The sequence below is a fragment of the Alligator mississippiensis genome, chromosome 4 (genome assembly GCF_030867095.1).
Source record: "Alligator mississippiensis isolate rAllMis1 chromosome 4, rAllMis1, whole genome shotgun sequence".
Classification (NCBI taxonomy): domain Eukaryota; kingdom Metazoa; phylum Chordata; order Crocodylia; family Alligatoridae; genus Alligator; species Alligator mississippiensis.
In genome coordinates, this window is record NC_081827.1 from 242173586 (window position 1) to 242234533 (window position 60948).

At 43.9% G+C, this 60948-nt stretch overlaps 1 protein-coding gene across 1 annotated transcript; it reads left to right on the forward strand.

The window, feature by feature from the left end:
* Positions 1 to 16826: 16826 nt before the first annotated feature.
* Positions 16827 to 37583, forward strand: DDX18 (DEAD-box helicase 18). Its single transcript, XM_006275996.4, has 14 exons — positions 16827 to 16971; positions 17309 to 17491; positions 20182 to 20340; positions 22348 to 22483; positions 23211 to 23311; positions 23424 to 23623; positions 23715 to 23829; positions 24174 to 24313; positions 26469 to 26630; positions 28273 to 28425; positions 29287 to 29400; positions 32868 to 32924; positions 34462 to 34639; positions 36731 to 37583. The coding sequence occupies exons 1-14, from the start codon at positions 16851 to 16853 to the stop codon at positions 36874 to 36876; spliced, it is 1965 nt and encodes a 654-aa protein (XP_006276058.1). The 5' UTR covers positions 16827 to 16850; the 3' UTR covers positions 36877 to 37583.
* Positions 37584 to 60948: the final 23365 nt, after the last annotated feature.

Sequence of the window (60948 nt, forward strand, 5' to 3'; positions counted from 1 at the left end):
GCCAAGTAATGCAATGCCTCTTCTAGCCCAGAGTTGGGCTTTCTGTGGCAGCGCACCGAGTTTAAAATAAAGTGCCATTTTGGGGGAGGTTTTTAATGTCTGTAAGCAGCCTCTGAGACTTGGGAGGGAATTCACTCAAGACCAGGAAAAGCTAGAGATGCAATTCACTTGGTAACGTTGACAGGGGTTATTCAGTTAGACAGGGATGGTTGAGAAGCAGTGGCATCCCTTGTCCTATTTACAAGGGCCTAAGAGGGGGATGACATAAGAAATAATAAAGGTCTCTGTCTCAGCAGAGGATTTCTCTACATAGGACATGCTTGGATGCACCAAGTGTTGGCTGTTTTGCACCCGTTCACAGGCACGCAGAAGCAATGTTGACTAACCAGATATTTGGCCTTTCTTTGTTTTTAATGTTAGCTTGTTTTTCTGCCTGATTCCACATATCCTTACTTAAATTCACTGGGCCTACTCACCTGAGCAATGATAATGATATGAGTAAGGTACATAGGATCCAGCTCTTAACATTGTATTTCCAAACTAGCCCCTCACCAATATCACACTATCACTGTTATCCATTAGGAAACACTGCCACCTCCTGGCTTTCACTAATGACAGTCTTCCACAAAAGAAAAAAAATCATAGCATCATAGAAAATTAGGGCTGGAAGGGACCTGAGGAAGTCATTTAATCCAACCCCCAGTTCAAAGCAGGACCATCCCCAACAACATCATCCAGCCAAGGCTTTATCTACCTGGGTCTTAAAAACCTCCAAGGATGCAGATTCCACAACCTCTCTGGGTAACCTATTCCAGTGCTTCACCACCCTCCTAATGAGAAACTTGTTCCTAATATCTAATTTAAACTTCCCTTGCCGCAACTTGAGCCCATTGCTCCTTGCATTATCTGCCACCACTGAGAACAGTCCAGCTCCATCCTCTTTCGAACCCTCATTCAGGTAGTTGAAGGCTGCTATTAAATCAGTCTTCTCTTCTCTAGACCAAAATAAGCCCAGTTCCCTTAGCCTCTCCTTGTAAGCCATCTGCCCCATCCCCCCTAACCATTTTTTGCTGCCCTCCGCTGGACTCTCTCAAATTCGTCCACCTCCTTTCTATAGTGCGGGGCTCAAAACTGAATGTACTTCTAGTTATAGAATATGGTTGATCATAAGAGCAGGCTTGCTTTGAACCGTTAAGAGATAGTGTCATTTATATCAGAGGACAAAAAACTGCATTTTGCAAGGCTATTTGATTCAAACGGCCCTAGACAGGCTGAGTCAAAGCATGTAGTAATTACAGCTATCATAGCTTGGTACAGTTTATAAAGGTTTGGCCTGTTGACGCTCTGAGCCTGATCATATAAACTGCTGAGCACCTCTTTTGAAAGGCTGAGTGCCCTTGAATCCAACTGAGTTCCAATAAAAAATAAAATATCAGATACACACATCATGAATTAATGGTTATGATTGGCAATGGTAAAAACCCTTTTCACTGCCCTGGCAGTGTAAAAGGGCCTTAAAAGTGCATGTAAATGTAATTTATGCCCACTTCAAAGCCTTTCATACTGCCAGAGAGGTGTAAAAGAGTCTTGATGCTGGAAATCTCACTGCTTTAAATCTTCTATTTTGATGTCAACATAGTATTTTACTCTTGATTTCTAGATTAATATTTAATGCTTCTGGGTGGTCATTGCTGTAAGTTTAATCTTTGTTAAACACTCAAACTTCTGTTTAGAGAGCTAATTGGATTTTAAAATATTTTTATAAAAAATACTAGCCTATTTTTTATAAAATATTAATAGTGATATACTTGTCTTTGTTATTAGACGCGTGCCCAGAGGTCGTGCCTGAAATGAGGACTCCGTTGTGGTAAACTCTATGCAAACACAGAGTAAGAGTCAGTCCTTGCCTTAAAGAGCTTACGGCCTAAATAGACTGTGGAGGAATTATTGCTATCCTTGTTTTACAGATGAAAACACACTTCATGGTTCTCATTTTACAGTTGAGATACAGAGAGAAGAAATGATTGCCCAAGGTAACCGAAGTCTGCGGCACATCATGCAATTGAACTCTGATCTCTCAAGTCCCAATCTGGTGCCTTAACTCACTTACCAACCAGCCAATAAAGAAATAAGCATTTAAAATGTAATGCTCTCAGGAAATATTTCAATTTGAGGGATCAGCTGCCATTCTATAGCGAGAAAAATGTGATTCAGAGGAATCCTTAAGTTTAATTAATACTTTTCTGTAGAGTTAACATTTTGACTCCTTTTTTCTCATAAGAGACCGTTTTCTTAGATTGTTACATGGGTCATATCAAAAGCAAAGATTATTGTCAAGATTTTAAAGAAAAATGTTTTCTCGTGTTCAGTCCATCAGAATTAAAGAATGCTTTAGTGAGAAGCGCTGGGAATAATCTGGATGACGCTTTCTCGAAATTTTTCACTTTTGGCTGAGTACAGATGTTCAAAAAGCCCAAAGCAGAAGTGCTCTAAGTATAGTGCTTTACTCAAAATGCTCTAGACTAGGTCAGGACTGAACACAACGCTTGTGCTGTTCGGTTGGGGGGATGTTCAGAGCCCGCCTGCAGTGGCTGAGGCCAACAGGCTGGGGGTGCCTGCCTGGACGTGACATAGACCTGCCTATTCCCATGTATGTACAATTCTCTGCTTTTTAAGTCTTATTGCAATGCATTCAAATAGTCATTTTGCAGAACCAAGACTAAGGCTCAAGTTAAGAAAATGTGGACCTTAAATTGGAAGCTGAAAATCCATTCCCTATCCACTTACACTTCACCGACTGTCTCAGGTGTTTCAGTCTTTGCGAATTTAAACCTGACTTGGTGTTATTTAAACGTAGTTTGTGTAGATGAAAAGATATACATGATAAAGTGGCATAAGTGGCACACCTTTGCTGGAAAGAAGACAGTAATACTTTTATTAGGATTCTTTAAATTAATAAGGGCAATGTATTATAGGAAAGCCTTTTACCCCAGAGAAAATTATGATTTTAAGGATTATGAACCTGTCAGTCCGTAAATTATGAGCTAGCTGCTGCATCTGCAGTTTTGATTAATCTATTCATTACTCACTTGACCCTACTTGCTAGCCCATACAGCATTTTGGAAAATCTGCACTGAGCATATTTTTTAAAAAGGAAAGTATCAGAACTCAAATGCAATGGAAGATTGTCATGTTTTAAAAGACTATTCCAGTGCAAGTTACACTGCATACCAATAAAGGATGACTCTGTGTTTTGATGTAGGAAAAAACAGTGAAGCCATTTCTGAGCACTCGTATCAGTGGAAAGGTTTAAACCTGATCAAAACAGACAAGTACAAACAACTTGCTAAGATAAAACAGAAAACAGGTTTCAATTATTTATTCATCCAGCGCAGAAATGCAAGGCTTGTGAGTACCCAGAATTCTGCTGTTTTGGAAGTCTGAATTGCAAATAGCAGAAGCAACTTGATCCATAGCGATAAAATAAAGAGTTCTAAGTCATCCACTTCTATATGGGTTCTTATTATCACCACACTATCGAGTGCCTTCCCACAGTGACTATACAACTAGCATGTATTGTTTCTTTTCTCGTTCTCTCCATAGTTGGGAGACAAATATGCAGTAGATTGACTCACTGGGTTCTTTTTTTAAATATACAGATGATAGCTATTCTGAATGAAGAGTGGGTGTGGTTTAGGGTTGCCCTTCATTTTTAGGAGGGTTTACCTCAACATTTTGGACCGGCTCCCGAGAAAGCTTTCCTTATGGTAGTCCAAGCTTTATCCTTATGGTAGTCAATTCATTTGTGCCAGTGGAGTATAACTGTCTTTATCCCAGGGTATCTGTACCTTGTGTACCCCATTCTACCTGGGGTGCCTGCTTCCATTTGCATGTGGCAAGTCCAGAAATATAGCAGCAATGTTTCTTCAGGAGGCATTTCCCCAGGCTGGCTGGCGAGACACGTTGGAGACAGAGTGCTCAAGAATGGCTATGGAGGGAACATCGCAGAAGCAGCTTCACCGATGCATTTCTGGGTTTGGCATGTGTGAGTGCTAAGTGGGATGTGTTTGGGAGCCCTGGAGATGCAGTAAAGATCTACCTCCAGATCTGTAGATAGATGTGCTAGACCTGTGGCTTGTGTAGACCCTGACATCCATATTGAAAACTTGAAAGTCTGAAGCCATTTTGAAAGCTTTAGCATGAGCTGGCAACCTTTAAGTGGCCCACTGACCCACTTAGGTGAGTGCTTTTATAGATGGCTGAATAACTGCATGCATAGCTGACCTAGGAAAATGACAGCATCTTATTGTTGGTGGTGGAGACCCCAGGCAGGAGAAGCACAGCAGTGAAGAAGGTCAATAGTTAAGAAAAGAAGACATTGTGCTGTTTGGGATTGAGGCCCTCCTCCCAACCCTGGTGCTTAGAGGTTACCAAGACAGCCAAACCCTTCCTACCAAGTGGAAGGCCTGTGTAAAATTCCCTTTGCGTATCTTATATATTAAACAAATTGAGTTTTTCAAGCCAGAATAGTTTCGCTGGTCAATCAAATCCATCCATGCCACCCCTTTAATAATTTAATGAATTAGTTAATTAATTTTGGTGTAACAATATGAAATGCCTTAAAGATAAAAACCAAGACCTTGAACTGGATACAGAATTATAAAAGATGCCAGCATAGGGAATGAAGGACAGTGTTTGTTGTGGCCTTTATTTATGAGGAGATATGCTTTGCTGTGTCCTCTATTTCTGTACGATATTGGGCACATTTACACTTTGCCCTGCATCACTGCGGCAAGATGCTACATTGCCATATAGTGTGCTACGGTGACGTAGCGATCACACGATTCTACTCGTGATCGGCAGCTACTTCTCCATAGTTGTGCGCTCCCTCTAGCGGTGAAATCTAACCGTGCGCTGTGCACATGGCGCAGTACACGCAGTCACTGCACCGTGATTTAGTATTTCCTTTAGTGCTTCCAAAGGAAGTACTAAAGCACTTTGCTGTAGCAACATCACCATATGGCAACATGTAGACACACCTATTAAGGCCTAGTCAAAGCTTCCCAAGTGCTGAAGACATAATATACAAGTGCCGACAAAGCAAATAACTGAGGCCAGGTCATTATTCTCCAGGATGGGATGGGGTCTTCTTGCCAACTTGAGATGACAGAAAGCATTACTTAAGACAGACATTACCAAGTGTGAACTTCCGGTCAGCAATGAACCTCAAAGAACTGAATCACAGGTTGACTTGACCAAGTAGGTGTGGTCAATTAAGGCTGCACTGTGACTGCAAACTCTTCAAAAGGATATTCTCTTCCCTTTGTCATCATGTCTGTCCTACTTGGTTTCATCTTTGAGCTGCTTCCATCTGAGCAGCAGGCCACCTCTGGTGCTACTGGTATGGTCCTATGTAATGAAATTGCAATGTCATTGAGCTGTCTCATGCCTAATGATTATGTCCCTGCTCCCCAGGCTAATGAGCTAAACTGCCCCAGCTGGGAAACTAATAGGACTGTGTGAAATTTTGCCGGCCTCCCCATCTCCCACCGCCAGGATGCGGGAAGCCAATAACAGTGCAGGGGAAGGGAACTGAATCCAGGCTCAGTTCCCTCCCCAGCGATGCGATTGGGCTGGGGGTGGGGAGTCAACCCAGCTGGGCTGACTTCCTTTCCCCAGCCCAATCTAGCAAAATGTCGAAATAGCGTCGAAACAGCCTGACTGTCTCAATGAAGCAAAACAGAACAGCTGTTTCGAATCAAAATTAAATTCGAAATGGAACGCTGTCCCGTCAAAACCTTGAAACTCAAGGTGAAATGGAACGTCGCCATTTCGCACAGCCCTAGAAACTATGTCGGAAGAAAGAAGAAGTTCTCTTGGATGCCTTGCTCTGTGAGGGGTACTGTCAGTTCACAGTTATTACCTTGCCTTGGACAGAGTTCTGAGAAGCATCTGGTTTCTAAAATGGCCACAGACAATAACAGTTCTAATTTCCTGTTTTCTAATGTAACATTTTTATAGAATGCAAGCTTAATACTTTCAGAAAATTGGATCACGTTAAGTGGTCTCACACAGGCAGCAAAAATGAGGCCCCCTAAAATCAATAGCAACCTTTGAAAATGTTAGCCTTGTTTATTTTAGGGCTAAATGCTGCACTTCATCATGTTGATCACTACTATACAGTAAAGTGATCTCATTCAGTAGTGTAACTAGGGCAGGCCAACCAGGTCAGCCACCCTGGACACCAACTTCACTGTGGGGAAGAACAGACAAATAATGCTACCACCACAGCCTCACAGTTACACCAATGGCACAATGGCAGCCAGAAGGTGCCATTTCTCTTGTGTGTCACAGCTGCTCCAAGTACCTGGTTGCATTGTCAGGTTTCTGGCCCCATTTCAATCTCATAGAGATTACTTGTGCACTAAGGTACTAGTCAATAGGGCTGCGCGAAATGGAAGTGTTCCATTTCGAGCAGTGTTTTAACATTTCAACAGAGAAGTGTTTTGTTTTGACTTTTGCTTTGAGTTGAAACGGCTATTCTGTTTTGTTCTGTCAAAATGTTTTGCCGTTTCGACCCTGTTTCGCCGTTTCGCCCATTGGCTATAATGGGGAAGGTTGAAACAGGCTATAACTTTGTCATTTCTTGCCAGATTTGGATGAAACTTGCAGAAATGATAGACCCTTCTGAGGGCATGATGCTTGCCAAGGCTCAAGAAGATAGGCACAGGGGGTTCAGAGAAACTGCACCCCAAAATATGGAGAGAAAAACTCATGTCACTTGTATGTGTTAAGCCACAGTGGGGTCAAAACTGCAAGGATGGTAGCCTCTGCTGAGGCCACAAAGCCTGCTAAGTTTCAAGGAGATAGGTGCAGGGGAGTTGGGCAAACTTCACCCCCAAATCTTGAAAGTAAAACTCACATTACGTGTTAAGCCACAGGAGGGTCAAGACTGCAGGCATGCTAACCCTTGTGGAGGCCACAAAGCCTGCTAAGGGACCTGGGACTCTTCAACCTGAAAAAGAGAAGGCTGAGAGGAGACTTGGTAGCAGCTTACCACTACACCAGAAGCATACATTTAGGGCTTGGTGAACAACTGTTCACCAGGGCACCCTTGGGGAAAACTAGGAGTAATGGTCACAAACTCCTGGAAGATTGTTTCAGGCTCGTTGCAGGCTCAACATTAGGAAGAACTACTTCACAACTCGGGTGTCCAGACTGTGACCATTACTCCTAGTTTTCCCCAAGGGTGCCCTGGTGAACAGTTGCTCACCGAGACCTAGATGTACGCTTCTGATTAAATTCGAAACGGAACGCTGTTCCGTCAAAGCCTTGAAACTCAAGGTGAAACGGAACGTGGCCAAAACACACAGCCCTAGAAACAATGTCAGAAGAAAGAAGCTGCTACCAAGTCCCCTCTCAGCTTTCTTTTTCAGGCTGAAGAGTCCCAGGTCCCTCAGCCTTTCCTTGTATGGCTTGCCGTGCAAGTCTCTGATCATACAGGTAGCCTTTCTCTGGACTCTCTCAAGCTTTACCATGTCCTTGTTAAGGTGCAGAGCCCAGAACTGGATGCAGTATTCCAGCTGCGGTTTCACCAGTGCTGAGTAGAGCTGAGTAGAGCAGGAGAATCACTTCTTTGTGATCGTTTTGCTGGAGATGCATCAATTGATACATGCCAGGGTATTGTTGGCCTTGCTGGCTACAGCATTGCACTGCCGGCTCATGTTCATACTGTGGTCAGTGATTACCCCCAGGTCTGTGGTGGCAAGTGATGGGGGAATTTCAGTCCTGCTGCCTGATGAGAGGCAGCAGTTGCACAAGTACATATGTCACGAGTTTTGCCTGTCAGCAGCTAGGGGTGCCGGGCCCCAGAACCCTCCTGCACCTATCTCCTTGACAGCTGGCAGGCTTAGTGGCCATAGCAGGGGCCTAGCAGCCAGGCCTGCAGTAGTTTCCCCTTCCCCATGCCCCAAGACAGACACAGTTGCACAAGCACCCATGTCACGAGTTTTGCCTGTCAGCAGCCAGAGGTGCAGGGCCCCAGAACCCAGAACCCCTGCACCTATCTCCTTGAAATTTGGCAGGCTTCGTGACCTCAGGAGGGGCTAGCATGCCTGCAGTTTTGACCCTGCTGTGGCTTAACACATACATGTGACATGAGTTTTGCTTTCAGAATTTTGTGCAGCAGTTTCTCCGAACTCCTTGCACCGATCTCCTTGAAACGTGGCAGGCTTTGTGGCCTCAGCAGGGACCAGCATCCCTGCAGCTTTGACCCTGCTGTGGCTTAACACATACACATGACACAAGTTTGGCTCTCAAGACTTTAGGGTGCAGTTTCTCTGAACCCCCTACATCTATCACCTTGAAACTTTGCACACTTTATGCCCTCAGAAGATGGTATGCCTCAGGCTACCATTTCTGCAAGTTTTATCCAAATCTGGCTAAAAATGACAAAGTGGTAGGCTGTTTCAACCTTCCCTATTATAGCCTATGGGCACAATGTCGAAACAGCATCAAAACGGCGAAACGTTTCAACTTGCCCTGTTTTGTTTCAAGGCTCTTTCAACCATATCTGTTTCATTTCAATGTTGCTGTTTTGACCTCGAAACAGGTCGAAACAGCATCAAAACAAAACTGGTGGCAAAATTTTGCATAGTCCCACTAGTCAATTTAGTAAACTACTTATGTATATGAATGAAAGCATTGAAATCTGTCTTTAATGATAGCCTCGAGAAACAGTAATGAAATCAAATACATATCATTCCAAAAATTTATTTATCTTCAGAGGTAATCTCTAACAAGAAAATTTCTTTGAAAGTATATGAAACTCTTTCAATCAAAAACATAAATTCCCTACAAACCTTCCTGCAAGATCTTTTGTGCAGAGGATATGAGACATTTTTTGACAACAGCTCAATATCTGTTTGTGAAAATCCTATTGTTAGTAACGATTGCCTGATATGAGACAAGCAATTAGGAATGAATCTATCGGACAGAAATGAGACACATATGCCTGGGGGAATTTATATGACGTCTAACAAATGCCCCAACTTCAAAGAAAAAAATATTAACAAGAATTAGTGGTTTAGACTAGTGTCTGGACCTGTCAGCAAAGAATTATCGATATTGCCTACTCCTGTTTCATGATTTTCACCATTGCTGTTTGAATAACAGTCAAAAAGAGACAGAAAGCAACTAAACTTTGCTGTAGCTCTCAAGCATGCTGGATACAGTAATCTCAAGAGTGGCAGCATGGGGCATTGCGAGGGTGGCTCAGCTGCCTCATTGTGAGGTTCATGGTGCAGAGTGAGTGAACTGGATATTGTCACAACCCAAAGTTGTGATTTTTTGTTTGTGTGTGTGCTTCGGCACCGCTAAATTATTTCCCGCCAAATTTGCGCGGTAGAGCTCTCTGCTGCTAGAGAGAGCTCTGGTGCAGCGGGGGAAGTATCCGGTGGTCGTGATCAGAGGGAAGCATCAGAGGGATCTTTGGGGTGCAGCGGGGGATTTCCCGCCGGATTGCAGCTTCTTTGCAGTGTGCATCTCTTTCTTGCACCGTAGTGATACACGTTGCGAAGAAGTTCCCGCCATTTGTATTAGGATCCGCACCATGTTATTGGCCGATTCCTAATTTAGGCACACGTGGCGGCTAGCGATTGGCTTGCTAGCCGTACAAAAGGCTTGGGTAGTTTCCGCCCAAGCCGGAGGAGGGAGGAAGAGAGAGAGATTCTGTGTGAAGATCTCCAAGCGCTGTGGACCCTCGCGGACCCGGCGTGCCTCCTCTAAGCAGGCAAGAGAGGCAATAGAACCGAGCCTACGGAGCTTTCGCTTCTCGCCTCTCCTCGTCGCCGAGCGCAATCCTAGATGTATCCCTTTCCTGTAATTTCGGACCCCACGGAGCCTAGCAAACTCCGGGGAAAACTTATCGGACCCGCGGAGCCTGAATAACTCCGGGGAAACTTTTCGAACCCAACTTAACCGGACCCGCGGAGCCTAGCAAACTCCGTGGGAGCAATCGATTTGTCAGAGTCCTCCAACGAGGGTTCAAGCGGGAGCTGTGCCTGGAAACTTGTCCAGCCTACACCGATACCATCTTTGGGTGTAAGTAAACAATCTTTTCAATCAACCATTATGCCTCCGTAACTAATTCTAACTCGCGTGCGCAAAACCGCTTCGCGGCTCTCTCCCACCCCGCATGCCCGGGCTGCCAGCCACAGCCCGCGTGCACCGAAGACGGGTCTGGTACGACCCCGGTTCACCCCTGGCTTGCCCATGGCGGCCAGAATGGGATCGGAATCACCGCCGCGCATGGCAACGAGGGCGGGATCGGGGCCTGGCTCGCACAGATATGACCCTTCATAGCCTTCTCACAAATGCTGTAAAAGCTGTATAGACCTACCCTTAAGCCTTACAATGCTCAGTGTTGAAGGAGCTAATATTTAGGTGTCTAGCCACCAAGGATGCCTACAGTCAAGCTCCTACTCTAACTCATGGCACTTTACGTAAAGCACCATGAGTTAGAGCCCTCTCCCCCCACAACAGATGTTTGCCTTTTGGGTCAGAGTGATGGGTAGGGGGATCAAGGTTGCCTGCATCTTCCCTGGCCAGCAAGCAGAGGCACTCCAGAAGCCCACAAGGAGGTTCCTGAACTACCTCTGTCCCCATCCCACCCCTCCACCGAGCTCTGGGGCTGTCAGCTGGGCTTTGCTTGGGGGTAAGAGAACAGCACGGAGCTGCCAACTGGGCTTTGCTTGGCCTGAGCTGGAGGGAGGTGGGTGTGGAACAGAGCCCCCTTGCCTTGCTGCATGCCCCCCCCCCCCGCAGCTACCCTGGCTGGAGTACCGGGGGAGCTCAACTGGGCCTGTGAGGTGAGGGGGCTCTCTTCCATCCCCACTCCAGCTCAGGCCAGGCAAAGCAGACAGCCGCTGCTGCTGCTGCCACTCTCAGGAGGCCCAGCTGGAGCTGGTGGGGAGGGGTGTGGTGGACTGGAGCCTGCCTTGCAGGCCTGGTCCAGCTCCCCACAATATCCCAGCTGGGATAGCTGGGGGGCAGGGATACAAGGCAAGGGGCCTGTTCCACCCCTCTGCTCCAGCTCAGGGCCAGGCAAGTCGGCAACTCTGTGCTGCTCCCTTCTCCCTTCCTCCCCACTGAAATCCCCACATCTGAATGAAAAATTAGCCTTTGAAGGAACACAAGTTCCCTAAGTCACTCTAAAAGAGAATGCTTTAATCTAATACCTTATTTGATGATGAGGGTTAATTTGTTGCACAATTGGCCATTTTAAAAGTGCTTTGCAGCTCTGCACATGCTGCATCATGGCTGTGGAATGCTTTCAGAGTCATAACACGTGAAAAATGTCACTTCCATCTGCACCACCTGTGAAATGGGGTCCCTATTTTCAAGAAGGGGAGGAAGGAGGATCCAGGTAACTATAGACCAATTAGTCTCACCTCTATCTTTGGGAAAATCCTTGAAAAAATTATTAAGGATCATATTTGTCAGAGTCCAGCAGGGAAAGCGATGCTAAAGGGCAACCAGCACAGATTCAAGGCAGGTAGATCTTGCCTGACTAAGCTTGTTTCTTTTTATGACCAGGTCACAAAATGCTTAGATGCAGGAATTGAGGTGCATGTCATCAAATTGGATTTTAAGAAGGCCTTCAATATAGTATCTCATTATATTCTCATAGACAAACTGAGCGACTGCAACGTAGATGACTACATGGTTAGGTGGGTGGAAAATTGGCTTAAGAGTCACACCCAGAGAGTGGTGTTGGAGGGGTCAGTATCAATCTGCAAAGATGTGGGCAGTGGGGTCCCACAAGGCTCGGTCCTTGGACTGGTGCTGTTCAATGTCTACATCAGTGACTTGGATGAGGGTGTAGAAAGCACTCTGTCCAAATTTGCTGGTGATACCAAATTATGGAGTAAAGTAAATGCACCAGAGTGTATGGAACAAATCCAGTCAGATCTGGGCAGGTTAGAAAAGTGGGTGGAACAGAGTAGGATGCAGTTTAATAAGGACACATGCAAAGTGCTGCATCTAGGGAGAAGGAATCACCAGCATGCTTACAGGCTGGGGAATGACCTTCTCAGCAATGCAGCAGTGGAAAGGGATCTTGAAGTCACTGTTGACTCCAAGATGAACATGAGTCGTCAATGTGATGAAATGATTAGTAAAGTCAACCGCACTTCATCATGCATTAGCAGGTGCATGACAAACAGGTCCAAGGAGGTGATACTTCCCCTTTTATGTGGCACTGGTCAGGCCGCAGTTGGAGTACTGTGTCCAGTTTTGGGCACTGCACTTCAAGAGAAATGTGGACAACCTCAAGAGGGTTCAGAGGAAGTCACTCATATGGTTGGGTGCCTGAGGGCAAAGCCCTACAAGGAGAGATTGAGGACCTTTGATCTCTTCAGCCTTCACAAGAGAAAGTTGAGAGGGGATCTTGTGGCCAACTACAAATTCATCAAGGGGCAGAAGCAAGGAATAGGGGCCAAAAATCTGTTTTCTGACCCAAAATCTGTTTACCAGGGCACACCTTGGAGTCACTAGGAACTACAGCCAAAAACTGACAGAGAGCAGATTCAAGTTAGACATTAGAAAGAGCTTCTTCACAGTAAGGGTGGCCAGAATCTGGAATGGGCTCCCAATGGAGGTGGTGCTCTCCCCTACCTTGGGGGTCTTTAAGAGGAGGCTAGACAGGCACCTGGCTGGGGTCATCTGACCCTGGCGCTCTTTCTTGCCCAGGGCAGGGGGTTGGACACGATGATCTACTGAGGTCCCTTCCAACCCAAACATCTATGAATCAATGAACTCCACAGTGTCTAGATTAGGCACCTAGGCTCCCTATAAATAGAAGGATTTGGGCACCAAGAACTGGATTCACAAAAGCCAGATTACTGAGCAGGGAGCTACAATTCCATTCCCCTTCAGGTTTTTAGGTGCTTCGCTTTGAGTGGTGTGAAGGTGTCTCCTTCCACTTAACATTTGCAGGCCTAAGACTTCTCCTCAAAAGTAGGCCTCTAAGCCCTTTCTTTTAAAAAATAATGACTGTGCTAATCTTTTTACTCAAAATATGGCCAGAGGAAGTGGTGATGCCCCACTTTAAGCCAGTATTTCTGCGGACAGAGAATTAATCCAGGGAACGCTGGATTCAATTCCCTCCTTTGTCTCAAAAAATTCAAATCCATGTGTCTCCAGAAGGTGCCCTTAATATCAATCAACCTACAGCTATTCTGGAGCAGGAACATTCTAGGTTTTTCTTGTTTAAATGTTTTCAATTGTTCAGAAAGGAGAGTAAGCACAATTATATACCTTAGTAGTTAAGGCACTCACCAAAATAGCGAAGTGAAATAATATTTATTTGCAGCTTTTGTTCAGGTCATCATCAAATTCCAGTCAGGACCCTTTTCGCGTTCAAAGCCCAGGCATATTTGGGCATGTTTGTCGGTTCAGTCTCATCCCAGTTTTACTGCTACACCAAATGTGGGGCGGACCCATCTTTTTGAGAGCAGACACTGAAAAACTCAAGTGAAAAGTCATGTAATTTCCATAAGCAAACTTATTTGCTACAATTGCTGTTGTCACTTTTCTGTGTACATACCTCCTTCCTTCCCCACCTCTTTTATATCCTTTCCCCTCTTGAAATTCTTGGCATAATGGATTTTAAAGATTTCTTGAGTAAGATGTCTGTGTTTGAACAACAAAAAAATGGCAAGACTGGATTTCTCTTGTTCTGTATGGAAAACTTATCAACAATTAGTGATTGTGTCTAACACCAGAAAACTGAATATGGCTACTTGAAGTTGTATATGAACCCTTGTGAATTTGTCAAATAAAATCCTTGTGCAGCTCCCAGCACTGGAGGGTCAGGCTAGCCTTTTTAATGTCCAATCCCAATTATTCACGGGAACTTCCGAAAGAAAAAAATGAAAAAGGAGAATTATTTGACCAATCTGACTTCAAAATCTAGGGGTTTTTTGGATGTTATAATGGAATAAACGTTCTGAAATTAACATGAGGGTTCTGCATGGTGAAATTAATAATTCACATTATAGTAAGATATTACAGGTTCAATGTTATGTTGCATGTAACGCTTCAGATTTCCAAGAGTAAGTAGCGATGATTGGGTTACGATAGCAAAGCCTTCTACAATAGCATTCCTGTACTCTTTGTGCCATCTACTGGTTTAAAAGTGCCTATAGTCAACTGTATTTCAATTTGATGGCATTTCTTTAGAAAAGGGTAGGGAGCCAAGACAGCAAGATGACATTACAAGGAAAGGTCACGTTGCCCATTACTAGAACCGAAGAGCAGCTGGGAAATCCAGCTGGCCAACTGGAAAATGCTGCGTAATAAAAATCCAGGAACTCATGCCCTGGAACTGACAGGCTCTAAAATTTGGCCTGCTGTCTGAGGACTGGCTGGTGAAGGTCCAAGAGATTTCTGTGTATGTCTTCCCATCACTAGGTACAGACAGCAAAGCAGATGGTGACTAAAGATCCCATGCTTTAGCAAAAGACATGCACTGAAAATACGTTCATGTCCCTTCTTGCCATGGTCAGCATCTGGGAGTGAGTAATCCTGGCAGTTTCACAAATCCTTAGGATAGTAAGTTAGGGATCAAATGCCGTCTCTGCACTACAATTTCACAGATACTACTGCTAGTGGAGCTATACCCATTGGGAAGCAAAGGTCTGAAAAACCCTAGTATAGACATAGCCTGTGTCTGTTCACTGGCAAGATGGTAAGCCAACAGAGCAATAGCAGTTTACCCTATCTCACAGCTGCAGCTGTTGCTGCTCTGACCAGCTTTTTCTGTGCATAGGAAGAAGCAGTAATATGTTGCCATTAAGAGTCATAGATAAAAGTTTCCCCTGGAGCCCCCGCATTACTGTGTGAAATAGGGCTATGTGTACTCACACAAATGAGTAAGGAGGGACTGGAGAATATACGGCTATTTGCTTCCCTATGTGAATTAAACATTTGTAATCAAGAGAAGCTGCAATACCACCAGGAAAAGGGGTTTCCAGTAGAGGCAGTTTCTGCAGGAGGTTTATACTCTTCCTAAAGACGTAATACAGCACATTGATCATTCCATGTCAGCTGAAAGTCATGTGGCGTTGGAGTACTGTGGGTTGAAGTACATACACGTGCATATTTGTGCAGCACTGGAGGACAGGAGGACATACGTGTCTGTGGTGGGGGCTGCGATGTGTGAATGATATTGGTCTGCCTGTCTCTGGTGAGGGTTACTGTTTGTGAAGAGCGGTGAGTATGGGCAGTCCTCGGACATACGACACAACTGGTTCCTGAAAACTGCATCTTAAGTCGAAACCTTGTCACTTGGAACTGATTTTCCCATAGGAAACAATGTTATAAATGGGGGATTGGTTCCTGAACCAAGGCCTGATGCCTTATTTTAACCAAAAATAACTGAGAATTTTGTACTCAATCAATTATAGATGAGTAATATAGCTACATTAATGTATTCATATTGTAAAAAGCAATCATATTGATTTGGAAGGACTTCTTTGAGGTGACTTTGCTGGACTTTTTGAAGCAGTCTTGGTTGGACTTTTTGAAGGACTCTTGGCTGGAGTCGTCTCAGGAGTCTCGGCTGCAGGTTTTTCTGCTTTCTTGAAGTGTCCAAGGCAGTTTAGACAGACGTCCTCTGGGGAGAGACAGGTGACGCAGCAAACTTGCTTGCTGGCGTGTTGTCGTGTCCAGTCAAGTGTCATCAAACCGACCTCAGAAATGCAAAACAGGGTGTCAATTTATAAACACTGTCAGCACCGTTCATTGCAACTCAAAACGCTGTAAGTTGATCACTGCCTGGACATATCTCCGCGGTGCGGTGCCGTCAGGAATCGGGTACGGGCACAGTGGCCTGGTGTGAACTGAGCCTGACTGCAGCGTGTGTCCTAGTGTGAACTGTGCGTGACTTCAGTGTGTGTCCTGGTGTGAACTGCACCTGACTGCAGTGTGTCCTGGTGTGAACTGCACCTGACTGCAGTGTGTCCTGGTGTGAACTGTGCCTGATTGCAGCGTGTCCTGGTGTAAACTGTGCGTGACTTCAGCATGTGTCCTGGTGTGAACTGTGCGTGACTGGAGTGTGTGTGTGCCTGGTGTGAACTGTGCGTGACTTCAGCATGTGTCCTGGTGTGAACTGTGCGTGACCGCAGTGTGCACACAGGTCCCCGTGGCACGGCTCAATGCATGTGTACAGTGGGTTACGTGCACACGTGCAGTTTTCCTCTCTGGGGTGTAAATGCAGCCAAGTAAGAGGTATCGAATACAAAGGGAGCTGCTTCTCTGACAGTTTTGCCCTGCCACACCTCGGGTATACGTGTCAGGGTGTTTTTAAGCCTCTCTCGCAGGCGTTGCCTGGGCTGCACCAATGCTCCAGCTGGCACCAAACCCGGACCGTCTCGCCCCTCCGCTCGGGATCAGGCCGGCGGCCAGATTTGGGGCCAGGGAGGACTTTCACCCCCCTGATCCCACTGGCACAGGCTGGGCAGCGGCTGCCCTGCTCTGCCTGGCATCTCTGGAGCACACACCGACCACCTCCCGCAGGGGCTGCCCTGTTTTCCCTGCTCCTGTCTGGCTATTTTAGGAAGCGTTTCCATTGGGGCTGGGCTGGATGGACCCCTCCTCCTGGGATGCAACCACCCTGCTGGGTGCTGGGAGCATCCAGCCTACAAGACCCCGCCCTGCCCTGTCCTGCCCTGCCCTGCAGGGCCGCGCTGCCTCCTCCGCGCCGCTAGGGGCAGCTGCAGTCCCGCGGCTGCGGATGCTTCCGGCTCCACTTCCGCTTCCGGTTCCGTCCCCTCGTGCGTCCGGCAGAGATGGCGGCGGCGATGGCGGCGGGCGGGATGCTGCCCATGCGGCTGCTGCGCAGGAAGATCCAGAAGCGCAACCTCAAGCTGCGGCAGCGAAACCTGAAGCTGCAGGCGGCCCGGCACCTCGGTAGCGGCCGCGGGGGTGGGGGTGGGGAGGCTGAGGCCGGGCGCGGAGGCCAGGCGGGGCCCGGGTGGTTGCATGCGGCCTGCCCGCCCCCACCCTATCTGGTGCTCGGGGCAGCAGAAATTTGGGGAGCTGGAGAGCGGCCGACATGGCCGTGGCTCCTCTTCTCACCACCCAGTTTCCAGCCCTGATTTTTCTGGAAGTCTGAAAATCCCGGTTTTTGTTGGGTTTTCTTTGGGGGGTGGGATTGAAGAAGTTTTTTTGGGGGGGGGTGGTTTTGGGGGTTAGGGTTAGACCCGCTCTTTAGACGCATGTTTGCGTTGCTTTGTTCCTTGGGCAGCGGAGGTGGGCGTCCCAGAGGAAGCGGCGGGCGAGGCCGTTTCGGAGGAAAAGTTAGAGGTGGAAGCGAAGGAGGAAAAGCAGCCGCAGTCGGTGTCCCGCGATGCACAAACGGCAGAGGGGCAGAAGCCCGAGTCAAGGAAGAAAAAGAAGAGGAAACGGCAAATGAACAACTTGGAAAATGGTATGTTTTCTTCTTTTTTTTCTTACGGTTATTTTCTTAGTTGCAGCCTATGCTCATTTAGTGGTGGCCTTAGGGTTGTTGCGGCCCCGGGCAAGAGAGTCATTTGGGGCTCAGGTGGCCGTCCTAGAAAACAGCCTGGTTTTCTGCTACTCTTGTCGTCTTTTGATACGAAACCCCATGCCTTTATGGCCTCTATTTTTCTCTTCAAGAGAAAAACGCAGTTAAGGAACCGGTCAGGACAAAAATAGAGGCTGTGAAGGCGTCCGGTTTCGTGCCAATAGAGGACAGAGGACAACCGGACTGTCCTCTATGATGGCCACCCTAATTGGGGCCCCTTAGAGGCTTAATTTGGAAGAACTATAACGGTTGTATCGTGGATCTTTTTAATATTCTTGGGGGGAATTAGATAAATAGTCGAGTGTTAAAATGCAAATAGAGCCACTGCCTTGCAAAAATTTCACCCCCCTCCAAAAAAAAAAAAAAAGTTGTAAAATGTTAAGGGCCTCTACCTAAAGTGTGGGACTCCTGGTTTGCCCTCCCCTAAGGCCACTGCTGGCTTATTTTTGGACTGTTGCTTTTCCTTCCTCTATCCCAGTGTTTCCCAACCAGTGTGCCTGGGCACTTAAGTGTGCTGTCAGATATGAACAGGTGTGCTGCGTAATTTGGCCATGGGAATGAGCTACTATAAGTATGAAGATAGGGAATGTCTTAACAGGTGTGCCACAGAACATTTTTATTAATGTAAGTGTGCCTTGGGCTCGAAGAGGTTAGGAATTGCTGTATCCATATCCATCTCTCCATCCCCTCCAATAAACTGCTTGTGCATGTAGTCTTTCCATGATTCCTACAACAGTGCGGAGAACTGGAACGATTCATAGAGCAATTCTTATAGGGAGTGCTGAGATTTGACAAGTTTCATCTGAGCTGTGTGCCAGGCCATTCTGTTGTATAGCAAGAGAAGTGGTACATGAATGTTGGAGATGAATTTCTGAATATGTGCTGAGATCCTTTGGTTTGGTGGTTTTATGTAACCAAGTTTTGAAGAGTCAGGCTTGCAGAGAAGCTAAATATAAAATTAGTTTCTGTATGCCCTGGAATGCAGATGCAATTCTGCTAAATCATAGTAGATTTATTGTTGTAGCCTCCCTTGAACATTTAAAATATACTTGGAAAGGACAAGAAAAACTGCTGAGAGATGGGACTACTGATTTTCTTAGCTAGGATCAGAACATAGGAGTTCTTTAATGGCAGTGCTTAGTCCCTGTTCTCAGATCTTAATGAGGCTAGGTAGTAGAGGATTTGGTTCAAATGCACAACACTGAAGTAGCCTGGATAACACTGGTCTCAGACCTAAAAAGTAGCTTTAATTCTTTAAAAAGATAGGCATAATATTCACAGGCCCACATGTCAATGCTGTATAACAGTTGACTTTTGCTGCTGATTTGCTCTGAACTTACAACCTGAGTAATCCTTTCATTTGCACTTCAAGATTCTCTGGTTAATAGAGTTGCAAGGTAGTACTACTCTTAAAAGACTGAGAATTGAACAGAAATATCTCTATCTCAAATCTATATTGTGAGACCTACCACATGAGATTTTTGTAAATCAAATTGGACAAAATTTCTGTAAAAGTACTTGAGAAATTGAACCTTATGGTTTTATAGTTGTTTACATCTTTCCCCACATGAAAACCCTGTAACAGAATTTAATGACTGTTACTTTAGAGTTTTGCGTCTCAGAATTTAATGCATCAAATTACTTTTAATGAAATACAAGATGGCTAAGTGCGGATGTAATAAATTATGTACTCATTTAAGGGAAATAACCCTTAGAATAATCATTATGATACTAACATGTAAATATGATGTATTAATAACAAGTGATTAACATGGTGTTATATAGCTGTTTTTCCTCTAACTGCAAGATCTGTATGCAAAAAAAGATGTGTATGAAAATACCAACCTATTTGGTTCTTTTAAATGCGTTTTGTTTTTAATTTCTTGAAAAGGAGTTTTATATGCTCTCTTAAAAAACTTTAAAAAAAATGGTGTAGAAATAGAACTTTTGTTTCCCATTTGATTTCCACAGTAGTCTGTCTATTGGTATTTTTTTTTATTTAGAAACACCTTTCTTCAACTTTTAATAGCTTATATTGTACTCTATTTGAAGTTAAATGTAGAAATACTATACTATAGACATTGCTTACTGCATTCACTCATTTGCTATTGAAAGGAAGAAACTTAACTTTTAGAGAGAGGTTTTTATCTCTTCTGGTTGGGAATATAAATCTGAATGGAACTAACTATTGGTATCAGCAGTCTGCAGCAGAATGACCACTGCCGTAAATTAATTCCATCTAAGCAAGGAGTTAATTTTAAAGCTTGTCTTCCTGTCCCATCAATAATCTCTGGTTCTGTCTATGCTACAAGTTTAGGCTTGGTATTGCAAAGATTTGTACTGAGGTCTAGGAGAGTCCTCGGATACCTAATTTTAAGTACAGGTATAAGCCTATGGATGGCCAAGGACTAAACCATGTTGGGAAATTCGGAGGCATGGAAACCTTGTAAGAGGGATCTACATATTAAGGAAATGAATTTCACAGCACAAATGTATTTATATTATTTGCATATCTAGTTTTTGAGCACAGTAGACTTGTTCGGTGTATTTATTCTCTTTAAATGATCTTGTAGGCACAGAAAGAAAAAAGATAAAGACTGAAGAACTGCAGTCTGCAGAAGATGAAGAAAACAGTAAAGCTCCTGAAGTAGAAGAAAATGCAGATGCTTCTGGAGAGGAAGACCTGAATGAAGAGGATGCTGAAGTGCCTAGTTTACCTCTTGGTGTAACAGGTAATGTGTGTTCTGTTTTCCATATGTTCGTTACCACTAAATTTAATAAGATGCAAGTTCTGAATTGTTTCCTTAGAGTAACCCAGTTTTTTCAAACTTGACTGTTCAAAGTTAGGTTGCATATAAGCTGTATAGTTCTAGGGTTTTGAAAATGAATGCAGAATATAAAGCTATTTGTAGGGGTGCACTGATAAAAAAATTTTTGGCCGATACTGATAGCCAACTATTAATATTAACCAGCTATATCAGCCAATACCAACCCAATTGCTGATATGCAGCCCGGCAACTTGGAGAGAGCTGTGTCTGGCCAGTAAGTCTGTGGAGGGGAAGGAGAGTTGTGGGGGGCAGATCGGGGCCCTCTTGATGAGGAAGGGAATGGGGTTGGGGCAGCAGCAGGTGCTGCCCAGCTGGGGCAGAGTGGGGCACAGGTTGGAGCCACAGTCAGCTCATCCAGGGGATGCAGGGGGATGGGGCTCCCCACGCTGTGCACACCCTGTGAGAGGTATATGGGGCAGGTAGATTTGTGTGCAGCGTGAGGGCAGGCTGCCTGCTGCGACCTCTTGGCAGGGGTGAGCCTGGGCTGAGGCAGTATTGAGGACAGCGGGGTGGGCAGTGGCAATGCTGGGAGGAGGGTTACAGGGTAGGCTGCAACCACCCCGAAATTTGCCGTAACCCCCCTCCTAGTGCAACTGTCGCCTGCCCTGATCCGACCCAGCTGCACATCCAGTAGAGTCCAGCACAGCCCCTGGCCCCAAGCGTGCAGCGGGTAGCCCGACCTCACCCTGCACACAAATCTGGAGGACACATACCCTCCCCCCCGCCTCCCCTGGGGGTGCACACAGCAGTGGGAGTTGCCCCACTCTCCCGCGGACCTGGACGAGCCATCCACAGCTCTGTCCCATGCCCCACCCAGCCCCAGCTGGACAGCGCCTGCCCCTGCCCCAGCCCTGTTCCCTCTCTCACTGTGGAAACCTCGATCTGCCCCCCCTCCCCATAGGCTTACCAGCCGGATACTACTCTCCAAGCTGCTGGGCTGTACTCCTGACCATGTGCATGCTGCAGCTGTGCACATGCACGCAGCGTTTATCTGTGACGTTATTGGTCATATCCACCAAAAAAAGCTGATTGCCATCAGTGTCAATTTTCCTTTTATCAGTGCTGATACGATATGGACCGATGTATTGGTGCACCTCTAGGTATTTGTAAACTTGCAATTGAAATCTTTAAAAGCTTTTCTTTCACTTGTTGGTGTGTTGTGTATTAGTGCTTCTGGTTCTCTTTTTCGTGTTGCATTAATGAACATATGGGGTGCTAACCCTCATATAAGACAAACTGCTGCAGTAATTGCTGGAGATAAAATAACATGAAACATTTATAAGTGGCCTGGGTTTAGGTTGTAGCCGTGTTGGTCTAAGGATATAGGCAGACAAGGTTCCTTGAATCAAATTCACCCAAGGAACCTTGTCTGCTTATAAGTGGCCTGACTTGTATACTCCAATATTAAGCAACTATTATTCAGCCACTGTTGTTAGTATGTACGTTAAGGGGCTTTGGTTACACCTCCTCATTTCACTCTTGCTCTAAATGGACTGCTAAAAATTACTTAAGAAAACATTTTTAATTATTAAAGGAGAACAGTGCAGCAAAAAGATGGCTGAGTGCATGAGTGCTAAATACAGTGGAAAGAGGTGCATTCATACACGAGTTAAATGGCCAGCCTCATGCAGTAGAAAATGTTGCAACGGGTACACATCAGTATAAAATATTTTGCCAACAATTTAGGGGTTGGTTGTTGGTGTAATTGCATGAACTCGATTTGATTGTTGAACAGTCACTTTAGGTTTTTAGTTCAGTTTTACTTTTACAAGTATCTCTAAAAGCTAAAAATGTAATACCATTGGAGAGGAAATTTTCTGTCTGCTACTTTGATTCTGAGCTAGGTAATTTTAGTCATGTACACGGAGGATGGGCAGGTGTTGTGAGGAAATGAAAGGTGCTTTTTTTCAGGTGCTTTTGAAGACACTTCGTTTGCTTCACTTGCTGATCTTGTCAGTGAGAACACACTGAAAGGAATAAATGAAATGGGCTTTACGCACATGACAGAAATTCAGCATAAGAGTATTAAACCCCTTTTGGAAGGCAGGTAAGAAGTAGAAGTTTAAAAGCCCAGCATATTCACTTAATTTAATTGTAAATGCAGGGGTCTTAAGTCTGGGGATACTGTCTTTCTGCTTTTTATAATAAATATTTATATAATATATGTATTTAAGTAGAACATTTTTTTTTAATTTATTTTACCTTGGTACTCATACATTATATGTGCTTTTTTGTGGTAGCCATTTCTAAAGTGTGTGAATGCTTTCCAGGCATTCAAAAGTAAAAATAGTAGTTTGTTTAATTGCTTTCTTCTAGTCTGTAGGGGAATATGGCTTGTTCAATTGATAGGGGGTTGTTTACTTTTATGAGTCTATGTATTTAGTATGTAAAACACAAAATAATAGCCAGGGAAGTATGCACGGAAACTAGTTGTGGTCTTACAAGTGGAAAGATCTGTTTTCATTCCTACCTGTCACCTGGATGCATTCAGTTATATCTAGCTTTCATGAAACCTGTCTCTTGTTCCTATTAAACATTCCTAATGCAATGTTCAGCATCTCACACAATTTGTCTGGGCTATTTCTATTCTGCCATCTTAAGTCCTCTGCTTATACTGGATGCTTCCAGTTACTGTTCAACTGCTAATACTTCCTATTACGAATTCTCGGAGAGATTTACTAATTACTTTTATAGGAAAAAGAACATTAACATTTAAGTGCTGTTGGCTATATGTAAACTAAAGTATTTCTCTTCTTAACTATGCTCCATTATAGAGATATTTTGGCAGCTGCAAAAACGGGTAGCGGCAAAACACTTGCATTCCTTATTCCTGCAATAGAACTCATCTACAAGTTAAAATTCATGCCTAGGAATGGTAAGGCTCTTCCTTTGCTTCCCAGTTAAATGTCACAGATTTGATGTAGTTCTTGGCCAAGGAGGGGAATAATGGGTCTAACTGGTGCTACATGGGTGATTTCCTTTTCTAGGAACTGGTGCTCTGATTCTTTCACCCACCCGAGAGCTTGCCATGCAGACCTATGGAGTTCTTAAGGAGCTAATGACTCATCATGTTCACACTTATGGGTTGGTGATGGGAGGCAGTAACAGATCAGCTGAGGCACAGAAACTTGCAAATGGGATCAATATTATCGTGGCAACACCAGGGAGACTTCTAGATCACATGCAGGTAGGTAAAATGCCAGGTGGCTTCCTGTGGCTAAAAAAGAACTTATATACGGTTCCACCGGCTGACAACTTTGTGTTTGTTAAATTTATAGAATACCCCAGGCTTTATGTACAAGAACTTACAGTGCTTGGTAATTGATGAAGCAGATCGTATTTTAGAGGTCGGGTTTGAGGAAGAAATGAAACAGATTATAAAACTTCTGCCAAGTAAGTAACATCTGTGTCATTCTTAGAAATCATGACCCTCGTGATTTTGAAAAATAAAGGAGGTATAAAACATTAGCAAGAAAAGGCATAATACTCCTTAAGTTAAGACTTGAAATGATTATTTTCCTTCTGCTCTGTTTTCCTGTAATAGTAGTTACTACTAAGTTCAGCACATGCTAATCATGAAGGACAGGCAGCACCCCAAAAAAAGTAATTCAGTCTATAGAAGTTAAGTTACAATGTTTTTTCACATATAGCACACCCCCAAATATAACACACACCCCCTATTTAGGGAAAGTCCTGAGATGGTACTTGGGCTGATTTTATTTGAATTCTGTTTTCAGAGCGCAGACAGACCATGCTATTTTCTGCTACACAAACCAGAAAGGTTGAAGATCTGGCTAAAATATCTCTGAAAAAGGAGCCTTTATATGTGGGGGTTGATGACAACAAGGAGACAGCAACAGTTGATGGTCTTGAACAGGTAAAGCAGAAATGCTAGTAAATCTAGGTTTGCTTTTTGACATTTATTTCAATGTTTGTTCTTACATGGGTTCTAACGAGCAGTTGTTTAGAATGGCAGGGAGCCTTGGACTTTGGTTGGGTAGCTGACAGCAGATTGATTAACTCAGTCTGCTATTAGCAAGCTATAAGGATTTATCTATGCCTGGAAATATGTCATCTGTGGTGTGTGATCAGCTGTGCCACAGTACATCATGGGACAGCTGATTGCTTCACAGGTGTTGTCAGGTGCTGTGTCCCGACTTGGGGCACATCTACAAGCAAAGGAAACCCTTCTGGGTAGAAATTACCCTCTGTGTCAGAGAGCAAAGCAATCTCACTGCAGGGGATTCCTGCAGATGCATCTGCAAGCATGGAGGGGGAACATCTCATAGGAGGTCGCCTCTCCCTGCTTGCAAGTAGGCCTCCCATGTTGGGGTGCAGATATGCAGGGGATTTCCTTGGCATGTATTTGTAAATGCACAGGGGGATAACTCCCCTCTACACTTACAGACACCCATCAAGGAAATATCTGCTGCGTATCACTCCTGCACTCTGACGCAGGTCATGTGTCTGCAAGCAGGGAATCCGATTTGTAGACACGTACCCTGTAACAGAGCGAAGCCCTGAATTTCCCCACTTTACTGAGATACATTCCCAGAGAGATGCATCTGTGTAAATAGGGAAGGTGAGGCAGGTGCTCCCAAAGCTTGAGGGGCCCAGTCCTACCCAGTTATTCCTGTGGGGTTCAGGACCAGACCCCTCAGGCCAACAGAGCCCCTTCCAGGGGTGGTTGAAGAGCACAGGCAGCTTTGTGCTGCCTGTACTCTCTCACCATAAGCAAACAGACATCAGCCACAATAAAGCAGCATGATTTATCGCTACCTTCTGTCGTGGCCACAGATTTGGGCACTTGTAGTGCTACAGGAGGTAGGGCCATCTGTCTGCTTTCACTTAGTGCTGCCATAAAATGCGGCATCTGTTTCCTCCCTACATGTATTAGATGTTGCAAGATAGATGACATGAAGAGTTTAGCAAATGTAATATTTATTAGTTATGTTTTGAGAATCTGTTCCTGACCACATTGCACATTTAAAGAGAATTTACGTGAAATTAAACCTTTTTTTGTTCGTTTTTGTATTTTTTTAAATCAATTTCAGTGCCGTTGTCATTCTGTGAGATGGTTTTTGGAACTGTTTTATCAACTAGGAATGGTCGTTATTCCCTACATGATATTAATACATAAAAGCCTTTATTACTGCTTCAGACATCCATTTCCTTAATACTTCTACTTTTCTTGAGGTATTTTTAAACAGAAGTCACCTTTGATTTAATGTCAAAGGCTGAGTCAACTAACACTATACTGCACCTTCTAAATCAGTGGTTCTCAACCTTTTTTGTACCAGGACCCATTTGTAAACATCAATGGCCAGTCCTGGCCTAGTACCCTTCTCCTGCCCTGGTGTGGGGCAGGGGATGGTTGTGTGAGGTACAGGGGTGCGCCAAGCAGCCCTTGGCAAGCTGGAACTTTGACAGCCTGCAAGGGAAAATCCACGGTTTCCCACGCTTTTCTCCTTTAAAGAAGAATCCATTTTTTTAAGTCGTTTCCTGACCCTTTCATATATTCTTGCACCCACTTTCGAGCCCTGACCCATGGGTTGAGAAACAGTGCTCTAAATAAAGAGACATAGTAATAGGGAGTTCTGCAGCTGGTAATACGTGAAAGTTGTGGCACAGTTGCAGGCTGTTAGTTATCATCATAGATTTGATCTGAAGTAAAATTTCTGTTGACTGATGCAGTAGCATTTGGAGTTATTGTTTAGTTCTAGCACCTTCAGCAATTAAGAGGTTTGAAACAGCTCGTTTGTGGATTTACCAAGTCAATTAACAGTATTTCCTGACACATTCCTCCTCTTTAGACAGCTTGCCAAAATAAATATTTCAGCTCTCTGAAATTATATGCAGTTTGTTTCCTGGCTAGGGAGGGAGCATACATGTGTAAAACTGTTTTGCTTGATCTGTAGAATCAAGAACTTAAAATGTAAGTTTTTGAAACTCCATTTGTTCTACTAATTTAATTGAGTTATTGGAAGTAAAAGCATGCATGTGTTAAATAACTGAATTTGAATTCTTTCTAGGGCTATGTAGTTTGTCCATCTGAAAAAAGGTTCCTTCTGCTCTTCACATTCCTCAAGAAGAACCGGAAGAAAAAGCTGATGGTATTTTTCTCGTCGTGTATGTCAGTGAAATACCACTATGAACTACTCAACTACATTGATTTGCCTGTCATGGCCATTCATGTAAGTATTTTACTCAATAAATGTTGTGGAAAAACAGTACTGTCTTGTAGGTCACCAGCTCCAATCTCATTGAATCTAATAGTAAATGAAAATTATTACAGGCTAATGGATTGTCTTTGGCCTTAATTATTCCAGTTCATTTCTTAAAAAACAGTTACCTTTATCACAAAACCACTAACACTGCTGGATTTTGTTGCTGTCTTAGGAGAGAAGATTGCAAAGGCTCAGAAGATGAATCTCAGTATATTGACCTTGCCTGGTTTTGAGGGTCCCTTTGCTGCAGATTTTGTGGGAAAAGGAGAAAATCATGGGAATCCATTGCCAAAACCTGAGCTTCCTGAAACGATTTGTTTAATTTAAGGTTAAATGGCTCAGATATGAGTTTAGGATTCTGAGATTCCTGTGCAGAAGTTTATAATCTTCCTACCATCTAAAGTAAATGCCTTGTGTTGGATGCTTACAAAGAATCCTTCATCCAAATCCAGATATTCTTCTTTAATTACTAGCTGAACACTTTTTTTCTCCTATGAAATTAACCTCCCTTATAGAGGGACTCTATTAAAGCTGACTTAGATAGATAGAGAATTCCCATATCTGAGTCCTACATTAACTCTTAAAAACATCACCGTTAGTCTTCCTGCAAACATGTATGGGAAGAAACCATTTTTGTCGGCAAGGTCAAGTTAAATGTTAGAATATGTTGGGGCTTGACTCAATGATCTTACGAGGTCCATTCCAGCCCCAAATGTCTGTGAAATAGCAATGTCAATCAGGCTTTTGTTTCTGGACTTACTGAGTGATTTCCTCACACGGTCTTATTGTGAGGTGAAGGAAATCTTCTTTGCATCCAGGGGAGTTTACTTGGAAATTACTATTGTTTTTAGTTTGAAATTAATCTTTGCTTAATGATCTCACATTTATTAAGCAAATAGTATGTGGGAAGTACTTGAATGCGGTAGAAGCTGCAAAATAGGACAGTCAGTTAATTAGTGGTAGTTAATAATTCTTGTATTATCCCCACATCTTGGATGAAACGTTTCAGCTTGTATTATCCCAAATGCAACCTGAGATAGTAGTGTGAATTAACTGAATATTTGATTTAAGTCACAAATACTTTATGAAATAGCTATAACCGGCCTCAGCTCACTTCATTTTTTTTTCTGTTAATGTTTTTGTGCTACACTCTTAATAGATACGCTGGAGGTGAGGACAGGGGAATAATAAGGCATTTTTCTATCTAGTTTCCTGAGTGTCACTCTTTTTACATCCTGATCCTATAAAAAACCTATTCACATCCTGAACTTCAGGCATGTGAATATTACCATAGACTTTGTATTTCTAGGATTGAGCTTTTTAATGTCCTCAAAAGTAGCATTTATTATAGACCTATGCTGTATGTTAGGCTGTCTTGTTTCTGCCATATGAGCACAACATTGCATTACTGTTCTTAAAAACTGAAATGGATGCTGTGAGAGTCTCTTAGATAGAAAGATGCATCAGGTTATTGTAATTTTTGTTTGTGGTCATGCAGAATGTGAAACCATATTGTACACAGCTGACAGTTCTAAAGGCTGATTTGCAAAATCATTTAATTGCCAATTAAATCTGTGTGTGGCCGTGACATGTTTTTTTATTCCCCTAGGGCAAGCAGAAGCAGACCAAACGTACCACCACATTTTTCCAGTTCTGTAATGCAGACTCTGGAATACTGCTGTGTACTGATGTAGCTGCCAGAGGACTGGATATTCCTGAAGTGGACTGGATTGTCCAATATGATCCTCCAGATGATCCAAAGGTAACTTGTCTCCAAAAAATTCTTTTGCTGTCTCTCTCAGACCCTGTTTGCCAAGGCAGGATGGTTTTACTTAATGACTCCGTAGAAAACTGTAATACACAAGCAGCTGAATTTTCTGCTGTAGTTTCTGGGAGAGAACCCAATTATAAGGTTCATATGGTGGGAGTACGTGTTGTGCTCAGTACTTTAAGCACTTCTAAAAAAGTTTGCATTTCAGTGTGAAAGGCGACTGGCTGTGTTCTGAAGGGGGTTAAAAAGGAAACCCATTAACAATTATTAAAAGCAGTCTTGGGTTGTATACTCACATTTAAATCTAGCAATTTTATTCTCTTCTTAAAGAGGTTCTTTTCACTCTTGTGTGTGTAAGAACAATGGAGGAAACAAGGAAAACTATTAAAAAAATGCTGACAATCATTTAATCTTTCAGTTGCTGAACAAGTGAGTGTTATAGTATCAGTATTCCCAAATATATTTTTACATTGTGTTCCTTTTTACCTTACTTAATCATGCTTTAGATTCGTACCTCTTGGTTTCTGCATCCTACGCTTTCCATGTGGAATTTGCAGCGTTATGGAGGATAAACACCATAGCCGAGTCACTGTAAACAGCTTTTTATTGGGCTATTCGCATGATTCAAAGGCAGATCAAATTGACACAGGAACTTGAATTTTGAGGCACAGATTTTTTTTTTTTCAGGGAGTTGAATATCAAATTTGACCATACTATGTGCATTCATAGTAACATATTATTCAGAAAGCAACAATGTATATTAAAGAAAATACTTAGAATATGAGAGTGTAAAAATTTAATAATTTCTATTACACTTTATTTACTTTTCTTTATTTAAAAAAAAAAAAAAAGGAATACATTCATCGTGTTGGTAGAACTGCCAGAGGTATCGATGGCCGTGGACATGCGCTGCTCATTTTACGACCAGAAGAACTGGGTTTTCTTCGTTACCTAAGGCAAGCCAAGGTAAACTTACGTGCCACATTTTTACTATGCTATTAGATATATGAAGTAGAATCTGTAATGATTTATCAGATGTTTCAATATTTGAATAAAGGCCATTTAATTGCCTAAAAAATGTTTAACTGAATCATGTAATGGAAGCATGAGGTTTCTCCTGCAATGGAAACTGTGCATAGTCATTGAAACTTAAAAGCCTAACTAGAATTGTTTTATAGTGCAGCCTGAACATGCTCTGAGAGGGGAAAAACTGCTTCTGTAAGCCCTCCAGCAGAGCCCAATAAGTAAGTGCATGGCCCTCCAGTAGAAACAAAGTCAAAACCTACTAGTTCTTAGCTGTATTTTAAAGTCTGTTCTAAGAAATGTCGGTTACAAAAGCAAAAAATATTCCCATTTGTTCTTTCAGGTGAAAGTCACTGCTCCTTTCTATTACCATAAATGGGAAGGGTTGCTTTTCTCATTTAAGAGACATTAGAAACGGTGTCTACGTTACAGGCAACCCGCACTTAGTGCTTTTAATTGGTTCCAGAAAAACAGAGCGTTAAGCAGAACCATGCTAAGTGAAACCCATTTCCCCATAGGAATGAATGTAAATAGAAATACTGCCACCTCTCCAGCTGCACATGCCAGCCTGGACCTGTGCTTCTGCTGCCCCAGCCTGGCACCGATGCAGGCCCTGCGCTCATGCTAAGCCCCCCCACTCGCTGCTTGTCACCACCGGTGCCTCTCCCTGGCCGCTGGCCAGTCCAGCGCTATGTGCCAGTCTGGGCACCAGCACTCCTGCCGCCCTGTACTGGGTGCAGGCCCCTGCCAGCATGGCCCTAGGCACTGGCACTCCTGCTGCCCTGCCCTGGGTGCAAGCCCCTGCTGGCCCTGGCCCCAGGTGTGGGCCCTGCACTCACTGCCACTTCTCCCCAGCCCCCTGCACTCACACCTGCCCCCGCACTCGCTGCCGCCGCCACAGTGCCTTCTCCCCGCCTGCTCACCGTGCCTTCTTGCTGATTCCATTGAGCGCTATAGTGAATCTGGCTAAGCGCTTAGTGAAATCAGGTATCCATTTTAAATGAGCACTATAATGAGGACCTAGTCAGGGAACTCTGGTGGGGCTGGACATGTTCATATCAGCAGGTCCAGATGATCTCCGCCCCAGGTTGCTGAGGGAATTGGCAGAGGTCATTGCGGGACCTATGGCATGGCTTTACGAGCACTCATGGTGCTCTGGTGAGGTGCCAGAGGACTGGGAAAGTGCCAATGTAGTCCCCATTTTCAAAAAAGGAAGGAAAGGAGGACCCAGGAAACTATAGGCCCGTTAGTCTTACGTCGGTCCTGGGGAAGCTCTTTGAGAAAATTATCCAGGTGCACATCTGTGAGGGGCCAGCAGGGGAGATTATGCTTAGGGGCAACCAACATGGGTTCTTTAGGGGCAGGTCCTGTCAGACCAACCTGGTTGCCTTCTACGACCAGGTCACAAAATCCTTAGATGCAGGTGTCATGGTAGACGTAGTCTTTCTGGACTTTAGGAAGGTCTTCGACACTGTTTCTCACCCCATCCTCATTAAAAAATTAGGCGACTGTGGCGTCGATGCCTACACGGTCAGATGGGTCACAGATTGGCTGGAGGGCCGCACCCAGAGAGGTGGTGGACGGGTCATTTTCGATCTGGAGGGATGTGGACAGTGGAGTCCCCCAGGGCTCAGTCCTCGGGCCCGCACTGTTCAACATCTTCATCAGCGACTTGGAAGAGGGGGTGAAAAGCACCTTGTTCAAATTTGAGGATGACACTAAGGTGTGGGGAGACCTGGGCATGCTAGAAGGGAGGGACAGGTTGCAATTAGATCTGGACAGGTTACAGCGCTGGGCAGATGAGAACAGGATGGGATTCAATACTGACAGATGCAGGGTAATGCACCTAGGGAGGAAGAACCAGCAGCATACCTATAGACTGGGGAACTCCCTTCTCGTCAGCACAGAGGCAGAAAAGGATCTTGGAGTCATTGATTCCAAGATGAACATGGGCCGCCAATGTGGGGACGCAGTCAGTAAGGCTAACTGCACCTTGTCATACATCCACAGACGTATCACAGGCAGGTCCAAAGAGGTGATCCTCCCCCTCTATGCGACACTGGTCAGGCTGCAGTTGGAGTACTGCGTCCAGTTCTGGGCACCGCACTTCAGAAGTGAAGTGGCCAGCATTGAGAGGGTCCAGAGGAAGGCCACTTGCATGGTTAGAGGGCAGGAGAGTCAACAAGACCTGAACCTGTTCTTCTCCATCAATTTCTCCGGCTGGAGGGGATCTGGTGGCTGTCTATAAACTTACCAAGGGGGACCAGCAGGGACTGGGAGAGTCCCTGTTCCCCCGAGCACTACCAGGAGTAACTAGGAACAACGGCCACAAGTTGACTGAGAGTAGGTTCAGGCTGGACATCAGGAGGCACTACTTCACTATCAGGGCAGCTAGGATCTGGAACCAACTTCCAAGGGAAGTGGTGCTCGTTCCTACCCTGGGGGTCTTCAAGAGGCAGCTAGATAAATCACCTAGCCAGGGTCATTTGACCCCAGCATCCTTTCCTGCCCATGGCAGGGGGTCGGACTTGATGATCTGCTCAGGTCCCTTCTAACCCTACCAGCTATGAAACTGAAATAGTGCTAACCAAAACCACATTAAACAGGGGTTGCCTGTAATGTCTTACTCTGGTTAAATGCCTGATGCCCAGTCTTTATTCATATAGAAAAGGGCCATTGTATTTTGGCTTTATAGTTCACTTTCTCCATCATTTACAAGTTCAGAATTCTGCACATTTACGTGGAAAATATGCTGATTTCACTTGGGTAATAAAATGTTTTGTTAGGGGAAAGGCTTGCAGAAACACTCTGGAAATTTTAGAGTGGTAGCATTTTAAATAATACTTGAATGTCATATAGAAGGCAAGTGATTCTTAACTAGCCTTCTTTAGGGTTTGTTTTCATTATGCAATTCTGCCATTTTTATACTGGTATGGTTGTAAGTGGCTAAACTCTCTGTTGTGGATGCAGTTAACCTGTTCTTAAAATGTGTGTACACCGGTACAGGTTGACGGTCTGTTGTGCTAGCATGGTTAAAGCGTGCCTGGCTCTGTAGACAGTAGTACACATGGGAGTGGTTAGCATCAGATCAGATTGCCTTAGACTCTCCGAGGTGATCAGGTGCCAGTTCACAGGTGGATTTGGCATGAGTTCATGGTGAAGCTCAAATTCTCCTTAAGTACTTTGCTACTGTGCCCTCATACCAGCGTAACACATTTCTAGCCCTTTGTGAGGGCTTTTGATAAAGGAAGATCCCATCTCTGTCAGACAGGTTATGCTGCTATAATTTTTTCGCGTAAACCAGGCTTTGTTGTCCATCTGATGCAATCTGTATCTCTTACTTAAACCTTATATAATGCTGAGTAAAAAAAAATACTTTGTTTAGCTAATTTCATACTTTTTCTTTTTAGGTACCATTGAGTGAATTTGAATTTTCCTGGTCCAAAATTTCAGACATCCAGTCTCAGGTATATTTCATACATCTCTGAATTCCTGTAGGAAAATAATTTCAGTAAAGGGTATTATATTGCTACAAGGTAAAGGAGGCTTTGAAATGACTGCATGACTTGTATAGGAAACTTTCATATTTGCCATGTGTTCGGCCTTCCCGTCATTTCACCTTCCTATGACTTCATAATGACACAGTGTTTAATTTTAATGATGCATTAATTATGACATTCTGCTCTCCTTGTATACCTTGTACGCTGTTAAATTCAGTGAGAATTAATTTGTCTGTTTTAGAAATAGGTTCTTCCCTTTTATAAAATTTAATCTTGATATTGTTATCTAGTGTATTCTCTGTCTCCCCGGTTGCGAATTAATGATTGCAGGTGAAGTGTTTGTGCTGAGCATAGTAAATATAAGTTTGTGCTAACCTCTACTTTAGCTTTTCTAATTATCAGTAAACCTTATTTTAAAAAATCTCTATACTTCAGAAGGAACAGGGAAGTCTAGCACCGTCATTTGTGAATTCTGTTATGTATAGCAGAAATCTTTTTAACTAGTCTGATTTATGTATCAGTACCATAAAGCAGCAGCCAGATTTTTCTTAACCTTTCTCATTTGATTTGAAATCCTGACCCAGCAAAGTGTAATGTGTTTTCTTTCTTTTCTTTAACCTGGATGGCCAGCTGGTTTGGTAGTTCAGTTTGTGTTCTGGTTAAGCTAAATTAAATTTCAGAAAAGTAGTGCCTTTGTTTTCATAAGGATCAGTCATTTTTACTATAAATGGGAAAAACCTAATATGGCAGCATGTTTGGAACTTGGCATTTTTCTAGAATTATGCAGTCTCTTTCAAATTTTTTATGGTTATTAAGTATGAATCATTCCTTTTGTCGAAGGTCTGTAAAGTTGCTAAATAGCTTATATTTGAAAAATTCAGCACCATTAGGGTTGTGTATGTTTAAATCCTACTTAAGTAAAGGCTCTTGCAGCCGCTGCAGAGGGAGTTACCCATTGTTAAGAATAATTTGAAAGTAGTGAATAATATTTTTAATATGGTGAACTAATGCATGTTAAAGGTCAAAGCACACATGTTTAAACCCAGTGTTTAGCACAGTAGGGATTTTGACCTCTTGGCAGTTGTGATTAATAAAATCCTCCGATTTAAAGAGAAAATTTAGGTGTGCGCTGCGTTAAAAATAACTATTGCTTGCTTTTAGTATTTTGAAGCTTAGCAATATACAAATGTCTCTAGGCTAATTTTTAATTTGTCAGACAACTCTCAATTTCAGTTGTATCTACTTTAAAAATAAAAATAATCTAAAAAGACTATATTAAAATAATGTAATTCATTATTTTTGTAACACTTGTCGAGATACTGAAGCAATGTAAATCTGTTTTATTTTTTTCTCTCTGCTCAACACTGAGATTGCAAAATGCTCATAAACATAAGGGCTATTTTACTGAAATATATGTCCTCATTGCAACTTAAATTCAGATAACTTGATTTGTTGTGAACCTACTGTAACCATAATTGGATACATTATTTCTCCCCCCCTCCAGCTGGAGAAATTGATTGAGAAGAACTACTTTCTTCACAAGTCAGCCCAGGAAGCATACAAAGCATACATTAGAGCTTATGACTCCCATTCCCTGAAGCATATCTACAATGTCAATAACTTGGATCTACCCAAAGTTTGCCTTTCTTTTGGCTTCAAAGTCCCTCCGTTTGTTGATCTCCGTATCCTTCTGTTGTTCTGCTTAAAATTGCCAACGTACTTTCTGGAGGAATGTAGTAGGTACAAGCCCATAATTTTGCTGTTAATCATTTAAACATGTCAACAAGTTCAAAGAGAGTGGTTTTATCAAAACTTACCCAGCAGTTTGGCTAGTTTTAATATTTGTCCACAGATACAAATATAATAGCATTTTTATTTTTGCATATTTTGTGCATCTGGGAATGCTGTATGCATGTGTTGGGACATGTCTTCCCTGCTCTTACCTGCATTCACAAAGAAGGACACCGTAGTCCATGTGCCAAGTTTGGGACATAAGATGGTACAGCCATCTTAGACTGCCGCTAGGCACCCCCTAAAGGCAACTCTTAGGCCCCCTGTCCTGGGCATGGCACAAAAGTGGGATAGACAAACACTTAGAGTCTCTTCTTCCCCACCCCCCACTCCCCCAGCATGATTTGTACAATAAGGTGGTATATACTAGGGCTGTGCAAATTCGATTAGGAGGAGATTTGGCCCGATTCAGTTGCTGAATCTCCGAATTCGATCAGGAGACCAATTAAAAGGTCCGAATCGATTCAGGCAAGGTTCGGCGCCAATTCGGAGATTCGGCCATAGACTACACAGGCAGCAGTCCTCACCACACTGGACACAGCTGCTTCCAGCTGGTAAATCTGTGGTGGGAAGGTGGTGCAGATTAACACCCCCACAAGGAGGGAGGGACAGGCTGGGGCTGGGACAAGCTTCCCACCTCTTGGCCCCGGCCCAGCCTCAGTCCCGCACTGCCTGGGAGGGGCCTAGAGCTCGAGTGGGACCACCCTCAGCAGAGCTGCCAGGCCAGAAGGGATGGAGCCCCCAGGACACCTATGCCCACCCTACCCCAGGAAGAGTCTGGTGGCTCCTCCAGAGCCGTGGCGCCAGGGAGCCAATCTTTGCATGGGGCAAGGGCAGACTACAGTTGCTTTCTGCTTGCTCCCTTCCTCCGCCCTTCACTGCAGCCTTCAAAAGTGGTGTGGCACCACATGCGTCCTGCCACTGAGCAGGCTGGGCAGCGAGGCACATGGCACTGCTTTCAAAGGCTACAACCAGGCACGGAGGTGGGGAGCAGGCAGAGCGCAGCTACAGCCCACCCTTGCCCTGTGCAAAGATGGGGGCCATGGCCCCCCACCCTCTTGGCTACCCTATGCCGTAGCTCTGGAGGAATCACAGAGACTGATTTTCCCACGTCATGCCCGGGGCCCCGTTCACCATGAATAGGGCCCTGGCTAGGCCAGCTCATGGGTCAATCAGAGCCCAGCGGCTCGTCCAGGGGCATAGCGTGGGGGAGCCGGAAGGAAGGGAAATAAATGTGCCCCCCTTCCCTGGCTCCCCCGCATTGTGCACAGCCGCAGGGGCTGCCCACCCTGGATGAGCCACTGGGCTCCCACTGCCGCACATGAATGGGGCTCTGGCCGGGCCGGGTCATGGAGCAATACCCACAGTGCAGCAGGGAGTGGGGCAGGGGTGAATGATATGCCCCTGCCACAAATCTGCTCCCTTCTGCACTGTGGGGTCTCGATATGCAGTCAAAAGAAACTTACCGGTGTGCTGTGCTGTGCTGGGCCGGCTGTGATCCTGGCGCATCCCTCTCCCCTGCTGCAGCAGCCTGTGGCTAGGCTCCCCTGGTGTCAGCGACTCAAATCACCGAATTAAATCACCATCCCTCCAAATCGGCTGAATCTGAAGCGAATACTGGACACTTTGCACAGGCCCAGTATATACATAAATGTAATAGTGGTTGAATATTATCTTGCTGGGGAGAGAAAGTATTAGGACTGTCTCAAGGAAAGAGTTGATTCCCAAAATAGCTTTACTTTGGTCCTAGTTAAATGAAATCAAATTAAGACTGGAAAGAAAGAATAGTAGACAACATTAAATGGAATAATGGGAGCTAGTTAAGTTTTAAGAGATTTCCTCCAGGTTTGCAGCAAGTACGCTTTATTTTGTAAAATACCATCCATGTTGTAGAAAAATGTTCCTTTGAATAGTGTTGAAATATGCAGCATGCAACTTGTTTTAAAATATGTTGTCAACCTTCCTTAACCAAAATCTTCCAGACGTGAACAGCAGCCAAGGCAAAAGATTGCAAAAAAGAGGCGGAGGTGGAGGATTTGGTTACCAGACACCCAAAAACGTTCACAAAGCGAAAATCTTCAAACACGTTAACAAGAAGACACCAGAGAGACGGCAATTTTGTCGTTGAACCTATCACTATCCAAACGACTTCTGTCACTGGAAAAGACTCTCCTCTTTTAAACAATCTAGCAGATGTTTCTTCTATGTGCGTCAGCTGTGGTGTTGAAAATTTGATGATGTTGAGTTCGATTTCTGAGTAGATTTTTAGCTCTTCTCTCACCTAAAAAGTTCCTGCAAAATAAGCGAGACACAGCTAGGTGGCTTTGTCAACATTCATTCCAAAGCTGGTAGTTGGATATAACCATTTTCACTATGAAACAGTGAAACAAAAGTTGTTCTTGAAAATTGTGCGTTTTTTCTAGTTTCCCCCACCCCCACAAATAGGAAAATCTCATTTATCTTCTCTCACTTTGAAAACACCTCTTAAAGGCTGGGGCGACTCATTGCTCTCCAGTTTTGAATACAGAGCGGGTATTTTGCATAGTAGGAGTCCTTTCGTCTTCAGAAATTAAAGAGGCTGGTAAGTCATTGGGATCTTTACAGTATAAAAACCGTTGTTTCTCTCAGTGGAATCACTTGTACAAAACTCACTGCCTTTCTCATTAAATATCCAGAAGAAAGTAGCAGATCTTTGAAAAACACAATTTCTATGAGTCTAAAACTGAAGCGTTAACCCAAAATTAGTTTAAAACCATCAAGGATAGTGCATTGATCTGTTTATCAAATAATACAAGTTGTCAAGTGTACAAAATAAAAAGTAATTGTATATTTTTATGCAGTGTGCTTCACCTTTTTTTATATTGTGCTAATATGTTTATATTCCAGAAGAACAGTCTATTTTACTTGATTGTTTTTGACATTTCAACCTAAATTTAAACATACATCCCATATAATTCCTGAAGTGTATATAGTCTTTAAGATTCTGCAAATGAAAGGATACGCACTAGTTAAGTTTCTTTAATTTGAAGTATTTGTCCTGGCAAATGTTTTTAGTCTGCTTTAAGTTTTAAGTGAATGTTGTTACAGCTGTTTGGTTTTTATTGAAGGCAAAAACATTTGCTGCTTGTTATTTTTTGGTTCCTGGATCAGTGGTGGATAAAGCCATAGTGGGTAGAGATAAATGGGTGTGGGGAGGGGATGGGAGAGTGCAGAAGTGTAGTTTTGAAAGTATGATTTAAACAGGGAGATTCTGAAGGGAGGAAAGGGAAGAACAAAATACAGAAGAAAAGATTTTATTAAGTACAGAGCTATGAATGGGGAGTGAAAAGGAAATAACACGGGGGGTGAGCAAAGGTAACTACTCTTGTAGGAAAAGGAGCGCGAAAGTGGGATGAAGGCAGTAAACTGATTGACAATGTTACAATTAAATACAGTGTGCAGCGTAGAACACGATTTATTACTGCAGATTGTGGCAAGGCCATGTAGGTATTTTTCATCCCAGTTGATGGGTTTAATCCTTGGGCCAAACAGTGTCAAATCTTGGTGTTATGCATAATGCCATCACCAGCTATTTTTCGTGTTTCTCCCAATATCCCTTACAAGGCCAGTATGAAGCAGGCAAATGCCATTAACCCCCATTTCAGAGATGTCAGGTGGACTTGTCAGCAGTCTGGCAAGGAGTCGGGGACGAAATTAAATCTAGAATTCATATTTCCAGACCTTGTAACATAACTAAATTCTTTAGCAATTCAAGTTACTTTACTCTCCTTTACCTCCCGGAAGTGAATAATAATCATAAGAGATCTAGGACTGGATCCATTTCACGCCGTGCCTGAGGCAGAATCCAAAGCATCCTACGCAGATCCATTGTCTAACCTTTTAGCAAAATTAGAGTCAGCCCTGACACAACACAAGACCGCACCAACCTGCCACAGGTAAAGCAGGGGGGAGCACGGTGGCCATTGTCCTGCTGGTGATGGCCAAATTATGAATGTGTGAAGTTATCAAGTTAGACCTAACTATAAGAGATACCGCGTAGAAGCATTTAAGAGGCAGGCTTAAGTTATTTTTCTATGCAGGGAAATGATCATTTTATTATCACTGTTGTGCTTTGAATGATTAAGAGCAGACTGATATTTCTTTGTAATGGAATGGCTGTATTTTGTCTTCTGTAATTTTCCCCTAAATGGACATGGCTTCTAAGACTAAACTCAGCATAAGACTCTTTTAAATTAGTACTGGTCAACATATCTGATAAATCAGGCAGCTTAAATCTTTTGGACATCTTCAGCTAGCAATTTATACTTGAAGCATAGGAGTTTCTTAGGTCACATTTAATGCGTTTCAGAGGTTAAAGTGTTTTACCCATTTCAGGATATATTCCTGAAACGGCAGTGATCACATAGTTATTAGGGGTGTGTGAAACGGGCCCTATTCGATTCGGATTTGGCCCGAATCAGGCACAGTGATTTGATTTGTTGATTCAGATCGCTGTCCCAGATTCGATTTGGCTGAATCTGAGCCTGAAGATTCGAAGCTGATTTGGAGAATCAGCGATTCAGACGCAGCTTTAAATGTTTTTTCTACCTACCTCCAGGTACCAGCGCAGCTTGTGAACACTGCGATACTGGGGCGCACGGAGCGTCCCACAGGAGCATGGGGGGTGCCCTCCATGTGCTCGGCAGTGGACCGGAAGTACTCCAGGTCTGCCGGGGAGCGTGCGAGGGCCCCCCCCCACATCCCTTCCCAAGCTGGACGATTGGCTGTGTCTATGTCCAAATTTCTCCGAATCAATTTGGAGATATTAAAGGGTCCTCTTATTTGGATTCAGAGATTCAGCCACTGAATCGAGCCAAATCTCCACCAGATCGGATCAGGGACTGAAGCTTCACACAGCCCTAATAGTTATGCCCACAGTTTTATTTGGGTGGGTAGGAGGGAGCAATAGGAAAATTAATTCTGAGATGTTGCAGTCAGTAGCAAAGATGAGATGAAACCAGTACTCCAGTGCCTTAACCACGAAACCTATCCTCTTAGTATTTGTAAAACAGAATGGTTCTCGTATCTCGAGCAATAATGGGCTGTGCTACATGTTCAAACGTAAGCTGGATAGAAACCAGCTATAGAATTGTTAGACATTTGCAAGCACTAATTTATAGCTGATTGACTCTCTTTATAGCTGGGTAGTTATTTTTATCGTGTGAAAATTACTTTGCAAATGTGACCAGTCTAAATGTATCGTGCCATTAACCAGTTTATTGCATAATATATATAATGTGTAGCAGGGGCCAATGAGTGCTGCATTCTCACTTCTTGATGCAGAGAAAAAATTGTCGTGTCATTTAAACTTAATGTTAAAGTCTTGTCTTTTTCTGGACTCCTTTGTGCCATCTGGTTTTTAATGCTAGAATATTGTTAATAATAGCTTAATAGAGCCCAGTCTGATTCACTTGTAATCTAAACTTGCCTTTTATTCATCCTATTTTTACCTCCTTTTGTTTAGTTTGTCTGCTTCATGACTGACATCATTGGGGCCAAGATTTTGCCCTTGGTTCTTAACCTTTCTCAGCAGACATTTTCTCCATTTCTTCATTAATTTTCTGATATCTCTCTTTGTCCACATCTTTTAGTGATTAAATGCCAAGAGCAGAATAAATACTCCTAGCTGTGATTGCATGAAAAGCAGAGAGAAATTCAATTAAACTACTCTGAATTATGGAAGTGCCACCATATTCCAAGTTGGCTTCATCTCAGAACTGGGTTTAGGATAGGTTTACTATGGAAGACAGTAAGCCTTTTAGAGCCCATCTTAAAACAGCAGGTTTTTTTGGAGGGGGTGGGGGGTTATTTTAATTTGGGATTACTAGGCATGTATAGGAATGCTTATACATTTCATGCAGCCGTTTCCTGACTAATGAAAAGAGGAATTCCAGAGCTGACTACATAGGTGCTGCCGCTCACTTGAACGTGCAAATATATAGTTATCTTTCTCTTTGGTTATGGGATCATAAATGCAAAATACAGCTTGTAAACGAAACCTCTGCCCATTCACATCAGGCTTCTCTTTCTACAGTCAGTGGTGTTACAAGAAGTTTAAAAGATGGACAGACTGATTGGAAATGTACAGTTCCCTTTACATTTTACCATGTTATCAATCTTGTAAGCAGTTAATAGACTTCAGCCATCCTATTCTCAAGGCTTGTCTCATAATAATGACTGATGGGTTTTGGACTAATACTGTATTTCTTGCGAAATTGCCTCCTCTCCCTCCCCACCCTGCCCCTCTCTCAGAACCTTGACAAAGAAATTGGACTTTTAAGACACTTTAAAGGGTGATCAAAACTACCTAGCTTGAACTAGAAGGATTTCGTTGACAGTTCCCAGAGTAGATCCATAAAGGAAAAGTCTATTGCCTAGATATTGCTCATAATCATGGAAGTTTGTCATGATGCAAGCCTTTCTCCTGTGCTATAATACTGTGCAGTCTAGATGGGCATAAAACTAGTCAAAAGTGTCGCTATCAAATCTTCCAGGGTGAAATGTCATAAGCAGTGAAGATTTACTGACAGCATAGCAAGGTTATTGAAAAGCTTGATGGGATAGTATTTGTGTTCACTTGCTCCACAGTGAATGGGGGGAAAAAATGATGTGCTAGGTTTTTCTCTGCAGTGTTAATCCTTTGGTTTCCTGCATTGGCTGATGTTCGAGGCAGCCCTCAAAAGGGGTGTAAAGGAGGGACGCTTCTTGCAGGATGTAAGCTAAATAATAGGCACAACCTACCTTATTGTAGATGAGCTTCAAGCTTTCTTATTCCCCTGAAGGTTGTTCAGAAACAAATACAGAGATCTATGGGAAAGTTAACTGGTCTATCGGAGTGAAACCAGGTTTCTACTAATGCAAGTGTCCTGTTTGAGTGATTCTGGACAAATTACTTCCTTTCCTTGTTCCTCAATTTCCCTATCTGCACAAGGGAAGGGGGAAACGATGCCATAAAGCTCTTTTGTTATTTGTTAACAAGTTGCTATATGAGACCTAGGTTTCTTACTATTTCGTTTCCAAAACCAGGTTCTCAAAATCCATTAAGGATTGTAAGAGAGGCCGAGAATGAATTGACTGGCCAAGTATATGAATTTTGCCTTGTCTCTAGAGCCGACTCCTGCATTGAAGGACTTGTTTCACAGGGTAGCAAAAACGCTGTCAATAATTTCTGGTGCTTTTTCTCTGCTCTATGGATTTATAGAAGACTCTGGATTGTAACGCTATCAATCCGGCCTCTTCAACTGGCATTAAATTCACTTCTAACAGCCTTTCCAAAGCTGTAAACACTTCATACGGTATGAGTAGCCATACTCAGTAAGATCCATCTCATCTCTATCATCCAGCTGTGTGGTCTTATATGAGAAACACCTGTATTTCCTTCCTATGGAAATCAGTCCTTTGGAACTGTAAGAAGAGGGATAGGGCCAGGACGGTCTTGTGCTTCAGGCATGCTAGGTCTGGGTCCCGTTCCTGGCTTTGCCACAGGCTCTGAACAAGCCAACACATCTGCGTGTGCCTCAGTTCTTCATTGCTTACGATGCAAGTAGGAGTCTTCTTTATCGCCTTCCTTTGTCTTTTACCTTTTATCTCCTTTTAAGTGCTGTGCCTTTTTTGGAGAGGGACTGTGTTTCTTCCAGCCCACCTAAGAATGACACAATGGCCCTTGAAACTACCAGCATGTTCTACCCTAGAGAGAGGTAGTTAGCTAATGACAGTCCAGTACCTCAAACCGCAGTATCACTGCTGTAAGTTTTAGGTATTGTGGAAAATTCATACAAAATTCTGCCTGGGCTTTGGGGGGGGGTTTCCCCCCTGGAACCACTTTTTAAAACAGAAAAGCTCTTAGTTCTAGCAAATCATGTATTGTGGCTGCCCAGTGCCCTGAAACGGTCTAGCTAGAGTGGCTTTCTAGGTGTTTCTTTGTTTGGCTGCACTTTCCCGCATGACTATTGAGTGGTGATGGGGGAGAGACAGTAGAGCAATGATATACCTGAGCGAGAGGGTCCTGGGCAGCAGCCTTGGGTCACTGCTCTTAGTGGAGGAAGAACAAAAATAGCTGTACCCGCCATCAGCAACACTGCAGCCAGTGCTGCCCTGCTGTGCCTCTCTTCTAGACTCAGATCTGTATCTTTCTATTAAAAGTGGAGATTCGTTCTTGGAAGTTGACAGATTTGGGAAGGAGTGTGTCATGGTGATCAGCAGTGATGGCTCTTGTCCCTTTAGTTACTGCTTCAAACTTGTGGGTGGCTAACCATGCTCACTCTTACCAAGTCTATAAAGAACAGAAACACTTAATTTATGAAAGTGACTTGACCATTGGCGACACATAGGGGGTGCACGCGGGTGCATGTGCACCCCCTGAAATCAGCCATGCACCCCCTGGAAGCGCTAGCTGCAAAACCAGAAGTGCCACCGGAAGTGCACTTCCAGTTTCGCAGCTGGCTTGGCCATTGGCTGCTGGCGGACCCACTTTCCCACCCCCATCAGCCATCTGGTGCCCGCCCCCAGACTTGGGAGGCACCAGTCGCCCATGCTTAGGGCCTTGTTACATGGTAAGTTTAGGCAATTTCTGGAGCTCTTAACCCCTGGACTGGCTGCACTTCAGCACCTTTTAAGTAGCTTTTAAAGCACTTTTTATTTGGCTAACGTTATGCCACTCCAGGGCAAGATTCTCTCTCTAATCCACCTAATTTTGCTCCTGTTCTATTGTGGCCACTGTCCACATCTTTTCCACACAGTCCTGAAGTCCTTCAGCATCCCAGGAGGCAGTGGGTGAGCAGGGATGCTGCGGCACAGTGGGGCTGGTCACACTGCTTTGCTCTCCAGAGATGTCCAGCAGAGCAAACACCACAGTCCTGGAGCGCCTGGCAGCCATGGTGCCTGCCACCACCACCCACACTGTCTCTGCTCCTGGTGGGAGCAAAGTGAGCCAGTCCAGATGGGGCACCATCTCCCCATCACCACTCACACTGGGAGCAGAGCCAGCCACAGTGAGTGCTCTCCAACCCCACCTCCTCCCCCCCCCCCCCCCCCCAAGACTGGCTTGTTCTCTCATGGGGAGCAGAGCTGGTCTGAGCGGCAGTAGCAAGCACAGCAGCTGCCAGGTGCTCCAGTCCTGCAGCACTTGCTCTGCCCAGTGGGAGCAGCGAGTCGGCCTTTCCCCAAGCTCCTAGTCCTGCCCTGCTCACTAAGTCTCTAGCAACAAGTCACAGTTGTGTTGGTGAGGGGCAGTTGGAGCAGCTTTTCATAGAATCACAGAAAATTAGGGCTGGAAGGGACCTCAGGAGGTCACGTCTAGTCCAACCCCCTGCTCAAAGCAGGATCATCCCCAACTGGATCATTCCAGCCAAGGTTTTGTCTAGCCGGGTCTTGAAAACCTGCAAGGGTGAAGAGTCCACCACCTCTCTGGGTAACCTGTTCAAGTGTTTTACTGCCTTCCTAAAGAGAAAATTCTTCCTAATATCCAACCTAAACTGCCCTTGCTGCAACCCAAGACCATTGATTTGCTCCTTGTTGTGTCATCTGCCACCACTGAGAACAGTCCAGCTCCATCCTCTCTTAAACCCTGCTTCAGGTAGTTGAAGATTGCTATTAAGTCTCCTCTAGACTAAATAAGCCCAGTTCTTAGCCTCTCCTCATAAGTCATGTTCCCTAGCCCCCAAACCATTTTTGTTGCCCTCTGCTGGACTCTTTCCAATTTGACCACATCCTTTTTATAGTGGGGAGCCCAAAGCTGGACACAGTACTCCAGATGTGGCCTCACTGGTGCTGAATAATCACTTCCCTTGACCTGCCGGCAACACTCCTACTGATGCAGCCCAGGATGCCGTTAGCCTTCTTGGCAACAAGGATGCACTTCTGGTTCATATTCAGCTTATTGTCCACTGTAACCCCCAGGATCTTTTCTGCAGAGCTGCTGCCCAGCCAGTCAGCCCCCAGCCTGTCCCGGTGCATGGGATTGTTGTGTCCTAAGTGCAGGACTTTGCCCTTGTCCTTGTTGAACCTCATGAGATGGCTTTTGGCCCAATCCTCCAATTTGTCTAGGTTACTTTGAATCCTAGCCCTACCCTCCAGCGTATCTACTCCTCCCCAAAGTTTGGTGTTATCTGCAAACTTGCTGAGGGTGCGCTCTATACCATCTTCTGGGTCATTGATGAAGACATTGAACCAATCTGGCCATGGGACTGGCCCCTGGGGCACTCCACTTGATACCAGCTGCCAACTAGACATTGAGCCATTGATTACTACTCTCTGAGCCCAATGTTCCAGCCAGCTTTCTATCCACCTTACAGTCCATCCACCTAGCCTGTACTTCCTTAGCTTGCCTGGGATTATGTGGTGGGAGACTGTATCAAAAGCCTTGCTAAAGTCAAGGTAAACCATATCCACCAGTCTCCCTGCATCCACAGAGCCAGTCATCTCATCATAGAAGGCAATTAAGTTGCTCAGGCATGACTTGTTTTTTCACCTTTCCTTGCGGCTGCTCCACAAAGCTGAACAACTCTAAGCCACTTGCCATTTGTTCAGCTTATGGGGTAAGGTCTGACAAGACCCTTAGCATATGAAATATGCTGGTGTTCTCTGTCTGGGCACTATTGGCAAACAGTAGCATAACAGTGGAAGGGGTTGGCCATAATCCCAAGTAGTGCCTTCAGTGGGGTGGGAGAGGAGCGGGGAACATAAAGTAGCCACTGTTGGCACCACCCTGAGTGCTGGAGCTGCCCCATTACACCTCTACTGGCAAATGCCCAACCTCATTTAACAGATCACTTCTAGATACAATTCCCTCATGGGTTTAGATGATCTTGCTTCACTTCCAGGTGTAAAATTATCTCATTCTATAAATGTGACAAAACTCCTGGTGTGGATGGAGCCGGCATAATGCCAGTAGGACAAATACTCTTCCTTATTGCAGAGCTGAATCCACTACACGGGGGACCTGGCCACATGAGCACTGCTACCACAGTTAATGTGACAGCAGATTGTGTAGTATAGAGAGAGCCCGAGTACCTCATCCGTGGACAACAACTCTTCATTTTCCTAGCACCGTCAAGCTAACACTTTGTGATCACTAGATTCTTTTTTTTTCCTTTTGCTAATGGGCTCCATAGCTTGGCACTAAACTAATGGGTAAGAAAAGTTCCTCTCCATTTATTCTGTTGAGTTAAAGGAGTTCAGCAAATTAACATCTCTGTGTACAAAGTGGCACTTGCCTCAAATGTATTTTGTAGCATGAACTCAGTCCAGATGTATTCTCTTTTTTAAATTAAGAAATCTCATTTCTCACTGAAGAGTGTATTCAACTGAACACTTTTCCTTCTCAGTTGCGACAAAGAATATACAAATCTGTCTCAATTTGTGGGACTTACGAGTAGGTTTTTAATATATGAAAAATAATTTTGCACCTTTAGGAAGATCTAGCAGCCGATTGTCTGCAACCAAGCTTATGAAATAAAAAATGAGTATTTATATTGATGGTGTTTTATAGCTGTCACTTTTTATGAAAGATCCCTTATAAAAAAAAATGTTTTTCCTGTGCCTTGCAAATATGAGCTGAAGATTATTCCATCATAAATTTTTGGGTTAGTTTCTCCCAACTGTTTTAAGAAAAAAGAAAGTCCCAATGGTAATTAATTCTTCACTTTTATCTTTTTTTTAAACCACTAAATCACAGAGATGTAATGGAGAAGAGGTATGCTTTGCTTTTACAAGTTCTCTGTGCAGCAGGTCTTTTACTGTAAGACCTATAATTACCTCAATCTACAAACTAATCAATGAATATGTCGATTTTAATTTATTTGAAAACTGGAAGTCAAAGGATAGGATTATTCTGTAAATGTGGGCAAGCATTTATTGTGTGTATAAAAGTTACTCCGTATTGAGAGAGATGCACTTAGCAAATTTATACACTAAAAATGCTGCTTCGAGTAGGGTTAAAACTCGAGTAGGGATATGAACAAAGTTTTCCTTTAGGCAGGGAGTGAGCAGTTTGTAGCCTGGTTCATGTTCAGAGCTACAGCTTTGCAAGATGCCATCTCTCTCCATCTGTCTAAGGGTGTTTTTATCAACAAGCTTAATGGAGGTTACGTGCCAGTTCCAATGAGACTGAATGAATTGTGTTCATGTCTGAACGCATCAATTTGTCAGGCTTGGAACTGCTTTAACTACACCAATAGTTCATTATAGTTGGTATAGTCTACCAAGAATTTAACCAATTATGAAAATAACGTCTGTAGTATACTTTGTAGCAGCACAGCAATCCCTGTATGGGAAGGAAGAAACAAGGTTGACATAAGATATATTTATATTGCTATATAACGGTTTATACTTTGCAAAAAAATCACACCTTCCATTTACAAAAATTACCCCTTGTCATAGACGTCTTTCCACCATATAAAGCTATGCAACCAACTAAGTTTTGCTTTTATTTTTCCCAAAGCAGAAAATAATTTTTGTCAAACTTCTCAAATCTTTTGCATGATATCCAGAATTGCTACTTCCACTGCAAATGTTAGGAGGACCCCTTTCTAGAGGTTGCTGAGTTTTCCTATTAAAACGCCCTTGATATATTTTTGTTTATTCCATTCTTCGTTGTCTCTTTTGCCAGAGGGTCTTTCCATGGAGATATAAAAATCTCGAGAGAGAAAAAATATGAATCATAACAGGAAAGTTCACCATTCCCCTACGCGGTACCCTAATAATAAGTGTTTTTTGTGATTTCTGCTATAATAAATTAACCCAAAATGTCTGAAAATGTAACATGCATGTAAATCATGGATATTTGCTGTTAAAATAGCAATTAGGAGTAGGAAACCCGGCTCAGCTAATTACTTGCAACTGTCATCCTGATATGGGTGATTATCATAGCCTGCTTGTAAGCAGCATGGTGTCCTTGGATGCACCAGAAAACATCGAATTAATGAAGGAGCTGGTCTGGGGAGCTGTGAAGTGAGGCAAGGAGCACGAGTTTTGTCTCAATTGTCTAAAAAGCAGAATGTGGGCAGGAGGTCCAGGGGCACAGGCTGCACAGCATGTCGTAGAAAGCTTGAAGGCTGTTAGGAAAGATAAGTTAGGAAACAACCATCCTGGTCCATTCAAGGCAGTGGGAAAGTGCGTTCGTGTGTGGGCAAACTGAGCCTTGTGCTGAATCTCCCATACAGGATTTGTGCGTTTCTGGAGCAGGGAAGGGGAAGGGGTTCTCTTTGGTAATGGGGCTTGGAGGCAGCAAATCCCCTTTCCGCACCGCTAGAAATATGACCACAAGCAACTTCCTTTGCCTGCAAAGAGAAGGGCTATGATTGGTCCTGTATTATGGCACTGATGAATTAATGACAAGGGTAGAGTTTCATCAGTAGCTGGTCTAGGACCTGTTGATCAAGGCGCATGGAGTTGCAGCTGGTCCTTTACGGAGAGGAAGCGAATTACAGCTCGGAGCTACATGCAAGCTAACCCCCACAAACTGCAGGTGTCTGGATCTTGGTTCTGGTTTATTCTTATCCTTTCTATGAACTATCCCATTTCTTAATTATCTGTCACCTCTATATCACGAAGCAGTTCTACAACTAGAAATTCCCATATTTTGCCCCTTTGTGTGTCGCAGTCCTCACGCCGTCTCGCTGAGCTCCTGTGAAACACCTTTTCATAGAAAGAAAAATAATGCCACTTCGCATTCGCTGCTCATCCCGCTCCCTTAGGCCTGGACCCTTTGCAGTAAGGAGAGCGAGAATAATGAAGCAGCCAGCAATATCAGTTATCAAGTGAGGATGCACAATATGCATCCTGGTGGGGACAGGAAATTGAGTCGCAGCCTTAGCACAGATTGTGACTGCAGTAGTTACTAAATAGCAGTGAATTAAACAAAAGGATTTATATCCTGCTTGGCGGAGATGGCATTTTTGCAACATCGTGATTGTGAACTAAACTAAAGTTCAATCTAGACTTCAATTTCTGTGTGGAAAAAGCCAGGCACAACTATTTGTATATTCCCCTTTCATTTAGCTTTTCATGTGCTTTGTCCATTATTTATATTACATGACTATCTGGCGGCCTCTTCACTCCTTTTTATATTTATTTTTTTAATCCATCTCCTCCTCAAATTATAGCCTGGTTTTTGAGGAACTAGAATGGGTTGCCATAGCAATCTTCCAAGAGCACCTGGGCTTTGCATTCATGGGATAAGAGAGCAGCAGCGTGGTTATCAAGGAACAATAAATTCTGCAAAGACGTTAGTTATTAAGAAGGAAATATCAACGCAGGGCCAGGCCAGCCCCCATTGGGTTGTGAAGGAGGTGGCAAACTATCTTAATGCAGTTGACCTTGCAAAGCTTAACGGTTGCAAGGGGAGGTGCTTGGAGGATGACAGAACAGGCTAGTGTGCCCTGAAGAGAAGGTGGCTTGTGGAAATCTGGCCCTTCGCTTTGCTACCAGGGACTTATCTGCACTACAGCGACGCGGTAGTTTTGCTGGCTTATTCCTTTAGGGCAGATGTGGCATATCCCAACAGTTTGTCTGTCAGCACAGCTAACGCCCTGTCCCTAAATGCTATTGCAAATTAAAAAAAACAAGGGCATTTTCTTTTGTTATAGATTTCATAGATGTTAGGGCTGGAAGGGACCTTGGAAGATCATCAAGTCCAGCCCCCTGCCCCCGGGGACAGAAAGCATCATAGCTGCATCCACACCAGGGGTTTTCCTAGCAAAACTTTGTAATGTAGACTGAGTATAAGATGTGCTGCGTATGTCTGGTCTTCAGACAGCTTCATATCAAAAAGCATAAAATGTTAATGAAACTTTTCTATTGTTACAACATTAAAGTCTCCTGGGGAGTCTGGGGATTTGTATTAAGATTTTGTTGGATTACTACAATTGTAATAATCACTACTTTTTTTTAAATTTAAAAATCTTTTATTGAATTCTTAAACTGGTTAAAACATGGTGAATGTGATGATTTTGAATATGTTCCCATATCCCCTATAACTATAGAGTTCTTTCAAAAAGGGTATTTGGGCATGGTGCATTTTGTTAAATGGTGTGTAAAGATGGTATGATTGGTGGAGAGGCAGAAAGTTAGGTTACAGAAGTGGTAGAAGTTTTATCATGTTTGTTTTAAGGCTAGGGACAGAAGTTGGACATAACCTGGTTTAAGTGATCAGAAACCAGTTTAAACCTGTAACAGAACAGAAACGCAATGAACATAAACCAGTTTCAAAATGGCTGAAACTGGTTTAAGATAAACCTTGCTGTATGTAATATCGGACTTAACTGATTTAGGTGTAACGGGTTTATGAAACTTCTGTCCCAGACCCCATTCCCAGTTCAAGTTACATCACAGTCCCCCAGCATCCCAGCATACTTCGCAGCCTAGGCTGGGCTGTGCTGTCTGCCCCAGAGAGCAGGGCTAGCCCCGCTCCTCTGCTCCCTAGCTGGAGCAGCAAGGGCCGGCTGACAATGGGGTGAGGTGGGGCAAGCCCAGTCTGCAAGGAGTGGGGACTACCCCCCAGGCAAATAGTGGCTGGGGGCTGGGGCCAGGGAGGGGGGTGAAACACCCCTTCCCCCACTCAAACTTACTGCTGCCTGTGACTGTGGGCTACAAATCCCAGAGGCACCTGGGAGTGGGAAGAAGAAGTGATGAGCAACCCTGCAGAGTCCTCCTGCAGCTAAGATTCTGGACTGCAAATCCCAGAGACCTCAGAGGCAGCAGGAAGAGGAAGTGAAAACACACACGCGCGCACACACACACACACACACTCACTCACACTCTCTCTCTCTCGCTACAGGCCAGAGAGGTGTGATCTAATGCCCCCCAGCTTTTGGCCTAAGCCACTGCAGGCATATGGCTGCATTGCCTGAATGAGGGATAAATGTCCGTCCAGTTGTTTCTCAGTTTAATCTCTGCAGTTTACACTAACCTGCAAAGACTGAATCCATTCAGCCTCGAGCTAATTTGACGATGTGTACCTAGCCTAAAAGGAGATGAACATACAAAAAGAAGTAAGGAAGGATCAAGTGTGTGCTTATACGTGGCATTTGTATCTTCTCACTGCGACGTGGGAGAGCCTGGAATTAGCACTGGGATGTATGCTCAGGACCAATGGAAGATGTCTGCTCATCCCAACAGGCAAGCTTAGATGCAGGCAGAGTGGGAACCAGGGCAGGGCTTGTTTCTCAGCGCAAACCTGAGTTCAGAAGCAGGCTGGTGTGGATATGGCTTAGGGCTTACTCTGGCTTGCACACTTGTTGCTGGTAAATGTCCTGGAGAAGGTGTGGTCTTACTGGCCATTCTGAGAAACTTGAAACTTTTACCAGGTCAAACTCCTTAAGGCATTCATTCCTGTTGGCTTGGCTTTTCCTTTGTAGCCTTACAGCAGTGTTATGAAGGGAGGAGTTGCCTTGACTAAGGCAGACTCTCTTTTTGCTTTTTGTCTAACAAATAACAGGAAGAAGATTAGGGGAGCTAAGAAAAATGCTTTGGCTAATCAGAGCATAGCCAAAACCAGTGGAGGTAATGGTGGCAGCTACTTGTTTCTCTTGGCAGGATCTGAATCCAGATGTGGCACAGCTCACACACTGGTGTTAGAGGATGCAAGGTCAACAACAGCCATCAAGTGATACCAGCCCTGCCATCCCACTGGCTTTTTTCCTAATCATTAGATAAGCATTATCAGTAAAGGGACAGCAGCTTCATCCCAATAAAAAAAAATTAACACACAAAAAAAGCAGTCTGGTCATTTCTGCTTGAGCATTACCTTGCATTTCTAGAGTCTGTTTTCTTGTCATGCCAACCTGTGAAATCAGGAACCCCCAAGTGAGTTGACTTGTTACGTTGGGCAAATTTGAGTACAGGCCTCTACGCAACTCTACTGCATTGGACGGGGGCTATTTTTCTCAGAGGGTACAAGTAAGGGACACATTAAAGATGCACTAACTTAAGCAGGGCTATAGGCTGCTCCCGGGCTGGCAAATATTCCCCTTCTGCCCTTAAAAAAATACTGGTCCCCTAGAAGCACTTCAAAGTTACAGGGAATGGAAGATAGTGCTAGCCCCCCTTCTACATCCTCCTCTGAGATCTAGTTGAACACAAACAGGTCCCAAAATATCCATGCATTCTCACTTTACTATTTCCTCTGTAGGGATTTATTTGAACAGGTTGCCTCGATATAATAAATTATGCTTTTAACTGATTTCTGTGTATGTGGCTTGAGGACACTGAGCTCTAGAATTGTAAAGGTTATTTCTATATAAATCTTAACAAATCATAACTTTGGAAGATTTAAAAGAAATTAAGGACAGCTCGGGGGTTGCCCTGAAAGAACAGCACTGATAGAAAAAAAATCTGTTTCTTAAGGTAGAATTGGGCTGATTATTGTAACCATGATGGTCCAGGAAAAATATGAGAGTCAAGGATTTTTGCGACTGATATTTTTTACTGGACAAACTGTATAGCTGGGAGGGATGTAGACAAGCTTTCAGGTGCCCTTCTTTTATTTTACCCTTGGCATAATAAAAGATATCGCCTACAAAATATTTGCCTTTTGAATTTTTTCTTAAGACATTCACTGTAGTAGAATCAATGTAGTCTTTCTTCCTAATGCCAAAGCCGCCCAGCCATGACTATTAAGTCTTTACTCCAGAAATTGCTAGTCAGCCATAAGCACTGTGAGCAGAGAAAGGCAGATTATATCTCTTGTCACCACACCCTTCAACTTCTTCTCGTTCCAGGTTTCCCTCATTGCTTTTTTTATACTAGCAAAGAAAATGGGACCAGGAATTTGTCCTAGGTGCAGTGAGCAGCAGGAATAGAGAAGGCTATAATGCCAGCTAGGACGCACACTCCTTACCACTGTGCTATCAAATCCTGCAGAGAGCTGGCTGGAGTTAATGTTCACAATGTAAAGTAAGATTAAAGGAGATTATGGAGGTTCATTTTCTTGTAAATACGATAGACATGCAATGATTGGAGAATATGAGGATAGAGTAGAAGGAGAGATTGCTTACCATTTTTTTTTTTGCACTGGACAATTTATCGGTGCCTCATCATTTTTCATAAAATGGCGGTTTGCTAAATGTTCGGATGTTTATAAAGGAAAACAAAAGAATTTACATTAGAAATATCATTGGCAACGTTTTTACGTTGCTATTTGATACATCATCTATCAACAAAAAGTGAGATGGCAAACCACTTCTCCAAATCTAATGCCAGTATAATTCTTCAGTGGCTAATGGGATGGCACATCAAAGAGCAACTCACAAAGACACTCATGGACCCAGAGGAACAGACTCGTACCCTCTGTGCAAAAACGAAGTTTATTTTCTACCCATGGGGACTTCTTACCATCTTTAATTTTCCCCGAGCCTAAGGAAAGGCATGTGTGTCCAAAAGCTTTCAGAAAAAGATAATATTTTTTTTTTTTGTGGTTTCTTAGTTGGTCTAATAAAAGGTATCATCTCCAAACCAAGAGTTCTAGACTTTTGCATTTCTTTAGTGGCTAATGCATCCTTTTCCAGGGGTCTGAAAAATTACAATTTTCAAAAAAATGCCTTGTGATTTTTTGCATGCTTTGATTTTTGGGTTTTGACCTTGAAACACCTAAAAGGGGCTTGATCTGCAGAGTACGAGTGCTTATGAAAAAGATGTTCCTTAGAGCTGGTTCATGTTTGACCCGCAAAGCGAGGCAGGTCGTTAGTCATTAGTCGTTTCTCTGTGTTTAGGCATAGCCAATATTTGGAGGGGAGACGTTCCAGTTCAGATTCAGCAACCAAATGAAACCTTTCTAGCTAGAACTATAGATTGTGACAAAAACAGTGTGCAAAAGCTGGGGAATCTCTTCTGAAGACATCTGGGCTGTGGCAAGATTGCACAAGCAAACTAACAGACTGCTGAATGCGAATCCTCTAAAGAGCTATCACGGTAAGGACCAGGGGGAGGCGCCTTCTGAACTAATAGCATGAGGACGTAATTCTTTCATCCTGCAAGAGCTTTATTTAACAAAATTTGCAGGAGGGCATAACAGTAGTAGTTAGGATTATACTAATCCCTCAGTTCCAGTTTGGTCCTGTAAAAAAAATTTGTACATTTATAAGATGCTGTGAGAGCTATCAAAGCTACAAATATAGAGGGCTAAAAAGGTGTCAAGGCCACTGGATGCAGCTGGCTGCTGACAAACAGCTTCCAGGGTGTAGGCGTGAATCACAACTAGCATTTGCTTATTTGCAAAGCTGGCAAACAAGGCGAGGGGGGTCTGTATGAGATTCCACCTTGAGCTCTTCTCCAGAATGCAACCATATCTGTTGAATGCCCACGGCCCTCCTTATTCCCTTTAATTCAGTGGTACACTTACCCCATTACGGTCTAATGCGTACCCGCAATTCAGAATGAACCAGCCACTCGGCTAAAACAGGAGGACTGATGGGCCGTTTCTCCAGGTCTGCAACTGGAAATAATGCAGTTGCAGGGGGACAGTGTTGCTTGGGGCTTCTGAAAGCTGTTGCCTTTGCTGACTGAATGGTAGTGTTTTTGGATCATACTTCCAGTGCAAAGGAATAGCAAAATAGCAGAAAATAGGAAGGAAGGGGTAGGGAGAGAGTAAAGATTGGCCCAGGGGCCAACTTTTCATCTCTGCTGTAACTCCTGCTGTTGGGAGGACGCAGATAAAGAACAGTAATGTCTTGAACAGCTTTAAATCCTAAACTATACAACAGCTTTTGGCATTTACAGGGTTCGAGCAGAATTACAGAAAATAATTAAACTGCTGCTCAGGCTTGCAGTACTGCCCTGTCTTGTCAGAAAACTATTGCCAGAGTGCTTCTACTACGTTGGCTTTATGTTCTACATAATAACACAAGAACTGCAATATAGATCTACACGTGTTAGCATCCAGATGCAACTAGTGCCCTTGATACCTGTTTAGCTCCAGTATGGTATTCTCTTGCAGTACTGAAGTATAAACCATCATAGACAATTAAAACTTAAGAGGCACTAGGTGAATAATTAAGGCCTAACTAAGGGATTCAAGCTGCAGCTGCTGAAAGAGGGGAAACAAGAATTAAATGAGTGTGACAGTATATAAAACATTTATTTATAAAATTTACACATTGTTAAAATTTATAAAATTTACAAATATTTATAAAGGTTTCCTTTCAGGAAGGTATGGGCTATTAAGTGATACTTCCCAAGGTGAAAACAACAGCAGTCTGACCCACATTTCCTTGTGGCTTGTGTGCACACGCTCATACACTAAGTCTTGCACTGAGCCTTTCATTCTTATTCACTCTCTATCTAGGTACTTTGATGTGGCCCTGGTCACTGTAGAGCAGACCTCTCCATCACTAATGGATTTAATTCTCCCAACTCCATCTTTATTTCTATTTTAAAGACAGAAGATTAGATTAGAGAAGATAATGAATTGATCAAGGCTGTGCAGAAAGCCTGTAGCAGAACTAGAAAAATGAACACGCATCTCCTGATTCCCACCCACCCAGCTCTATCCACTAGACCAGTGGGGACCAACCTTTTTGGGCGGTTATGTCACAGATTAAGCCCCGTGCGCTCCATGAGAACCACTCCAATGTTCTTCTCCGGCTCCATCTGCTGCTCTGCTTTCTGCTCCCTGCCCAACCTACTGTGTTGCTCTGCTTTCTGCCCCTTCCTCAATTTGCCACATGCCACGTGCGCACTGCCTGTGAGGTTGTGGTTTGTGTGCCAAAGCTGGGCACTCTTGCATTAGACAAACCCTTCTTGGCTAAAAAAATTGAGATTAAGTAAAAAGGAAACAAAAGGAAGCCAGGGGCTCTGCAAAGGCTCTCTCTCCTGCCCTCTCCCCCACCAATCCTTCAAGTTTTCTGTCAGTCCCTTAGAATTCAATTAATAAAGAAATACTGCAATAGTGCAAGTGAATTACTACAGATAGGCTTACGATCTTTAAAGGACTTCACCAAGGAGGACAAACTCATGATCTTCATTTTACAACTAAGGAAAATAAAGTATAGTAGTGAGATGCATTATGCAAGTCAATGGCAAGCCAGAAATGTCATTCAGTTCTTCTGATGCCAAAAGAAATGCCCCAGTCACTGCTCCCGCTACCTTCTCCTTTAATACGTCTGCTGTTCTGTTAGTAAAATGGTGCAATATTGATCCGAATAGCTGATTGAAAAAACCAACCAACCCTGGAGTTCAATCTAAACGTGTGCCGTGCAACAAATAGCTACATCTAAAACTGGAGGAAATGCTGGTACCTAAGATTCAGCCTGGTGAAACAATTCATGATAAGCTATGGCCCCCAGGTACATTTGAGTGGGCAGGGCATTCACCTGCAAGAGGGAGAAACCTAGGTTTTGGTCTCTCTTCACAGGGTTCTTTCTGTGTTTGACGTGGAAGTCATGTAAAATATGCATATCTTGGATCTGGAAAATGCGGGGCTCCCACCTGCTTAGGTGAGTGATACAACTACTCGGCTGTGTCGCTGCCGTGCACTGCAGCGGGGGGGTCGGGACCTTAGAAGCCGTCAGGCGGGTACTTGTGATGCTTGGAGTGGAATTAATTAGGCGGATGCTTATCGGTTGCAAAGCAAGATTATTTACTCACGCCGTCAAGGTGGTGAAAGACGGAGGTCAAAGATACTTGGTTAGTTATAGCTTAGAGTTCATGAGGTCGGTCTGTAAAGTAGGTCAGTTCGCAAAAGTGGTCAGGCAGAAGGTCGGGCCGGCAGTCGTCAATTACGTCTGAGATTGGGTCGAGACGGGGGGCGAACTGGCAAGCGATCAAATTGCCAGTTTACTCTGACACGTATGTCAGAGGTCTCCAGGTGTATACGGAGTCGTGCTCTCCAACGTCACGGAAGTGAAAACGGGTTTTATTTGTGTAATAGCCAATTGCTTTTCCCCACGTCATAAATTTAATTAGAATCGTCAATTATCTAGTGGTCTTCGCTAGGTTTCTATCTCACAGGGCTACTCCCTGTTTTCTTTGACCAATTATAATGATTTATGTAAAGCAAAGGCGGCAAAAGTTTTATCTCTGTAGTGGCGCAGCAATAAATTTCTTTTTGACATGCGCAGCAAAAAAAAAAAAGCTGTTATTATCATCTTGTTAGTTAACCCTTAGTTAACCTAGTGTAAAATAAAACTGCTTTAAATAGTATCGCTTACCTGTGGCATGGGCACTACTTAATTGGGTTGTGACAGGCTGCAGGTATCAGCCCTCTTGTGCTCGCTCTCTGCCTCAAACTCTTTTCTGCACAGCACCACCTTTGCAGCAGAAAGGGAGGAGGTCTCCACTTGCCTCCGGAGAGGCAGGAGCTGTAGATTTGTCCCCTCTCTCGCAGAAAAAGGACTTGAACTTCGGTTTCTCACTCTCGTAGCTATTTAAGAGGGGAGGGGAGGGGTGCTGTTACCTTCTCATCTTCCTTCAGCTGTGTTTCCGTAGAAAGGAGACATTCTGCTCAGTTCTGGTGGGAAAGAAGGGACCACAGGTGTCTACTGCCTGCAGAGGGAGGTCCCAGACTGTGGATCTTGAGCAGATGCTACATTATGGAGGTATCTGTGGAGAGGTGGGATTTAAGACTTGTTCTTTTACTCAGGGTTTCCCTTTGTAGAAGAACAAGGACGCTGCATATTGAGTGAGCTGTCTTCATGCAGCCTCCTATGCTAAGTGTTGGGTCCCACCATGAAGGACCTACCTCCCCCTGTGCACAGTGCGGCTAGTCTCGGTCCAACCCACAGTGCTGGATTCTAGGCTAGGGCCCTCAAATTAATCCTCTGCACCCAAGTCTTTTCTGGATCTAACCTCTACCTCAAAAAGATATTGAAGAAACAGGATAGGGCCAGAATAGAGCATGGAAAATTATCAGATGCACAGGAAGACTTCAGTGAAGAAGAAGGGATTGAAAAGCCTGGTACTATTTAATTCAGTGGGAAGATGAATAAGAGGTGACACGTTAGCAGGGATCCTGGTTTTCCCTGGTAAAAAAAAAACACAAATTCTCTGACAAAAAAAGATCACAAATTCTCTAACCCCCAAATCCATGATTGGTCTTCCAGTGTCGTGGCTGGTCTTCCTTTTATGAGCAATCCTCATGGCTTATAATGGTCCCACTGGCAGCCAGCATAATTTAAAGGATCATTGAGGTGCACAGAAAAGTCCCAGAGCACTGAATGCAAATGCATCTAAAACTCTTACATACACTCTTCAAATAAATTGCACGTAGCAGGATTCATTGTAGGGCATTTTTTATGGGCAGCCAGGTTCATAAACACATTTCAGATGAATTGCTCCCTCTCTGACTATAACTGACACACTGGATACCTGGAAGGACAGATGTGCCTCATATGTCATTCCAAATTTATACTTAAAATGGGATGGATATTGCTTTTGACTTCTATCTGGCTGCTTGTGCCGAGTAGGTCTCTTCTTGTACCGGACAGGAAAGCTCAGCTAAAAAAAGCACAACTGCTTCATTTACGCGGCAGCGGCAGGCAAGCATTTTCACTTTCAATTAATTGGATTCAACCCATCGTCAGGTGCTTAAATGCAAACCGGTCTCCCATGCTTCTTTCCGTTTTCATTTCAAGTAATGGTCTGCATGCATTTTGGACATTGTCTATTTCTTCAATTGATTCACATTTAATCCGCCTCAATAATACCTGCTTTATTAGAAATAAATCATGCAGATTGGCTATAAATTGCTTGATTTACATTGCTGAAGTCTCCCTCCTTTCTTAACCTGGAAGCACTGCCATTCACGGTTATTTGCTTGGGCATCACTAGGGAAGATGGTAACTGTCCTGGATATCGAGAAACCTCTCTGGTGTCTCATGTGATGAAATTAGGGGGGATATGGATGGCATAAACATTACCTCTCCTGGGGCCTTTTTTTATGTTTTGTATTGGTTTTTTTTTAATGTGAAAAGTGTAGTTTCCTCACTATACTCCACTCCAAATTTTAACATCAATTATAATGGCTGCCTTTTGATTTGCTGGGTCTATTTAAGTCCTATGAAAAAGGTGATGAACTGACAGGGTGACATGTGAAGGAGGGGTTAATTTATATGACAGACGGGGTGGAGAGGAGTGTGCCAGCTGTTATACAGGCAACTGCTGACATGGTTTTAGGGAAAGACTCAACTCAGATTTGATCACAAGCTTTGTCGATAAAGGTATCGCAATGAATTGTACTGTTAGTTGCATTGACCTAAATTTAGATACGGTTTTGGGGTTAATACATGCTACATGCACAATATCCACACAGACACATGTGCACAACGTACACACATGCGAATACATTTGTAACTGAGTAACTTTCTGAGAACAAAAATCAGCATCACCAAAACCGGTATAGCCCCTACATGGATTTAAAAAGTTTTGACTGATCTAAAGCAAAAAGGATTTTCTAAACAGAGAATCACAGGGATGTGCTTTTAGCTTGGTGCCAACAGCTTTCCAGCTACTTTTATCTGATGTGGAGAAATATATAATTGCTGGTAAAATCTGCATATGACAAAATTGCTGGAGTGATAAATAGCAGCGAAGACCAGTCACTTCAACAGGCCATTTTGGTATAACTGTTTAAACGTGTGTTTTCAGATGGTCAAACGAAAGGTCATACCTGTAGGAACAAATAACGTGGCTCATGGAAGTCGCGAGCCGGTCTCACAGACATCAGCAATGCTGGAACAGACCTGGGGTCCGTGGTAGGGACTCGAGGGACCAGGGACTCTCCCTGCAGCCAGGCGACCCGCTGCTCAGCCACTCGGGAGGCTATCAGGCGAAGCAGGGTTTTACGTCTCTCTGTGATACCACTGAGGATGTGGCAGTGCAGCTCTGGTGTTAGAAACGATGTTGGGAAAGAGCTCAGAGAAGAAGGAGCGGAGATGGGCAGCAAGGGGGAGAAGGAAGCTGGTCCATGCACAGCTTCCTAGCTGGGGAAGAGATGTGGGGGGGGCTGCCCAGGGGCTGGGTGCTCTGCCTCTCAGCATGAAGACACACTTGACTTGTCAGAGGGATGGGAAGAGCTCAGCAGGCACTGGCTGGAGCAGACCCCCACCTCCCTGGACCCCAGCAGCAGCCCGGAGCGGAGCGGAACGGAGTGGTGGGAGCCACGCGGAGCCGGCACGGAGCCCTAGCCCTACTTCGGCTGGATCCACGTGGCGGCGCCAGGTAAGGCTGGGCCCTGGCAGCTACAGAGGGTGCGGGGAGCCAGAGGGGACCTGCCGCTGCCCCTACATGATGTGCATGCACCGTGTGTACACACGTGTGCACACAAGACACACAGGCACACATACAGTATGCACACAGTACACATACGTACACACTGCAATATACACATGCACACCGTATGTCCACATGTGCACACAATGCACATGTGCACACTGCGGTACACACATGCACACATGGTATGTCCACATGCGCACACAATACACACCCTGCAATATACACATGCGCACACAGTATGCACACATGCGCACACAATCCATATACATGCACACACAATATATAGACATGCGTGCACACTGCAGTATACACACACACATGCAGTATGTACACATGCACACAATACAGACATGCACACTGCAGTATACACGGTATGTACACGTGCACAATACACACATATACATTGCAGTATACACGTGCACACAGTATGTACACATGCGCACACAGTACATGCACATGCACACACTATACACATACACACACTGCAATATACACACGAGCACACAGTATACACACAATACACACGTGCACACACTGCAGTATACATATGTGCACACACACAGAGTCCCCTTACACAGTATACACACAGGAACATGCAATGCCTTCACACCTACAGTAGCTGCACCCACAATAAGTACACGTATGTACCCATGTGCACAGTACCTACATGTGTGCATGCACACACTATCCATGTATGCACACATACTAGATGCACAGTATCTACACGCACACACGTGCACAATGTACACACATGCAAAGGCATGCACCATATACATACAGGTGCATACACACAATTATGTTCTTTGCAGTCTCCCAGGGGTGTTTTAACATAACCCCTTCAATTGGGCTCCGTAGTTCCTTTTCCAAGAAGTTTATTCTGGCAAACAAAAATAGTCCTAGGACAGGTGTGGTTAGTACACAGGTAACTTGTACCTGCTCTGCAGTCGTGTCACCTTCT

Bases quoted from the DNA above. Each gene is read 5' to 3' on its own strand.
- DDX18 (XM_006275996.4), top strand. From the start codon at position 16,851: ATGGCGGCGGCGATGGCGGCGGGCGGGATGCTGCCCATGCGGCTGCTG. The intron at 23,312-23,423 runs GTAAGGCTCTTC...TTCCTTTTCTAG, and splicing joins AAAATTCATGCCTAGGAATG to GAACTGGTGCTCTGATTCTT. The intron at 23,624-23,714 runs GTAGGTAAAATG...TTAAATTTATAG, and splicing joins GACTTCTAGATCACATGCAG to AATACCCCAGGCTTTATGTA.